Source organism: Conger conger, chromosome 4 (genome assembly GCF_963514075.1).
Source record: "Conger conger chromosome 4, fConCon1.1, whole genome shotgun sequence".
NCBI classification, from domain to species: Eukaryota; Metazoa; Chordata; class Actinopteri; order Anguilliformes; family Congridae; genus Conger; species Conger conger.
In genome coordinates, this window is record NC_083763.1 from 72580481 (window position 1) to 72645480 (window position 65000).

Consider the following 65000-nt stretch of genomic DNA (forward strand, 5'->3'; position numbering starts at 1 on the left):
TTGCGAAGAAGCCTCAGACACTTCTAACAGCTGTAGGTATAGTTTACTCATTGTAAGCTAAGCTGGGTAATGTCTTTTGAATTGGAGGTCATATTGATTTTAGCGGCTGCATGCTAACAGGCAGAAGGCTGAAAATCTAGGATAAGGCCGAAATCGTTCAGGATAGCTGTGCGGTGCCTCGCGTGAAAGTCAGACAGCGATGTGTCCGTACGGCACGGGGAAACGTTCTCTTAGGAAACGTTCTCTTAGGAAACGTTCTCTTAGGAAACGTTCTCGACTCGTAGGAATCGTTCTCGTGAGAAACGTCCTTGTCGGGAAACGTCTTCGTGGGAAACGTCCTCGTGGAAAACGTTCTCGTAGGAAACGTTCTCGTCTCGTAGGAAGCATTCTCATGGGAAACGTTCTGGCCTTTCCCGAGCAGGCCCTTCCCTCGTGTTCAGTGTGTGTATCTGCTGAACTGCAGAGTACGGAGCGTGTTAAGTTTCAGACGTTTGGGTGAGTTACGCTCCAGATTCAGCACATTTTGCACACAGTCAGCAGCTTCCTCTCACAACTTATGTTATGTTGAGGCGGGGTGTTTGTGAACAAGGCTTTTTTCATCTTTTACATCAGCTGTGCACTACACTGCGGTCTGTGTAGTAGGCATATTTCTGTGTGTGTGTGTGTTTGTGTGTGTGTGTGGGTGGGTGCGTGTGTGTGTGTGTGTGTGTGTGAGTGAGTGTTTGCTTCCTGGAGAGCCACAGTGTATTCTGGTTTCTTTTATTTTCAATCTGCAGCCATTTCTGACTTTGGATGAAAGCTGCAATGTAGTCCGTAAGCAGATTTCAGCCAGTCGTCGAATGTCAATAATTTGCAACCTAAAGTACTAAAATTGACAGCTTCATTCATGAGTATGTTATTTCATCCAATTACTTTTGTCCCCTAAAATGAAGAGACTGTTTATTAATCGAGCTGTACTTCTTGTCCGGATAATGGATGTAAATGCCCACAAATTAAAGGCGACCCTCTAACCTCATACTCACTGTATTATTCTGGAAACCAATGCGCTGGACTAGTTCCAGACAGCAGAACTTCTGACACTGTCAAAGCGCTTTACAAACTGCTGCATTTGGACTCTTTAGCCAGGCCAGTAACTTATATTAATCAACTCCCACGCTGAAGTGGCAAAAACCTGCAGACTCCGTTGTCCTCCAGGAACGGAGCCTGGCACGGTTCGTTCAGAGTCCTCGTTCGGCCGCGTACGGCAGACGGCTCCGTGTCGCTCCCGGGGGGTGACCTTCGACCTTAGCCTGCAGGGGCGGGGGAGTGGGACTGGCGGGTGTGAACGGCGATGGTGGTGTGCACGTGAGTGTAACCCCCCCCTCTCGATTCGGGGGTGCGATTTCGGCTGCGCTGAAATATCAGACCTTCCACGGCGCTGTGAAAAGCGTTTACGCGCTTTAGCGCCCAGCCGGGAACACGGAGATTCAGAGGTGACAAATAAATTGGCTGAAATGTCAGGCCGTCTGAAAGCCCTGGGGCTGGGCCCCTGTCAGCGTCCGCGGGTTAGCGTCCAGCGGAGAGGCTGAAAGATCGGCTGCCCAGCGGGGAGGCGGAGCTTGCTGACTCACCTCGGCCAGGTAAACCAGAGCTGCTTGTTGTCTATGAATGCGGCAAAACAAATCCTTACCCCCCCTCCCGGAAAAACGCCCGGGGGTAAATCTGACTGTCGCACACCGCATCTCTTCTGTGTTTTTATGAGTTTACTTTCTCCTTCCTCCTCTGTTCTGCGGCTCCTCCTCCTCCTCCTCCTCCTCCTGGTATGAGTTGTTTGTTGATTGTTTTGCGAAATGGCAGTTATGTATGAACAGCTGTGATCATTAGCCTCCTGTGCTGGCGGTAGTTTTGTCCTCACCCTCAGAAATTAGGAGGCTTTGTCCGGTCTCAGCCGGCCACAGCCCTTCGTTCTTTTGCTCGATGCTCCTGCCGAACGGAAGTGGACCTCGGCGTCTTCGATTCCCTGATTTGTGTTAAACGGTGTGGAGACACGGGGGGCCCGGTTAATCGGTGCGGTCTGACCCGCCCGACTGGCCAATCAAGCGCCTCGAGGTCGCCGTGCATGCTGGGAGTCTCGCTGAAGGAAACGCTTTTTTCATGTTCCCGTTTGCTCTGCATATGCGAAAAGAAGTCCTAAAAAAAATGTGTTTCTCTCCTTCTCTTCCCAGCATTCATTGCGGCTCTGTACATCGATAAGGACCTGGAGTACGTGCACACCTTCATGAATGTCTGTTTCTTCCCTCGGTTAAAGGTGAGTGCACAGTCCCTGTATTACACGCCTTGCTCCAGTGCACTGTAGGACAGTAAAGGATTAAAGGTAAGCTCACCTGTGCTGTACAGGGAGGAGGTTGTTTGAGGTTTGCAGTGTACCATGGGGTTTGTAGTCCTTTTTTTCTCAGGCAGTGAAGGTTACCCCGCTTATTTTGGCCTCTCTGTGCATACGCTGATGTAAATGTGTGGAGTGAGGATCTCACACAGGCTCTGATGAGTGTCTGGCTGGAGCTCACACACACACTCTTTCTCACACTCACACCCACACACACACACACTCTCTCTCTGACACACACACACACACTCTCTCTCTCTCACACGCATGCACACACGCACACACAAGCGCACGCACACACACGCGCACACATGCACACACACACACACACACACACACACACACACTCTCTCTCTCTCACGCATGCACACACACTCTCTCTCTCACACACACACCAACACTCTCTCTCTCACACACGCACACGCACACGTACTCACACACGCACTCACACACATACACACAGGCCTGGTTCCCGGTCTCCCACAGGCCTGCGCTCTCCTGTTAAGGGGGATAATGTTTGGGTTTCTCATCTGAATGTGCCGCCTTCTGATCCACCATCTTCAAGGAGCGCCTCAAATCCACCGGCTGGGCCTCTGACATGAGAGCCTTTCCCTAAATCTGAGGAGCTTCTGGAACATTCCCTCACAGTCCATTAGCCGTAAAAGGTGCTCATTAAGTGCCCACTCACGGTGGTCTTCAAACCACGTCCACTCACGACTGTCCCATCGCTGGGATGCGTCTTGTCCGCAGCGGTTCGGGTTAAGTAGCGCGCTAAGATGAAGGGATGGCACTTTGCCCCCCCCCCCCCGCCCCACCTGGAAATGACACGGTGGGATTTGAGGTGGCCAGCGGGGTTCCCTAATCACCTGACCGCAGGGCAGCCTCGCGATTAGACGCCGGTCTGAGAGCTTTTCTGAGCAGCTTGGCGGTAATGACACACGGGCGCGTTCCCCCCCGCGGTGGGGGTAGCGGTCAGGAGTGCGGGACCACCCTGTGTTCTGTGCCCGCCGGTGTTTGGAGAGAGTGCGACTGAGAGGGCGGTTTCTCGCTTTAGTGTGGTGGAGCGAGGCCCAAACGCAGCGCCACGCCCAGTACGCCTGACGGCGCGTTTGAAGACGGCTCAGCCGTGCCTGGCTGTCATACGTACTGCCGTACTGCATACACTGGCTCAAGATTTGAACTCAACTTTCATGTGAATAAATAGAGGCGAGTCTTTTTTTATATATATTTTTTATATTACACGGTCTGGTGACTTGATTAAAAAAAGGCTAACTCATAAGACCTTTATCTGTTTATAAAACACAGTTAAGAATAAATGATGATGCAGCCCCTGCCATTTATTAGATTTATTTATTTATTCTTTTCACAACTGAAAACATTTGTGAAAAGACTTTTGCTGCTGCCTGTAGCCTGGAAAGTTTCAAGGACCGAGTTGTCACTTGACTGACCTGGTTACGTAAGCCTGAATAAAATGCTAAAACGTTTCGTTTCGTCGAACAAGCTGTGGCGGACCGTGTTTTTCCGTGTGGCCATTTGGTTCGGGAGTGTAGCCGCCGCTCTGCTCTCTCGTAAATTAATAGGAACAGACAGTTGTACATTCAAACGTCTTCTCCTTTTATAAGGAGCCTGCGTTTCTGTTAATGGAAGTGCTTTTAGGAGTCCCGTCGGACGGAGAAGTGTGGCGGGGGCGGTTCACCTGGGAAGCTGATGGAATGCTCTTTATTTCAGTCGCCGGGTCCGACTCCAACGTCCTGTGATTTCTGCTCATCGCAGAATTTGGAGTGGGAGGGAGAGCGAGAGAGGGGGGAATGAACGAGCGAGCTACTGATCGGAGCCAAAGCTTGTTTAGTCTTTATTGCTTTGCTAATCCTAACGGGGATGCATAATATCAGGGTTTTGTAGGTATCGGCAAAAACTAGTTTGAAACTGAAACTGACGTATCGGTGTCCGTAATAAGCTATTATTACGGCCGATGTGATAGAACAGTATGATTATGGAACATTAAGTGAAACTTTCATGCTCAAAATGTAGTCTAATCATAGTCTTTTGAACCTTATAGTTGGGGGATTTTTTTTACCAGCCAAACTCAAACTCAAAGCAACTCTGTACCTCCCTAGACTCTTGGTTTTGGCTGAATTATAAAGCTCAGTGCTCATTTGCTTCATCTACGAGCGTGGCTGCAGTTTGCGTTAGTACAGCTGGGAAGCATCCACACCAGCATCGGCCAAATATGGGTTACTGATGTCCGCCCTATCTTCATTTTGTTACACTCCTACTGTTTACTGTGCATGTTCATTATGGGGTGGGGCCCTGTACTGCACATTTTCTTTATTGGTGTGTACTGCTGCCTCTTGCTGTTTGAATTGTTTATATAACAAGTTTACACTTAAGCCTATTGAATTGAACACTACAGAAGAGGCTGCAGCTTGACTCTTGGGTTTTGCGTTTGCCAAAGTAAATAAGTGAATAAATAAAATATCGGATGGAATGCTTTGAATTGAATTGTCCTGTGTGTGTACTGCACTATATATATATATGTGTGTGTGTGTGTTTGTGTACTGCTCTATGTGAGTGTGTGTGTACTGCACTGTGTGTGTCTGTGCCTGTGTTTGTGCGCGGTCTCTCTCACTACCCTGTGTTGTGTTGTATGCACTCTCTCACTCTGCATTCTGTGCTGTGTTGTGTTGTGTTGTGTTGTGTGCACTGTCTCTCACTCCGTACCTTGTGTTGTGTGTACTGTCTCTCACTCTACCCTGGGTTATGTTGTGTGGTGTTGTGTGTACTGTCTCTCACTCTGTACCCTGGGTTGTATGGTGTTGTGTGTACTGTCTCTCACTCTGTACCCTGGGTTGTGTGGTGTTGTGTGTACTTTCTCTCACTCTGTACCCTGTGTTGTGTGGGGTTGTGTGTACTGTCTCTCACTCCGTACCCTGTGTTGTGTGGTGTTGTGTGTACCATCTCTCACTCCGTACCCTGTGTTGTGTTGTTTGCAGGAGTTCATCCTGAATCAGGACTGGAACGACCCAAAGTCCCAGCTGCAGCAGTGCTGCCTCACCCTGAGGACCGAGGGCAAGGAACCAGACATCCCCCTATACAAGTGAGCTCTCTCTCTCTCCCTCTCTCTCTCTGCCTCTCTCCCTCTCTCTCTCCCTCTCTCCCTCTCTCTCTCTCTCTCTCCTTCTCCCTCTCTCTCTCCCTCTCTCTCTCTCTCCTTCTCCCTCTCTCTCTCTCTCTCTCTCTCTCTCTCTCTCTCTCTCTCTCTCTCTCCCTCTCCCTCTCCCTCTCCCTCTCTCCCTCTCCCTCTCCCTCTCTCTCTCTCCCTCTCTCTCTCTGCCTCTCTCCCTCTCTCTCTCCCTCTCTCTCTCCTTCTCCCTCTCTCTCTCCTTCTCCCTCTCTCTCTTTCTCTCCCTCTCGCTCTCTCTCCCTCTCTCTCTCCTTCTCCCTCTCTCTATTTCTCTCTTTTTCTCCCTCTCTCTCTGCCTCTCTCCCTCTCTCACTGCTTCTCCCTCTCTCTCTCTGCCTCTCTCTCCCTCTCTCACTGCTTCTCCCTCTCTCCACTATCTCCTTCTCTTTCTCCTTTCTCTCATTCTCTCTCTCTCACTTATTTTACTGTTGGTTGCCATTCTGCTTTCTGCTAGCCACAGCAAATGGCAGGAAACCCACAGACGACTTGTTTTTTCTCCATTATATTAGTCTGATATTTGATATTTTTGGTGTCATTTCATATTTTGTACTTTTTTTCATGCGAGCTGGGTATCTGCCCTCCTGCCTCGTATCAGAAGTTTTCCATCTGGTTGAGCGTTCCGCTTCACGTCTCTCGCCGTTTGTTTCTCTCTCCCTCTCTTTCTTTTTCTTCCTCTCTCCGTAACCTTGACCGTCTCCCTGTCTCCGCCGCGCTGGCGCCTCTCTCCCGAGTAACGTCGCGGTCGGGGAAAGACATCTGTCCGCTGACAAAGAAGTGTTCGGGAAGAGAGAACCGCGCGGGGCCCGGTGTCATTTATTCCCGCAAAGTTCAAGGAGCGACTTTTCATTTCATAAAGCGCTCCTGGGGCTCTGCGGCGGACTTGGCATCGCTATGGCAACGGAGCCTCGGCGAGGGGTGGGGTGGGGGGGCGGGGTGGTAATTGGATTGCGGGAGGGACGCACTGCCGAATCCTGAGGCGTCCTGTTAGACGGCGGATCCGGCTCCAGCCGCCAAACTCGCCAGCGCCTCGGCCCTCGGGTTTCCGCCGGTTACCTCGGGTTCCGCGTCCCGATTACTCTCGCGCGGGACAACTCCGCTTCGTCTTTGTGTCCTCCCCGTTCTAAAATACCTGTCAGATATATGTTTTCACTTTTCCGGTGAGAGTATCAGTCCCGTTGCGGGATTTAAGCGCTCGTTTTACCTCGTTTGGCGGAACGAATGTGGGAGCACACGAGAGTATCCAGCCCGAGTTATCTGAGCTGTAGCACCAGACGTGTTTAACAACATCCCCAGAGCAGTGAGCGCGTGTGACACTGCTGCTGGCACCAACAGTCATTCCACGGTCAGAGGCACTTAGATCACATTTTGACATTTGGTCTGAAAAACAGCTGAACCTCTTGACCATGTCTGCATGCATTTAGCTGCTGCCACATGATTGGCTGATTTAAATATTTGCATTGACAAGCTGGGGTGTAAAGGTCACTGAGTGTACAATAACCTGGCTTTATAACCTGGACTGACTGCAGAAGAGGTGCACTGTGGGATAGGAGCCAGGACACAGGGGAGGACCTTCAGGGACACGCAAGGTCGGTGGTTCTAATCCCGGTGTAGCCACTATAAGATCCGCACAGCCGTTGGGCCCTTGAGCAAGGCCCTTAACCCTGCATTGCTCCAGGGGAGGATTGTCTCCTGCTTAGTCTAATCAACTGCACATCGCTCTGGATACGAGCGTCAGCCAAATGCCAATAATGTAACGTAATGTCGTCCCGTGGTCCTGCCGTCCAGACCACCGTGGGGTCTGTCCCCTGTAGCTGCAGAGCACCGCTTTAGGCGGACCCAAATCGGCTCAGAGTGGCGTCCCATCCCGTCCGGGTCCGTTTCACGGTCCCGCTGTCGCCGAGTACGCTACCGACCCCGACCTGCTTCCCTTCCCTTTCCGCGCCGTTACACGTCCGCGGTTCTGTAGCCTCCTGTCTTATTTATGCGGTTATTTACTGTTTGCGGAGGCCCTGTACGGATCTCTTCGGAGCGATGCGCACTCCTTTATTTATTCATGCGACGGACACTCTTGCCCAGAGTGACTTACAGCAGAGGGACAGGACTCTTTAAACATGTAACGCGTGTCAGAGGAACCCGAAAGGGGAAGAGCCGGCACTGCCTAATGAACCGTGGGGCGTGTTACCAAGCCTCTGACGTCACAGTGCCCCTGGCCCACGGGTGCGAGGGGGGGATTCTGGGCCCCAAACAGCTCTGTCAGGAACACTATAGATTATGTGAGCAGCGTGGCTCGTTTTTGCCTGTAAGACGTTATTTATCCATTTAGAGACGACCTTGCTTCCGCACTCGCTGCAGTCCGTCAATCAGTCTGTCAATCGATCAGTCATTTAAATAGTTTACTGTACCGTCCAGGGAAAGTCGATTCAGGCAAGGCCTACCCTCAAGTGCAGTGACTCTCCGACTCAAACCACGCACGGAAACATACACAGTAAAGAGTAAAAACTGTAAAGTAATTTTACTGTATGCGTTATGCACAGCCACACTGATCACTGCCACGCTGCGGGCCCAGGCCCAGGCCCAGGCCCAGGCCCAGGCCCAGACCCAGGCCCACGCCCAGGCCCAGACCCAGGCCCAGACCCAGGCCCAGACCCAGGCCGAGACCCAGACCCAGGCCCAGGCCCAGGCCCAGGCCCAGACCCAAGCCCAGACCCAGGCCCAGACCCAGGCCCAGGCCCAGGCCCGGGCCCGGGCCCAGACCCAGGCGTCGTTAGGAGCTGGTGGTCCGAGGTGTAGGACTAAAGACCCGCACTCCGGCCATTACTGCTCACCATGGCAACTCAAAGCAGGGGTCTGCATGGGGGGGGGGGGGCAGGGCAATCTCGTCCTGCTTTCAGCTGCTGTCGCGGGGAAGGGGGACAGCGGGGACCCCCACAGAGAGAACCAAAGCCCTCAACATGTACCTCTGACCCAGAACTCTGTGACTTACACACAGCCTCCGGCCAAAAGAGAATCCGTTTTTTTTTTACTGGAGTAAATGCTGTCCAAATGCTGTTGGCGGTGTGTGTTTGGGTCAGGCTGTGTGCGGTGTGTTTGGGTTGGGCTGTGTGCGGTGCGGTGTGTTTGGGTAGGGCTGTGTGCGGTATGTTTGGGTAGGGCTGTGTGCGGTGCGGTGTGTTGGGGTCAGGCTGTGTGCGGTGCGGTGTGTTGGGGTCAGGCTGTGTGCGGTGTGTTGGGGTCAGGCTGTGTGCGGTGTGTTTGGGTCAGGCTGTGTGTAGTGTGTTGGGGTCGGGCTGTGTGCGGTGCGGTGTGTTGGGGTCAGGCTGTGTGCGGTGTGTTGGGGTCAGGCTGTGTGCGATGTGTTGGGGTCAGGCTGTGTGCGGTGCGGTGTGTTGGGGTCAGGCTGTGTGCGGTGTGTTGGGGTCAGGCTGTGTGCGGTGCGGTGTGTTGGGGTCAGGCTGTGTGCGATGTGTTGGGGTCAGGCTGTGTGCGGTGCGGTGTGTTGGGGTCAGGCTGTGTGCGGTGTGTTGGGGTCAGGCTGTGTGCGGTGTGTTGGGGTCAGGCTGTGTGCGGTGTGTTTGGGTCAGGCTGTGTGCGGTGTGTTTGGGTCAGGCTGTGTGCGGTGTGTTGGGGTCAGGCTGTGTGCGGTGTGTTAGGGTCGGGCAGTGTGTTGGGGTCAGGCTGTGTGTGGTGTGTTGGGGTCAGGCTGTGTGCGGTGTGTTAGGGTCAGGCTGTGTGCGGTGTGTTAGGGTCAGGCTGTGTGCGGTGTGTTGGGGTCAGGCTGTGTGCGGTGTGTTTGGGTAGGGCTGTGTGCGGTGTGTTTGGGTAGGGTTGTGTGCGGTGTGTTGGGGTCAGGCTGTGCGGTGTGTTGGGTTCAGGCTGTGTGCGGTGTGTTGGGGTCAGGCTGTGTGCAGTGTGTTGGGGTCAGGCTGTGTGCGGTGTGTTGGGGTCAGGCTGTGCGGTGTGTTGGGTTCAGGCTGTGCGGTGTGTTGGGGTCAGGCTGTGCGGTGTGTTGGGGTCAGGCTGTGCGGTGTGTTTGGGTCAGGCTGTGCGGTGTGTTTGGGTCAGGCTGTGTGCGGTGTGTTAGGGTCGGGCAGTGTGTGGTGTGTTGGGGTCAGGCTGTGTGCGGTGTGTTGGGGTCAGGCTGTGTGCGGTGTGTTGGGGTCAGGCTGTGTGCGGTGTGTTAGGGTCAGGCTGTGTGCGGTGTGTTAGGGTCAGGCTGTGTGCGGTGTGTTGCGGTCAGGCTGTGTGCGGTGTGTTGGGTTCAGGCTGTGTGCGGTGTGTTTGGGTAGGGCTGTGTGCGGTGTGTTTGGGTAGGGTTGTGTGCGGTGTGTTGGGGTCAGGCTGTGCGGTGTGTTGGGTTCAGGCTGTGTGCGGTGTGTTGGGGTCAGGCTGTCGGTGGTGTGTTTGGGTCAGGCTGTGTGCAGTGCGGTGTGTTGGGGTCAGGCTGTGTGCGGTGCGGTGTGTTGGGGTCAGGCTGTGTGCGGTGTGTTGGGGTCAGGCTGTTTGCGGTGTGTTGGGGTCAGGCTGTGTGCGGTGTGTTGGGGTCAGGCTGTTTGCGGTGTGTTGGGGTCAGGCTGTGTGCGGTGTGTTTGGGTCAGGCTGTTTGCGGTGTGTTGGGGTCAGGCTGTGTGTGGTGTGTTGGGGTCAGGCTGTGTGTGGTGTGTTGGGGTCAGGCTGTGTGCGGTGTGTTTGGGTCAGGCTGTGTGCGGTGTGTTTGGGTTGGGGTGCGGTGTGTTTGGGTCAGGCTGTGTGCGGTGTGTTGGGGTCAGGCTGTGTGCGGTGTGTTTGGGTTGGGCTGTGTGCGGTGTGTTTGGGTCAGGCTGTGTGCAGTGTGTTTGGGTTGGGCTGTGTGCGGTGTGTTTGGGTCAGGCTGTGTGCGGTGTGTTGGGTTCAGGCTGTTTGCGGTGTGTTGGGGTCAGGCTGTGTGCGGTGTGTTGGGTTCAGGCTGTGTGCGGTGTGTTTGGGTCAGGCTGTGTGCGGTGTGTTGGGGTCAGGCTGTGTGCGGTGTGGTGTGTTGGGGTCAGGCTGTGTGCGGTGTGTTGGGGTCAGGCTGTGTGCGGTGTGTTTGGGTCAGGCTGTGTGCGGTGTGTTTGGGTCAGGCTGTGTGCGGTGTGTTGGGTTCAGGCTGTGTGCGGTGTGTTTGGGTCAGGCTGTGTGCGGTGTGTTGGGGTCAGGCTGTGTGCGGTGTGGTGTGTTGGGGTCAGGCTGTGTGCGGTGTGTTGGGGTCAGGCTGTGTGCGGTGTGTTGGGGTCAGGCTGTGTGTGGTGTGTTAGGGTCGGGCTGTGTGTGGTGTGTTGGGGTCAGGCTGTGTGCGGTGTGTTGGGGTCAGGCTGTGTGCAGTGTGTTGGGGTCAGGCTGTGTGCGGTGTGTTGGGGTCAGGCTGTGTGCGGTGTGTTGGGTTCAGGCTGTTTGCGGTGTGTTGGGGTCAGGCTGTGTGCGGTGTGTTAGGGTCGGGCTATGTGTGGTGTGTTTGGGTCAGGCTGTGCGGTGTGTTAGGGTCGGGCTATGTGTGGTGTGTTAGGGTCAGGCTGTGTGTGGTGTGTTAGGGTCAGGCTGTGCGGTGTGTTGGGTTCAGGCTGTTTGCGGTGTGTTGGGGTTCTACAGCACCCACCGTGGGCTCCTCTCCGCTCTGCCGTGAGAACGCTGATTCAATTATTAATCACCTCGCCGTAAATGACCACCGGCTCGTTAAAAATGCATGCGAATCACAAAATAAGTAAATTGCGCGTTAATTATTCAGCTGATTCAAGTCCGGTGTGCCGTGTTTATGCAAATGCGACGATTTGAAAAGCCTTGTATTTGTCTTTCCCCGCTGAAAATGTCACCTGTGGTAACAGCGCGTGTTTACAGATTTTATGTGAGATCAGCAGGGACGTGTGCTCTCCGTTCTCCCTGCAGCCCGCGGATCACAGAGCCTGCTGAAGCTTGTGTGTGTTTATTTTTTGAGAATAACAAACCTCCTCGGACTGCCGTGCCTTCGCACTGCGCTTGATTTGATTGCCGGCTGCTTCCTCGGCCAAAAAGATGGGGCGGTGAAATAAAATGGAGAATGAAAAGGCAGCGTTCCTTGGCCGGCCCTGGGTAAACTCCTGTTCCATCTTAAACCCCAATGTCACATCCATTTGTTACTGCTCAGTGGTGGGGATTCCTGCATGATGGATTCCCTCTTATTTCCTCGCCCAATGTAAACCCTTTCTGAGCGTCTCCATGGTCACCAGCAGGCCTTGATGCGCTGCGATGCGTTTTGTTTATTAATCCTCGCCCTCTGTCTCTCCCTCGTCTGTGCCCTGCAGGACGCTGCAGACCGTGGGTCCGTCTCACGCCAGGACGTACACGGTGGCCGTGTACTTCAAGGGGACGCGCATCGGCTGTGGGAAAGGGCCCAGGTGGGTGGAAACGCGCGATCCGACCCGGGTTCTGCTGGAGAGCTCGGCCCGGTTCAGTGAATGCACCCCATTTTAACACGTATCACAGGTGCCGTGTAAAGTAGAGTGAACTTTGCTATAACCATAGCGCCAAGGAGTGGAAAACTCCATTTAAGAGGTTGTTATTGTTGTTATTTGATGCTTGTTTGTATTCCAGACCTGGGTTTACATTTGATTTGTTTCTGGTTCAAATACTTATGCATTTGACAAAGTTTGCCTGGTGGATTGGAGCTAATGACATGATCCCAAAAGTGTAAACCCTGCCTATCCGCTCCTCCTTGAAAAAACCCCCAAAAAAACAAGTATTTTATTCTTACATAATATTGAGACATGAAATCTTATTCCTTTTACTTTTTTGCTAAATAAGACAAAAATATTGCCAAAGAGGTGATACAGTTTGACTTGCCAAAGGGATAATAAAATTTCACTTGACAACCAAACATTAACTTAAAACAACCGAATATTTTCTACTTACCAGAACAAAAAAGAAAAAGATCTTAAGCCTTATTACAAAACTAAAATGCTTCTGCAGTGTTCAAAATGCCCCAAGATCAATAGAGCGCATAAGAATATTTGAATCCAAAACAAATACTGTTGTGTTGTTCTGGAATTCAAAAGCGCTGGATTCATAATAAAAAAAATGAAAACTTCACAATATCACAAAGGGCTTTGCAGGGCCACCTCGTCCTCTCCTTTGTACTCCTGGAGATGTGAGCTGGCGTAAAAGCCTCCCGCTTTGAGACAGGCAAACAAAAGCGGGAGAGTGCGGGTCGCGGGACTTCCGCGAGAGTGATAAAGCTTCTCAAACAAACGCGTGAATAGTTAAAAACAACACAATCCATTCCAATGTATCAAAGCCTGTTGCATTTAAATCTCCTTACCTGGCCTACTTGAAGAAGCTTTCAGGAGCATTAAGCCGGCGATAACTTTGTCCCTCAAAAAGGTGTTCCGCGGCCCGCCGTTTTCCTTATTTAGCGCGCCTAAGCCCCTCGCCTCTCTGAAATAAATATGAAATGCATAATGCATATCATAACAAGCGGGGAGAAGCGCACGCCCCGGCTTACCTTTGTAGATATCGCCCCGCGTCGCGCCGCTCCTGATTGTGGAAATTGCTTTTGAAAACATTCTTATTTAATCCGCTCAGTCCAGAGTCTCCTTTCATACTGAATGCAAACAAGATGTTTTGAATACGCTTTAGGAAAAAAAAAAATAACGACATTAAATTACAATAAATAAATTAATAAAAAGTTATCTCTTCTTTCTCGGAAACAGCATTCAACAAGCGGAAATGGGAGCGGCGATGGATGCACTCCAGAAATGTAAGTGGCTCAGAGAGAGTAATCGCGTCAGTTCAAGTGTTACTTTACCCGTGTCTCTGTCTGAATGTCTGTCTGTCCGTACGTCTGTCTGCCTATGGCTTTGTGTGTGGGCATGTGCACTTGTGGGGCATCATCGGCTAAGGAGGTTAGACCAGGTTAGACCAGGTAAGACCAGGTAAGACCAGGTAAGAGCAGGTAAGAGCAGGTAAGAGCAGGTAAGAGCAGTCACCTGGCAGTTGGAGAGTTGCCGGTTTGATCCCGCCTTGGGTGTGTCGGAAGTGTCCCTGAGCAAGCTCCTGACGAGCTGGTTGGTGCTTTGGATGGCAGCCAATCACTGTTGGTGTGTGAGTGTGTGTACCAAGCTTTGGATTAAGGCGCTATATAAATGCAGACATTTACAATTTACTTGTGTGTAAATGCTGAGCATGTGTGTGTGTTTGTGTGCGTGCGTGCATGAGAACTCACGAGATTGCTAATGGGGGAGGAGCTTGTGCTCCTAAAAGGCCTTGATTGGTTGTTTGCTTGCAGGGAGTGAAGGAACTCTTTGCGCACCCTCAAGATGGCCGTCTCAATTCAGTCGCCTCGACGACGCTTAATTCCCACTGGCTCTCTAAACCGCCCCAGCAATAATTTCAAAAAGAGGATTATGTATTTCATTGCTTGAGAGATATACGATAGATTATTATTATCGCTTGCCTGTAATATGGAAATTCGAGTGCAGATTAGCAAGCTCGGAATTCTCAGTCAAATATCAGGAGCTTTTGTCGTTGCGTTTAGATGGCCGTTTCAGTTGTTCAGTCTGAACAGTAGTTTGTTGCAGCTCATCGGCAGTTCGATTTGGGCACATTAACCCCACGGCGAGCTGCTGTAAAGACTCATCACAGATCGCAGAAGCCGAGGCAGGCTGCACTTCAGCCCGGTTAACGGCGGATTATAAATACAAACGCCAGCGTCGGCTCCACTCTGCAAACTCGTGACAGGCGAGGTTTTCAAATTAATTTCACACCAAATGAGTTTGTGCCCCTCGCAGTGCTGCAGACGGGTCCGTCCGCTTAAATCCTCCGATGAACTGTCTTTCTAAAAATATATATATAAATATTAATATAAATGAGCGCATCTCTGCGTTCTTTTCAGAGCCGCGCTTCGCAGTCCCCGGCTGCCGAGGAGTAGGCCCCTCCCCGTGTCCGTTGGCCCTTTAATATATGTATTTTTCCAGTGTAAACAGACGTCGGCGTGATTGATTGATGCTCGTTCCTTGTAAATTAGCGTTTCCTCTTCATAAATTGCCGTTTCGTGTGACTACATTAGAGATGGCTCCCGAAAAGGTCAGCTGGTTTAAAATCATCCATCACTGCGAGCGGGCTCATTAGGGATGGATCTGGGGTACGGCCGACGCCATTTCCCCAAATAAATGAAAAGGGGGAGTCTCCCCAGCCCGGCTGACGGGGGCGGGAAGAGCTCCTGCCTGCGGGAACATAATGGGAATCACGTTTTTAAAAAATCTTTTTGTTTTTCTGTCAAGTCTGTGCTGTTGTTGCTGGCTGGACCAGGCCTTGGCCAGCTGACTCATGGGAAATAATGTGGCATTTGTGGTACAGCTGGTTAGGAGAGATTGTGTGTGTATGTGTGTGTCTGTCTGTGTGTGCCTGTCTGTGTGTGCGTGAGTATGGGATCGTGCCTGTCTGTCTGTGTGTAACCTTGTGTGTGTGTGTTTCTGTCTGTGTGTGTGTGCCTGTGTCTGTGTGTGTGTGTGTGTTAGTGTGTGACTGGGCTTCTCTGTCTCTGTGTGTCTGTCCATTTGTGTGTGTGTGTGTGTGTCTGTATGTGTGTGTGAGAGTGTGTGAGAGATGTGTATCTTCAGTTGTTGGGGATCTTTTCATCATGGCCTCAATGCTTCCCTGCAGAGTCTCTCTTTGTTTATCAGTGTGTTTATATATTTATTTATGAGAATGAATTGCGTTGAGTTTTTATGGGAGTCTCTCTGCTGAGGCGTCCTGGGCGGCTCTCGGCATTCAGAATAAAAAGTCATTTCCTTTAACGGGCGCGAGGGGTGCAGCCTTGTCTGGGTGGGGAGGACTGGGGGGTGTCCGTGGGGGGTGGCGGGGGGGGGTGGGGGAGCTGTTTAAGAGCCCAGCAGCCCTGAGAAACGTGAGCGTCGTTAGCGCCGTTAGCACGTTAGCCGCCGTCGGTTTTAATGTCTCATACTCCACATCCTCCGGCCCGGTTCGGCCTGGCTGGCCGCGGGCTGAAACGTGGAACCGGAACCGCGTGAAAGGCTGTGCCCGAGAGGCTCGGCTAAAAACAAACTGCCACTCTCGCCCTCCCGACGCCCCGCAGAGACCCCCGTCCAGCCGAAAGGGCCCTCTACGGCAACAGCAACCCCAATCGAATATGCAGCGGACGAGCGGAGCGTTCAGCGCGGCCGACGCTATCGATTAAACCCGCCGAATGCTCACCGGGGCCTGGTCTGCTCCAGCCGCCCTTTACTGCTCTCCATTCGGTTTCGGCCGCCTAAGATAACAGCGTCTTACTTAGCAGGAAGGAGAGCAATAACTCAAATGAAATCTAAAATAATACAACAATAAAACAATGGCAATATAATGTAATGCTTTGGAGGCTTTTATGGATTGCGCTGGGGAAAACGGAACGATGATGAAACGTAATGTAACATGACGATAATTGTACGCGAAGCTGGAACGTGAGTCTTGGGGAGAACGGGTCTTTCCTGGCTGCCCTTCGCCATGTTCTGGAGGGCGTTGGGGTGCCCCGCAGGCAAATGGGGACCCTTTGTGTTCCCTGAAGGCAGAGAGAAAGAGGGGGGAGAGGGGGATGGAGAGAAAGGGGAGGAGGAGGGAGGGAGGGAGGGCGGGAGGGAAGGTGACCAGGGGTAGGGATAAGTCTTTATGAAAGTTGTGGACTCCAGTGGAGACGGAGGGACGGCTTTTTAGTGGACTCTGCGAGAGGGCTAACGTTAGCGCGGCTACGCTAACGCCGCAAACACGGCCCCTCTGCCCCTCTGCCCCGCCTGGGCCGCGCGTTGCCATGGGCACAGCCACGAACGCGAGCGCGCGGTTGTCTGAAATGACAATAAAGACGGAATCCCCGTGCGCTTGAATTGAATTACTTGGTGCTAAACAATAGACAGTCCAGCTAAGCTTGTTAGCATATTTTTCAGTTCCCGTACATGGAACTGAAGTTGCGGAAGGATTTAAATTCTTTGGAGATATGGTGCCGAATGCAAGACTGTAGTGAGTTTATATGCCGAATATAACCACTGCACAAATGGCTGCTTTCGTTTTTAACAGGAAGGGCCTGTGAGAATGCCTGTCAAATGTTATTATCATTAGGTTTCTCGTGCAAGAGAAACTCCAGAAATCTTAAAAAATAACTTAAAAGTTAAACTCCTAAAATCGTACATGTAACTGAAACTTCAAGCTCCCCTCACTATGCCTGTACAGCAGCTCTGAAGGCATTTCTCGACACGTATAGAATATAATTTTTTTTTATATTTGAACTTACAGTGCAACTGAAAATGCTGTTAGTGCTGTATACCAAAGGAGCCTTACCCTTCCCGTTTGAAGCTTACTTCTCGGGCGAGTCATCCCTTCCTGCCGACACTGCTGTTCCTGTCGCGGGTGGGGGAAAGTGAATTTGTCAGAAAACGCGGCCTGCTTGGCTAGCCGTGTGGTCAGGTTGGGTAAGAGGAGGGGGGGGTGAGGTGTTCCTGGGAGGGGGTGTGCGTATGGGTCTGTCCCTCTGTAAGCGGTGTGGAGACCAGAACAGGGAGGGGGGGGCCAGGGCCCGGCCACATTAAAAATGAAGAGACGGAGAAGAGAAAGGTCTGTCGCCGACGCTCCGGGCCCCGCGGGACCCAGGGCGTTGTTCAGCATGAGCCTCAGCCCTGCTGGAACGCGCCGGACTCAGCCGGGGTGTGGATCCAGTGTGGGAGCGGGGGAAGCTGGGTACGGGGGCGTGACCCTCACTTTGAGAGGCTTGGGTGAGGCGGGGTCGTGCTGCGGTGATGAGCCTGGACCTGCTGCAGGGCTCGCAAAACCCTGGTCCTGGAGAGCCGCAGGGCTCGCAAAACCCTGGTCCTGGAGAGCCGCAGGGCTCGCAAAACCCTGGTCCTGGAGAGCCGCAGGGCTCGCAAAACCCTGGTCCTGGAGAGCCGCAGGGCTCGCAAAACCCTGGTCCTGGAGAGCCGCAGGGCTCGGAAACCCTGGTCCTGGAGAGCCGCAGGGCTCGCAAAACCCTGGTCCTGGAGAGCCGCAGGGCTCGGAAACCCTGGTCCTGGAGAGCCGCAGGGCTCGGAAACCCTGGTCCTGGAGAGCCGCAGGGCTCGGAAACCCTGGTCCTGGAGAGCCGCAGGGCTCGCAAAACCCTGGTCCTGGAGAGCCGCAGGGCTCGCAAAACCCTGGTCCTGGAGAGCCGCAGGGCTCGCAAAACCCTGGTCCTGGAGAGCCGCAGGGCTCGCAAAACCCTGGTCCTGGAGAGCCGCAGGGCTCGCAAAACCCTGGTCCTGGAGAGCCGCAGGGCTCGCAAAACCCTGGTCCTGGAGAGCCGCAGGGCTCGCAAAACCCTGGTCCTGGAGAGCCGCAGGGCTCGCAAAACCCTGGTCCTGGAGAGCCGCAGGGCGTGCTGGGGTCCTCACTCCTGGTCCTGGAGAGCCGCAGGGTGTGCTGGGGTCCTCACTCCTGGTCCTGGAGAGCCGCAGGGTGTGCTGGGGTCCTCACTCCTGGTCCTGGAGAGCCGCAGGGCGTGCTGGGGTCCTCACTCCTGGTCCTGGAGAGCCGCAGGGTGTGCTGGGGTCCTCACTCCTGGTCCTGGAGAGCCGCAGGGTGTTAATTGGTCAATGAAAGCAGTTAATGACGCAGTTAACTCGCCTCCCCTGGTTTCTTGGGTCTCACTCGGGTGCTGACTAAGATGAAAACAAAAACCAGTACACTCCCGCGGCTCTCCAGGTCCAGGGTTGCCGATCCCTGGCTTTGAGAGACATGGTTCTGTTTTACCTCCACTTACAGAAATAAAATATAGTGAAAATATATTGGCATAACATGCACTCAGTGAGCACTTCATTAGGTATTTATTAGACTAATTTTCTTCTGCGGCTGTAGCCTATCCGCTTAGAGGTTTGATGCGTTGTGTGTCCAGAGATGCTCTTCTGCGTATCACTGTTGTAATGTGTTCTTATTTAGGTCACTGTTACTTTCCTGTCAGCTTTGACCAGTTTGGCCCTTCTCCTCTGATCTCTCTCATAAACAAGGCGTTTCTGCCTGCAGAACTGCTGGTCACTGGATGTCTTTTGCACCAATCTCTGTAAACTCTAGAGACTGTTGTGCGTGAAAATCCCAGGAGATCACGGGTTTCAAAGTCACATTTCTTCCCCATTCTGACATTTAGTCTGAAAAACAGCTGAACCTCTTGACCATGTCTGCATGCTTTTATGCATTTTGTTGCTGCCACATGATTGGCTTATTACATATTTGCAATAACAAGCTGGTATACTGGTCTACCTAATTAAGTGCTCAGTGAGTGTATATTATAGAAATTGCAACACTTCACAATGTATGGTCCTATGTACGAAGTATTGCCTCTTTTCGATAATGCTCTATACTACCCTGCTGTGTAGTGTATTTATCATATGGACAGTATATTGCAGCATATTGCATTTCTCTAACGAACATGACTCCACTGTCAGACTCATCTGCACTTCAACTAAAGATGGATTCAAACGAATTGTAGAAACTTATTAAAATGGAATATACCGCAGCATGTTATGAATAAATCTTTTTGGGAAATTTAATGATAAATATTTTTCACGTCGGCGTATTTAAAGTTCTTGCAATATCCGAAAGTCTGAGAGAATGAGAGGAAACGTGCTCGGCTCAGTAAATAAAATCTGCGGGTGTGGGAGCTCTGAAATCAACGGGATGCCACGCATACCTCAGCAATATCCCAGCATTCCTGCGGTATTACCTCATGAATACAGCACACACACAACCCAGCACTCGCCTTCATCCCTGTGCCAGACCCAAAGAATGTCAAAGACCAAATCGACAAACGCTTTCTTAAACCTGCATGGAATCCAACATTAAACCTCGACCCAGCAAAGCCAAAGCTCCAATGATACCTATATTGATAATATAATTTATATTCATGTATTTACAGTATACAGTATGCATGTATACCTTCTGTGTGTGTGTGTGCGTGTGCGTGTGCGTGCGCGTGCGCATTAATTACATTACGTTACATTAATGGCTTTTGGCTGACGCTCTTATCCAGAGCGACGTACAGTTGATTAGACTAAACAGGAGACAATCCTCCCCTGGAGCAATGCAGGGTTAAGGGCCTTGCTCAAGGGCCCAACGGCTGTGCAGATCTCATTGTGGCTACACTGGGGATAGAATCACCAACCTTGCGGGTCCCAGTCATATAATAATTTCAATAATAGGCTTAAATAAATATTTAATTGAAATAATAGACATTTATAAACTGGGACCCTTGTACTAGAGCTTATCTCTTTTTTTTTCTTTAATGCCTGAGACCAATCATTTTAAATATGGCAATTATAATTGTGATAATATCCCCCGCAAGCTTAGATAAGGTCTGTATTAATTTAATGTTACACAGCATCAGTAAAAAAAAAAGAAAAGAAATATAATTTACCTGAAAGATTATTAACTTAGGATACTTTTGAAATAGTCCAGTGAATGTAGTTGTAAATTAGTTAAAGGAAGTTTGAAATTGGAATTTATTTTCCCCCCACTAACAGTAGCCGTATGTATGGCACTATTTTCAGCAGCCATACTCTGTTACCTCAGTACTGCACTGTATGTGCACTGTGGTACTGAGTACTGTTACCTCAGTAAGTACTGTGCTGTATGTGTGCTGGTGCGCTGTGGTACTGAGTACTGTTACCTCAGTAAGTACTGTGCTGTATGTGTGCTGGTGGGCTGTGGTACTGAGTACTGTTACCTCAGTAAGTACTGTGCTGTATGTGTGCTGGTGGGCTGTGGTACTGAGTACTGTTACCTCAGTAAGTACTGTGCTGTATGTGTGCTGGTGCGCTGTGGTACTGAGTACTGTTACCTCAGTAAGTACTGTGCTGTATGTGTGCTGGTGTGCTGTGGTACTGAGTACTGTTACCTCAGTAGGTACTGTGCTGTATGTGTGCTGGTGGGCTGTGGTACTGAGTACTGTTACCTCAGTAAGTACTGTGCTGTATGTGTGCTGTGGTACTGAGTACTGTTACCTCAGTAGGTACTGTGCTGTATGTGTGCTGTGGTACTGAGTACTGTTACCTCAGTAAGTACTGTGCTGTATGTGTGCTGGTGGGCTGTGGTACTGAGTACTGTTACCTCAGTAAGTACTGTGCTGTATGTGTGCTGTGGTACTGAGTACTGTTACCTCAGTAGGTACTGTGCTGTATGTGTGCTGTGGTACTGAGTACTGTTACCTCAGTAAGTACTGTGCTGTATGTGTGCTGGTGGGCTGTGGTACTGAGTACTGTTACCTCAGTAAGTACTGTGCTGTATGTGTGCTGGTGCGCTGTGGTACTGAGTACTGTTACCTCAGTAAGTACTGTGCTGTATGTGTGCTGGTGTGCTGTGGTACTGAGTACTGTTACCTCAGTAGGTACTGTGCTGTATGTGTGCTGGTGGGCTGTGGTACTGAGTACTGTTACCTCAGTAAGTACTGTGCTGTATGTGTGCTGTGGTACTGAGTACTGTTACCTCAGTAAGTACTGTGCTGTATGTGTGCTGTGGTACTGAGTACTGTTACCTCAGTAGGTACTGTGCTGTATGTGTGCTGTGGTACTGAGTACTGTTACCTCAGTAAGTACTGCGCTGTATGTGTGCTGGTGGGCTGTGGTACTGAGTACTGTTACCTCAGTAAGTACTGTGCTGTATGTGTGCTGGTGGGCTGTGGTACTGAGTACTGTTACCTCAGTAAGTACTGTGCTGTATGTGTGCTGGTGGGCTGTGGTACTGAGTTCTGTTACCTCAGTAAGTACTGTGCTGTATGTGTGCTGGTGGGCTGTGGTACTGAGCACTGTTACCTCAGTAAGTACTGTGCTGTATGTGTGCTGGTGCGCTGTGGTACTGTGTACTGTTACCTCAGTAAGTACTGTGCTGTATGTGTGCTGTGGTACTGAGTACTGTTACCTCAGTAAGTACTGCACTGTATGTGTGCTGGTGGGCTGTGGTACTGAGTACTGTTACCTCAGTAAGTACTGTGCTGTATGTGTGCTGTGGTACTGAGTAGTGTTACCTCAGTAAGTACTGCACTGTATGTGTGCTGGTGGGCTGTGGTACTGAGTACTGTTACCTCAGTAAGTACTGTGCTGTATGTGTGCTGGTGGGCTGTGGTACTGAGTACTGTTACCTCAGTAAGTACTGTGCTGTATGTGTGCTGGTGGGCTGTGGTACTGAGTACTGTTACCTCAGTAAGTACTGTGCTGTATGTGTGCTGGTGGGCTGTGGTACTGAGTACTGTTACCTCAGTAAGTACTGTGCTGTATGTGTGCTGGTGGGCTGTGGTACTGAGTACTGTTACCTCAGTACGTACTGTGCTGTATGTGTGCTGGTGCGCTATGGTACTGAGTACTGTTACCTCAGTAAGTACTGTGCTGTATGTGTGCTGGTGCGCTGTGGTACTGTGTACTCTGGTGATGTGCTTGGCTGTATTGTGCTCTCAAAACCGTGAAGCAAAGAGAACAAAGAGAACAAAGAGGAAGAAACAACAACGAGACAGCACCACACCAGCAACATCATCAGGTCTGGCCGACACGTGTAGCATCTGCGGCAGAGTCTGCCTCTCACGCACTGGACTCCAAAGCCACAGTGGACGCTGCGCTAAATCCTGACTCCCAGGCACAGGAAATTCATGGTCTTCCGAAACTGTGATGCCCATGGGCGGGATTTGGTCTTAAGCACAAATCTCACACATGAGGGTGGTGGTGTAGAGTAGTGGTTAGAGAGCTGGCCTTGGAAATCTTGTCTTTTTTCTGGTTTCGGGGTAGGCCTACTTGTGCTGAATGGCTTCCGCATGTATGTGTACGTAATGTAGGCTGTGCAAATCGCCCCTGATGAGAGTGTCCGCTAAAAGCCAGAAGCGTAAACGGACTGCAATTACACAGAGCTTTTATCCAAAGCGCTTTACAAATGCTTCTCATTCACCCATTCGCACACGCACTCACACCCACTCAGACCAGTAGTGGTTTGCATCCATGTAAGGCTTGCCAGGAGCTATTGGGGGTTTAGGGGTCTTGCTCAGGGACACTTTGACACACCCAGGATGCGGGATTGAACCAGCCGGCCGACCAATGTAAGTTTTGCGTTCCGACTAGAAATGTTTTAAATGGCCTCTCCCTTAACCCCTTCAGTGGGTTAGCCTCAGTCCAGAGTGTAGCCAGTGGAAGAACAATGGTGGGGAAAAGAACTCTGGTGATGTCTGACATTGCTCTCTCTCTCTTTCCCTCTATCTCCCTCCCTCCCTCCCTCTCCTCCCTGTCTTTCTCCCTCTCTCTCCATCCCTCTCTTCTCCCTCTCCCTCCCTCTGTCCTTTCTCTCTCTCCCCCCCTCTCTATGTCCCTATGTTCCTCTCTCTCCCTTTCTCCTCCCTCTCTCCCTCTCTCTCTCTATCTCTCCCCATCTCTATGTCCTTATGTCTCTCCCTCTCTCTCCCTGTCCCTATGTCCCTCTCTCCCTCTCTCTCCCCCTCTCTCTCTCTCTCTCTCTCTCTGTCCCTTTGTCTCTCTCCCTCTCTCTTTCACACAGATAACTTCCCGCAGATGGCCCATCAGAAGCGCTTCATCGAGCGGAAGTACCGGCAGGAGCTGAGAGAGATGCGCAGAGAGCGGGAGAGGCAGGAGAAGGAGAGCGATGATGCGGAGGACGGCAGGAAGTGACCCGTCCGACCCATGACCTCTGACCTCTGGGTGGTGGCTGGCTCATACTCGCTCATTGGAACCGATCATCGCTGTGTTCTGTAGTACTGAGCAAATTATTTTGATTGGTTGAAATGAGTGATGGGCAAATAGTTGTAGCTCAACCCATGATGAAACGCACTCTGCCAGCTCGACTTTGGCCTGTCTTTGTGGAGTGGGGGGGGGTGGGATTGGTGCAGCTTTGGAGAGAGCAAAGTGTTGTGGGAAACGTAGTTGGATGTGCTGGGATCACGCACTGCTTGCTGCCAGATCCCTTTTCAGCCGTTTGTTTTAATGTGTCAGTTTACTCCATCCTGTTTTTATGTGCACCTCTTTGCTATTTAAATTACACTTTTGATGAAGTAGCTTTTTAATGAAACCATGCTAATAAACGTGTTTTATTGATTTTTGTGTAGTCATTTTTTTTTCCCCACAAAGGAGGGTTTGTATTTTGTATTATAGTCTTTTTTTGGACTTGTAGTTTTATGATACTGTCATTCTTATCAGGGGTCACCTTTAGAGATAATGTCATTATTCTCAGTGAACGGAGCTAATTTTGATGGTCTAACACAAAGCGCCTGTTTAAATCAGATACGGCCGTCGTTTTTAAGGCAATGCCTCTCCGTCTGCTGAACCTCACTGTATTTTTAGACGTTCATTAATGGAGAATTGCTGAAAGCAATAAACATCGGCATGAAAAAACAAAAAAAGCGTCACATAATAACGAGGAGGGAAAATGAGATACAATTCAGTTACAATTAATATCATCTAAAATGTCACCATCTGCCTAACATCTGCTCTTCCTCAAACAATTACGCGTTTTTACCCTCCTGTTTCGCTCCGACAAAATCCTACCACCAGTCTAAAGATCGCAATTATAGATTGTGTCTCATTAGTAATCGTGTCGATGCTGTAGCTGCTCACAATCCAGGAGTGCATGAACCGGACAACGGCTCAGTCTGCAAATAAAATAAAAAAAGATATTTTCCCTGCCGCTCAGACCCTCTCTCTCTCTCTCTCTCTCTCTCTCTCGGATGGAATATGAGTTATACAGGTTGACACACTGTATTATCTCCCTCCCACAAATAAACAAGAAAAGATGTGAAATGTCCAGTGTTTTAAATGCTTTTAATCATGTTTTAATAAAGTATTTGGTACAAAATATCACGTGGTACAATGGAATACGCACTTACGCACCTGTGGAATCACTGCACACAAGACCCTCATTTCATTGGACTATGACAAAAGTGACCAACCAATAACAGAATGCCACAACTGAACGCTGGCCTTTCAAAATGGCCGTGTCGCGTGTACTCTAACATTGAGCTAATATCAGATCTTTAAAAAAGAGCAGTGTTCATTCATGGTCTTCAAGATTAGCTTTTCGTGGGAGCCCAGTACCGTTTCAGAAATGATATGCTAATTTCTTACAGCTCAGTTTGATTTCCTTAATGCAGCACCATCATTTTGAAAGGCAGTAACAATCTCATTTAGAAGCAGACTCCCCCCTATAATCTAATTGACGTTATGCTAATGAACAGTGCAGAGCAACAATAAAAAATGCATTAAATCGTAGTTTCTTTGCCCCTCTTCAAAACTGTCTTGTCTAAAAATAGCTCTTGTCACTATGTAGGCTACTCAGGAGCAGTGCATGTTGTGGAATGAGTTTTTTTTCCCCGTTAATGTAAGAAGCCAAAATGCTGATAACGAGCATAATCTTAAAAACAAACTAACCAAAGGAGTGCCAGTGCAAACGGACTACGCTTGGCTACAGGTATGTTCAGGTTCACACTCCCAGTGATTGTCTACGCTACTGTAAAACCAAAAGGCTACTATGTGTACAGGCTCATTTGCATTGCCTGTACAGCACTTTCACGCATTCTGTCTGAATGGGAGAAACAGAAAAGTATAGAGGGAGACAATAAAATGGCATTTTTATTCATTCAAATTGGATTCTTAATGTAGGCCTCTGAGACCCGCACATGTAAAGACATCTTTTTTTTTCTGACCGTCTTGAAGTGTCGAGGTAACTGCCGATTATTTTCCCAGTCGTTGTGCAGATTTTCTGTAATCTGCTTCATCCGTTGCTGTGATGGACGGAAGTTATGTGTACATTTATGTGCTTTTCCCCGACCGCAGAGCAATTCTGAGGATAGCGATGGTGCGTTCGCGTGTAGGATGTCGCTGCGATGTCCGTCTGGTCTCGTCCGCACCCGGGCATCGAGAAATACTCCATTTTACTGCGCCGTTCTCTAAAAGCATCACTTATCGCGACCATTTCCGCTCCCGTCTGCAGATAAAATCTCCGTCTCCCCGCCCGCCAGGTGTTCAGATCGGCTTGAGCGGCGATGCTCTTTCAAAGCCAACTGTAGCGCTACATTTCCTCAAACAACTCTCACTCTCAAATCTCTCTCTCTCTCTCTCTCTCTCTCTCTCTCTCTCTCTCTCTCTCTCTCTCTCTCTCTCTCTCTCTCTTTCTTTCTTTCTTTCTTTCTTTCTTTCTTTCTTTCTCTGAAGGTGGGGAAAAGCAATTCCAGGGTTAGGGTTAAGACCGTATGGATAAAAACCCAACCCAGAGGATGCTGTACATAAACAGGAAGTCGTAATGCGTGAGGCAGGAACTGCTTTGACGGGCTCAGGGAGAGACACTAAATGAAGTAAAATGTATGAAGCAGTTATTTAATAGACTGCCTTTTGGGATCGTTAAGCTTCTATTCAACAGTCTCACTGTACATAAAGAATCCCACCCCCCCACCCCACCCCCCATTGCAGCCTTTTACAGTTGTTCAGAAACAATCAATACACAATAATACAGTTCTGTCCTGCTTTCTCTGGCAATAACACGTAGGCTACGTACAGTAAAGCTATCAGGAGACAGTGATTTTCCTTTAACGAATGAAGCTAGAGAAGGGTGTTTCACTGGACTCACGACCCCGAGAAGAAACCTAAAAAAACAACAACAGTGCTTTAAAATGCAAATGACGGCACACCGCATTTACCGAGTGTACAGTAAAAACACAAGCAAAGATAGAACTCGCAGTTTGCAGATATTTCTTGGAGAGGGAAGGATTCTGTCAGTCAGTTTGTGTCAGTTTGCGAAAGGACTCACACCTCCTTCCCACACACCATATGGAGAAACAGCTTGAGGAAGAAAGAAAAGGGAAAAAAAAAAATCATATATATTTATAAAAAAGAGAGATTTTCGAGCACATGTGAACCCGGGATTTTGTCGAGTCCACTGCTCATTCCTGGGTTCTCTGTAACCATCACTTAAAACTGACACGGACCACTGAAGTCTGCCAGATCACCCACAAGTCAAACAACAAGTAGTTGATGGGACTAAAAAGAGCACTTTGTAAAACAGTGACTGCGTTTTTTTTTTTGTCTTCTTTTTTCTTTTTTTTAAGCCTCCTCTCTCTCCCCCCCCCCCCCCCCCCCCCCCCCCCCCGACGTCCAGGCTACGTGCCAGGACGACCTACTCTGCGGCGTCTCTTTTCTTCTTCTTTTGTTTTGTACATGTTCAGCGCTCTCCGCCTCGTTAAGGAGCGGGCTCGTTAGGGCCTGGTTAGGAGTCCCTGTCGCTGTCCTCGCCCCCGTACAGGTCGGCCAGCTTCTTGAAGCGCGGCCCCCAGTCGCTGAGGTAGTTGTAGTCCTGGTCCGCGTCTGTGGTGGCGGACTCCAGCGAGCTGAGGGACTCGGCCACCGAGCCGTTGCCCTCGTAGGCGTAGGTGGCCAGCGAGTCGTAGGGCGGGGCCGTGGGGTCCGAGTCGTTCTCCTGCAGCCGCTGGGAGATGAAGTCGCGCACGTCGGCCTGGTCGCGGGCGGGGCCGGCGGGGGCCCGGCGGGCGGCGGGCGGGTACAGCGACTCCGGGATGATGTCGCGCCGCTGCTTGCCGTCCTCGATGGCCTCGGGGTTGCGCAGCGTGCCGATGTCGAAGGCCTGCGTGTCCTCCTCTCCGCCGCCCTCGTCGTTGTAGCTCACCACGTTGTCCCGCACGTCCTCTTTGGAGATGATCAGAGGCTCCTTCTTCTTCTGTCTCCTCAGGCCGGCGAAGAGCACCACGATCACTGTGACACACACGGGTACAGCTTCAACACACTGATATTTACATAAACAGCACACACACACTGACATTTACATAAACAGCACACACACACACACACTGATATTTACATAAACAGCACACACACACACACACTGACATTTACATAAACAGCGCACACACACACTGACATTTACATAAACAGCACATGCACACACACTGATATTTACATAAACAGCACACACACACTGATATTTACATAAACAGCACACACACACACTGATATTTACATAAACAGCACACGCACACAGGTTCAGCTTTAACACACACTGATATTTACATAAACAGCACACACACACACTGATATTTACATAAACAGCACACACACACACTGATATTTACATAAACAGCACACACACACTGATATTTACATAAACAGCACACGCACACACTGACATTTACATAAACAGCACACTCACTGACATTTACATAAACAGCACACGCACACACACTGATATTTACATAAACAGCACACACACAGATATTTACATAAACAGCACACACACACTGATATTTAAATAAACAGCACACACACACAGGTACAGCTTTAACACACACTGATATTTACATAAACAGCACACACACAGGTTCAGCCTTAACACACACTGATATTTACATAAACAGCACACAGACAGTGATATTTACATAAACAGCACACACACACAGGTTCAGCTTTAACACACACACACTGATATTTACATAAACAGCACACGCACACAGGTTCAGCTTTAATACACACACTGATATTTACATGAACAGCACACACACACACACACAGATATTTACATAAACAGCACACACACAGGGACAGCTTTAACACACACACTGATATTTACATAAACAGCACACACACACACACGGACAGCTTTAACACACACACTGATATTTACATAAACAGCACAAACACAGTATAATACTCCTGGCCTGTATATATAAAGATGAATGTACTTCAAGGCCCTATATGCAGATTTACTGCATATACAGTGCACATTCATTAATTCCTTCATTCATTATCCTAACCCGCTTATCCTGGACAGGTCGCCAGTCCATCACAGGGCACACACACCATTCACTCACACACTCATACCTACGGGCAATTTAGACTCTCCAATCAGCCTGACCTGCATGTCTTTGGACCGTGCCGCCCTACAGTACACATACCTGTTTAACATACATATTTGTGAATATAGATCTGTACAGTGCACAGGTACTGTATGGAGTACATACATGTACATTAATCTGGGCATTGCATACTGCATATTTACATACACATATTTAATGTAATGCACATAGCTTTCAGCTGTACGGTATATGTGTTTTTATTGCACTGTAAAAACTGAAAAATCAGTGGATAAAATGGATTGGAACAAAAGCAAAATTCCTGGAAAACAGAGAGAGAGAGAGAGAGAGAGAGAGAGAGAGAGAGAGAGAGAGAGAGAGAGAGAGAGAGAGAGAGAGAGAGAGAGAGAGAGAGAGAGAGAGAGAGAGAGAGAGAGAGAGAGAGAGAGAGAGAGAGAGAGAGAGAGAGAGAGAGAGAGAGAGAGAGAGAGAGAATAGCACCACAGTCGATGGAAGAAGAGAGAAACAGGAACAGAAAGACAATCACAGTGACTGGGGAGGAGGAGAATGAGCGTGGAAATCTCTCTCTGACTTCTCCCTCGTATCTGAGCGATAACGGTTCGCATCGCGAATGCGTGAATGCACGCGACGCCTCCGCACAGCCCTGTAATAACATTCAAATCACCCGAGTCGCGATGTTTGCGCATTTCCCTGTCTCAACTACATGCGTGTAAATTGCCTCAAAATACCACGTGCTGTACAGATTGGAGAAACCGTGCCTTGTATGTAATTATGTGCTGTGCAACTCTCTTCAAGCACATTTGTTTTTTCCTGGGACAAATATGGGGTTTAACCCCAAATACTACTGGCTCTGTCCCTTACCTTGCCTCAGAGCCTTGCTCTAACTCAGGGGTGCACAACAAGGGCTGATCTCTTTCGGGATTTTGTGCCAACTTCTGGTCTTTAATATTTAATTGACTCAATCTTATCTGGCATGTGTATGGGTACCGGCTACACCTGCAGACTGCAATGATTTTAATGTGCTCAAGTACAGGCTTGAACCAGGGTCATTTATAGAGCTGTCAGCAAATTAAAAACAAGGCGGTTGGTTGGATAAAAAACCAGTACGCAGACCAGCCGTCAAGGACCGGAGTTGTGCACCCCTGCTTTAACTATTCAAACCTTCCCTGAGTTCTTCCATTCATCAAGAGCAGAGAATGAGAAATGGGCAAGTGCATACGCTGAATTCAAGGTACAAGCAACCATCTTATTTCCAGGTGCAGTCAAAAAAGATCATCAATATGGTTGAACAAATTAGCAGTTATTTTTTATCTGTTTATTCTATGATACAATATTTGTTACAATACTTATTTTATGATACTCATGTTGGAGTCCATTGTTTTTTTGTTTTTTTGCGGGTACCAGTGTCAGTGTATTGTACCTATGGGTGTAGTCTAGATATGTGCAGACAGATGGATAATAGATAATGGAGATACAGTATATGGATAGATAGACAGATGATGGAGAACACCTGCTTGATTTATTTTTGTATTCCTTTTGTACACCGAGTGCAGCACGGATGGTGCAGTGGGTAGCACTGCCGCCTCACAGCAAGGAGGTCCTGGGTTCGAATCCCCGTCGGCCGGGGCCTATCTGTGTGGAGTTTGTATGTTCTCCCCGTGTCTGCGTGGGTTTCCTCCGGGTACTCCGGTTTCCTCCCACAGTCCAAAGACATGCAGGTTAGGCTGATTGGAGAGTCTAAATTGCACATAGGTATGAGTGTGTGAGTGAATGGTGTGTGTGCCCTGTCCAGGGTGAATTCCTGCCTTTCGCCCAATGTATGCTGGGATAGGCTCCAGCCCCCCTGCGACCCTGTTCAGGATAAGCGGGTTAAGATAATGGATGGATGGATGGATGGATGGATGAAGTGCACGCTGCACACATTTATAGTGAGTGCCGCACTGTGTGTATGCCCACACTCGTGCTTGTTCTCTACAAAAACTGAAATGGAGACCTTGGGTTGCAATAACAGTTATACAGAGATAATTAATTAGCAGTTTCACAGCACTGCACTACTAATGGTGTGCACCTGACCCAAAGCAAGAAATTGATTTTGTTTTAATCTAATTTGTATGTATGTGTCAATACGGATGCATCATAAAACAAGTAACTGGATACAAAGTACAACACTGCTAATTTGAAATGAATCTTCTCTGAAAACAACACATTACAAATTACATTTTAAAAAGTCAGGTTCAACTGTGCTCCTGTTATGAGAATTTGACATTGAGAGTGTTTCTACTTCAAATTTTGCCATAAAATAAGCCACCTCCTTTTTTATTTGAAATTGTGGAGAAGACAGACAGTTGGATGGATAGAATGAATTCCAGCATGTTTCTGGGTCAACCTTTTCACCTAAGTTCAGCACAAGCCTTCCCACCCCAACTTGCGTGGGATGTGCAGTTGTTCAGTGCTAAGTTAAGTATTAAGTTTTAGAATCCAGTGATTCTCTCTCCTCTGGTGTCCATTTATTATTTGTTTAAATAATATTTCTAGTCCATGGTGGAGGAAATGAGCCACCAGGTGTGCATCTATCTCCTAATGATTTCTACTGTTATATTAGAGTTATGTTATGGTAGGGTCAGGGTTAGTATCAGGGTTAGTGTTAGGATCAGGGGTAGTGTTGGTAACAGGGTCAGGACTAAGGTTAGTATCAGGGTCAGTGTTAGGGTTGAGGGCGTTGGGACACTGAGCAGGATGATGATGATGCAGAGTAGGATGGGGTTAGGGTTAGGGTTTAGGTTAGGGGTAGTGCTGGTGACAGGGTTAGGGTCAGGGTCAGGGGTAGTGTTGGTGACAGGGTCAGTGTTAGGGTCAGGGTCAGGGGTAGTGTTGGTGACAGGGTCAGTGTGACGGTTCAGGACGCTGGGACACTCACTGAGCAGGATGATGACGCAGAGTAAGATGGGGTCAATGTTAGGGTTGAGGGTCAGTGTGAGGGTTCAGGACGCTGGGACACTCACTGAGCAGGATGATGACACAGAGTAAGATGGGGTCAGGGTTAGGGTTGAGGGTCAGTGTGAGGGTTCAGGACGCTGGGACACTCACTGAGCAGGATGATGACGCAGAGTAAGATGGGGTCAGGGTTAGGGTTGAGGGTCAGTGTGAGGGTTCAGGACGCTGGGACACTCACTGAGCAGGATGATGACACAGAGTAAGATGGGGTCAGTGTTAGGGTTGAGGGTCAGTGTGAGGGTTCAGGACGCTGGGACACTCACTGAGCAGGATGATGACGCAGAGTAAGATGGGGTCAGTGTTAGGGTTGAGGGTCAGTGTGAGGGTTCAGGACGCTGGGACACTCACTGAGCAGGATGATGACGCAGAGTAAGATGGGGTCAGTGTTAGGGTTGAGGGTCAGTGTGAGGGTTCAGGACGCTGGGACACTCACTGAGCAGGATGATGACGCAGAGTAAGATGGGGTCAGTGTTAGGGTTCAGGACGCTGGGACACTCACTGAGCAGGATGATGACGCAGAGTAAGATGGGGTCAATGTTAGGGTTGAGGGTCAGTGTGAGGGTTCAGGACGCTGGGACACTCACTGAGCAGGATGATGACACAGAGTAAGATGGGGTCAGGGTTAGGGTTGAGGGTCAGTGTGAGGGTTCAGGACGCTGGGACACTCACTGAGCAGGATGATGACGCAGAGTAAGATGGGGTCAGGGTTAGGGTTGAGGGTCAGTGTGAGGGTTCAGGACGCTGGGACACTCACTGAGCAGGATGATGACACAGAGTAAGATGGGGTCAGTGTTAGGGTTGAGGGTCAGTGTGAGGGTTCAGGACGCTGGGACACTCACTGAGCAGGATGATGACGCAGAGTAAGATGGGGTCAGTGTTAGGGTTGAGGGTCAGTGTGAGGGTTCAGGACGCTGGGACACTCACTGAGCAGGATGATGACGCAGAGTAAGATGGGGTCAGTGTTAGGGTTGAGGGTCAGTGTGAGGGTTCAGGACGCTGGGACACTCACTGAGCAGGATGATGACGCAGAGTAAGATGGGGTCAGTGTTAGGGTTCAGGACGCTGGGACACTCACTGAGCAGGATGATGACGCAGAGTAAGATGGGGTCAGTGTTAGGGTTGAGGGTCAGTGTGAGGGTTCAGGACGCTGGGACACTCACTGAGCAGGATGATGACGCAGAGTAAGATGGCCACCAGCGCCCCGGTGCTGAGTCCGGTGGACAGGGCGTAGGCCTCGGCGCTGCACACCTTCATGTTGCCGTCCCGGTCACAGCTGCACACCCTCACCGTCAGCGTGCTGGTGCTGCTCTGCATGGGGAACTCGCCGTCCGTGATCACCACGGGAACCAGGTACACGCTCTTCTGTGCCCGGCTGAACCCGCTGCGTCGCGTCAGGATCCCCGCCGTGTTGTCTGCACGCGAACGCACGTCACGCACGCGTCAAAAACATCGCACGCGCACGCCGCACACGTCAAACGTGTCGTTCACATGCATTATACACACGTCCAACATCAATCTCATACATTACAAGCTATGTCAAACATCATTCTCATACATTACAAGCACGTCACACATCATTCTCATACATTACAAGCAGGTCAAACATCATTCTCATACATTACAAGCACGTCAAAGATCGTTCTCACACATTACAAGCACGTCAAAGATCGTTCTCACACATTACAAGCACGTCAAACATCGTTCTCACACATTACAAGCACGTCAAACATCGTTCTCACACATTACAAACACGCCAAACTTCTCATTCATGCACTTTACCTACACATCAAACTTATCATACAAACATGTTAAACTTATCATGCTCACACGTTACAAACATGCCAACTCATTCTTGCGCATCACAAATGTGTCAAAGTTATCATTGAAACACATTACAACATGTCAAGCTTATCATTAACACACATTACAAACACAACCTTATCATTCACCCACATACTGTAAATCGATCAAACATCATATTCTCCCACATCACAAATCATTGAATTAAAATGATCACTCACACATCACCAATCCATATAACAATCCAACATATCATTCACGTGTGCATCACAAACAAATAAAAACAATTCAATTCACAATTCACCAACATAGCTAAAACAATCAAACTTATTCTCCACATCCATCACAAACCGAATCCATCACTTCTCAAATCAATCAATGGAACTTATCATCCATACCTATCACAAACCAATCAGAATTACACTTCTCAAATCAAGCAATGTAACTTATCATCCACAGGCATCACAAACCAATCACTTATGTCTTCAAATGTAGCAACTTCATCAAGCTATATCAAACATATCATCAGCATGTATGCATGCCAATCATATCTATTCTTTACACAGCACGCATTGTTCACGCTCAGCACTGGCACCCATGCTAACGCGTTCAGCGTGAGCTTCTCTGCTGGTCGCGGGCATTACAGGAAGGGGTGAATAAACTCTAATTATGAACGAAAAAGGCCCTTATGCACACGAGTGCCTCTCTGCTCGTTAGATGCCGCCTGCTCGTGATTATTAAAATTTCAATTAAAATAATAGGGCAAGAAAGTACTTTATCTAGCCGCCTCCAACACTCAAACCCCACGCTCAAATTGGCAGTTTACACTTTACAAAAAAAAAAAAAACGAAAAAGTAATTCAAAACAAAATTGCGCTGTGCGGTCGGTTGCGTTGATATTTCTGAACGTACGGTTGGTATGGTGATGTAGACACGGACAGTGTTTTATCCCCGGATCTTTAAATGAGTTCTTACTGCATTAAACTGCGTGAACGGCGGAAACCTCGCTTACAGCTGCACATCACTGGCAGCAGGAGGGTCTGCTGAAAGGAACTAAGTGTAATGTACACGTAATATACTTTAGTGCGCCGAGAGTGTGCGGCTTTTCAAAAAATGCACTTATGAGCTTAGCCTTTCCGCAAATATTGAAGTTAATGAATACACTGGAAAATACACTCACCGAGCACTTTATTAGGTATTTATTAGACTTTATTTATTTTTTTACTTCTACTGCTGTAGTCTATGCACTTAGAGGTACGTGGTGTGGCTATTCTGTCATCTTTGATCAGTCTGGCCCTTCTACTCTGACCTCTCTCATTAACAATGCTTTTCTGTCTGCAGAACTGCTGCTCACTGGATTTTTTTTGTTTTATTTTTTGCACCATTCTTTGTAGTCTAGAGACTTGTGTGCGTGAAAATCCCAGGAGATCAGCAGTTTCTGAGATACTCAAACCAACCTGTCTGCCATTCCACGGTCAAAGTGACTTCGATCACATTTTTTCCCAATTCTAATGGCTGATGTGAACATTGACCAAAGCTCCTGACCTGTATCTACATGATTGTATGAATTGCACTGCTGCCACACAATTGACTGATTAGATAATCGCATTAATTAGTAGGTATAATAAAGTAAAAATGTTCCTAATAAAGTGCTCGGTGAGTGTATGTGTGCTATGGTGCATGTGCATGTATGTGAGTGTGCAGGTGTGTGAGCGGGTGTATGTGAGTGTGTGTGTGCGTGAGTGTGTATGTGAGTGAGAGCGTGTGAGATTGTGTGTATGTGAGTGAGAGCGAGTGTGCGTGTGTGTATGCATGAGTGAGTGTGTGAATGTGTGAGTGTGTGTATGTGTGTGCGTGTGTGTGTGAATGTGTGTGTGTGAGCTCACCTCTGTTGTCTTTGACGGTGAAGTTGGCTTTCATGGAAGCTTCTGGAGGCAGACTGAAGAAGAACTTGTGTCCACCCTTGGGCTCATCCACATCGGTGGCACTCACCGTCTGTATCCTCTGAAAACAGGCAGAGCACCAGGCCTTCAGACCAACTTACATCCAGTGACCATCCATTACTATACAGTACATCTGTATGGGTTATAATGCTACTCTACATAACCTCTACACATCAACCAAAGCATTGGGCCTTCAGACCAACTTACATCCAGTGACCATCCATTACTATACAGCACATCTGTATGGGTTATAATGCTACTCTACATAACCTCGACACACATCAACCAAAGCATTGGGCCTTCAGATCAACTTACATCAAGTGACCATCCATTACTATACAGTACATCTGTATGGGTTATAATGCTACTCTACATAACCTCTACACACATCAACCAAAGCATTGGGCCTTCAGACCAACTTACATCAAGTGACCATCCATTACTATACAGTACATCTGTGTGGGTTACAATGGTAGTGTACCTAACATCAACACACATGAAGCACATTGCACTTCCTGACCAACTCACATCCATTATCACTGTATATGTGTGCGTTACAATGGCACTTCACATAACCTATACAAATGCAGTACCAACCACAACATTGGGCCTTCAGAATAACTCACATCCATTATCACTGTATCTGTGTGGGTTATAATGGCACTCTGCATAACCTATACAAATACAGTACCAACCACCATATTGGGTCTTCAGACTAACTCACATCCATTATCGCTGTATCTGTGTGGGTTACAATGGCACTCTGCATAACCTATACAAATACAGTACCAACCACCATATTGGGTCTTCAGACTAACTCACATCCATTATCAGTGTATCTGTGTGGGTTACAATGGCACTCTACATAACCTCTACACATATCAACCACACTGAGGTTTCTGACTCACATCCATTATCAGTGTATCTGTGTGGGTACTCTATCATCTATAACAGGGATACTCAAAACTGGCCCTCAGAGCCAGTGGTACTGCTGGTTATAATTATTCACCTCCAGTCAGCGCTTATTTAAAGGTACAATAGGTGATTTCATACTTCTGAAGGTCAAGAGGGGAATTGCAGCAACAAACATCTTCAAACCACATCACTGTTTATCCCTCCCCTTCTCAGGTAGAAGATTAAATAATTTTCTACAAATCAAATGCTGGAGTTAGCATGGTCTGTGTTAAAACCACAACAAATGGGCAAATGACAAAGACAGTGTGTGTGTGCCGGCTTATTCTGGATCTCTGAGGCTATGGGTGCGCTAAAACCTTTTTGAACCTATTTGAATAACAGAAACATACTGAAGCTGCATGCAGAGCAAGATGTAAGACTTTATATAGCGGTGAACTTCCATTTCTCTCTTACAGCAACATTAAGAGCCAACACCTGGCATTCAGAAATGCTGTACCGCGTCATGACATCGTAATGCCTGTGTACTGGGACCATTAAAGAAAATGGCACAAAAATGGCTTTCTGAAAATTGGCCAGTCTTGGCAAGATTACAGTTTGAAAGACTTCTTCATCACACGTTTTGCCCTGCGATTCATAAGCCACCCCGCTGAGATTTTTTCTTGGTTTATGCTTCTGAATTGTCAGTTATGCTTCTTTTTATATGGATTTTGATGAAATCAAATTTTGCCTGGTACGTCTTGTTGTAACTGCAGGTGGTGAGCACAATAGTGTTCCAACAATGGAGGCTTCTGCTGGTTCTGAAATAAACCCTGGTCCATTTTCTCAGCATGGATTGGGTTCACTGATACACTCCGGAGGCAAGGTTGATGCCAGTCAATACATAATGGCAATTATCGATCACCCCTATGCTATGTTAAAGCATTTATTTCCCATTGAAAACGTTGCCTTTTCAGACTGACAATGCATTACATTGCATTACCCCCTCACACTCAGGGCAGGTACACGGTAAAATGTTCAGTGTTAATTTAACTCTAACGGAGAACATAGAGTTCAATAGGGACCATACGTAGGCCTACCCTGTTACGAGTTGATCCAACACTGAACAATCTACCGTGTAGCAGACCTGGTTCAAATACATACTTGTTTTGGGTTCAATTACTATTTTATACTTTACTGAGCTTGTCTGGTGTATTAGGTCCTATGGAATCCTCTCAAAAATGGCAAACGCTGCCTTCTGGTCCTCTTGGTTGGCTCAGTTACACCAGGCAAGATTAATCGAACTCTGAAATGTACTTGAATCCAAAACAATTACAGTATTTGTAAGTATTTGACTCAGGTCGAGTGTAGTCATCAGTCAGTCTAAACTGCAGCTTGAAGCTTTGACTGCTGCGCTCCTAAGCGGGCGGGCTACAGGCTTGAATCCAGCCTGTAGCACAGGTAAATGCTTTGAACATTGGCTGGCACAGCAGCATAAACAGATCACAGAGGTAAGCCTGCTCTGTCAGTGTGCTGTGTGATCCCTGGTGTAAAATCCAGCTATGACCAGCTGCCAGCTGCTTCAAACATAGCTTGAGCTGGTCAAACCATGTTGAGTATGGACTGTTCAACCAGCTACCAGCTGCTTGAAAACCTAGCTTGAGCCTTTTTTTCAACAGCCTTTTTTTTTCTAATTTTCTTAGTTTTTTTTTTTACCTGTGCAGACTTCGCGTTTTCACACACAAAGGTCTCGTAGACGGTGGCGAAGACGGGCGCGTTGTCGTTGACGTCCAGCACCCTGATGTGGACACGCACTCGGCTCAGCTGCCTGGGGTTGCCTAGGAGACAGACAGGAAGACCACAGAGCATTTTTACAGTGGCCCAAAACACCGCTTCCCCACAAAACACCTGAACACACGGGCACACCTGAACACATCACACTCAGTGAGCACACGCTCTTATACAGAGATACGTTCAGTGGTGGAGAACATTAGTGTAACTCTGAGGAGTACAGAGAAATATGTAATACTCAAATACACACAGGCACACACACACACACCCACACCCACACACACAGACACACAGACCCACACACACAGTTTATTTTTACCTACTACTTACCAGCAGTATAAGTAAGAGGCCACAAACAAGAGTTTCCATCATAATTATCACTGCATAAACAATGGTAACATTGCTCTGAAAGTTTATTTTGAAGAAGTATATAATATAATTTTAATCTCTATATGCTCACAGCAATTTGCTGTGTTAAAATGGCTATTCTCTCTGCAGCTACCTTGAAAACTATATTTGAGAACAATAATGCACTTGACATCTTATAGAAATTGGATTATCCTTGTTTGTCTTACCTAGCAAACATGCCATTGCTGGTTGTTAGAACAGGTTGTGTGTGCTAGTCTGTGATTATCCTCGTCGGGGGAGGTTTAAAGCAGGAGATAACGGAGGTTCATGAGGGGGTATCTGTACCGAATGACCACTGTGCCCACCGCTATTTACTGAACTATGTGGTGGAACTCAATGAACTCTGTTCAGGCCAGGTGTGCTTGTTTTGGATGCACATTTTTTTCTGTGCTCTAATTCATTTTGCCAACCAAAAGGGCAAGTACTTCCTGAACTCTGTATCAGTACTTCCTGAACTCTGAGTCAGTACTTACTGAACTCTGTATCAGTACTTACTGAATTCTGTGGCAGTACTTACTGAACTCTGTATCAGTACTTCCTGAACTCTGTATCAGTACTTCCTGAACTCTGAGTCAGTACTTACTGAAATCTGTATCAGTACTTACTGAATTCTGTGGCAGTACTTACTGAACTCTGTATCAGTACTTCCTGAACTCTGTATCAGTACTTCCTGAACTCTGAGTCAGTACTTCCTGAATTCTGTATCAGTACTTCCTGAACTCTGAGTCAGTACTTCCTGAATTCTGTGGCAGTACTTACTGAACTCTGAGTCAGTACTTACTGAACTCTTTGGCAGTACATTTACATTACATTTTAGTCATTTGGCAGACGCTTTTAATCCAAAGCGACTTACAAGTGCATAGGTTCTACCATAAGTCAGAGCATCACATCCAGCAAAATACACAGGAAATGCTGTTCTAAACATAGTTGTCATCAGAAGTACAATTTTTATTTTTATTTTAGACAAGGATAGGGATATCAGAAAGGAGGGGCAGGGGAAATCAGGAGGGAGGACTAAGGTAGAGTTTGAAAAGGTGGGTTTTGAGTCTGCGTCGAAATAGGGGGAGGGATTCTGCTGTTCTGACAGTGGTAGGCAAGTCATTCCACCACTGAGGAACCAGAACGGAAAACAGGCGTGAACGTGCAGCTCGACCGCCAGGTGCACGTAGAGAGGGAACCGTTAGGCGACCAGAGCTGGCAGACCGGAGTGGTCTAGCTGGGGAGTAGGGAGTGATCAGGGATTGTACTTCCTGGACTCTGTATCAGTACTTACTGAACTCTGTGGCGGTCACGGAGATGTTGTGCCAGGCTGTCTCTTCGCGGTCCAGTGGCCTCAGGGTGAAGATGGTCCCGTTTCCGGGGTGGATGTTGAACAAACGGTCCATGTCTGTGCGCCGGTCGATGGAGTACCTGAAAAAAATATTTGAATCATGAGTCATAATTAACGTCAGCCATTATCTGCTGGAGCAGGGATCTCAAACAGTGTCTGCAGACGTCTCTGTTTCCTCTCAATCCAAAGCTCAAATTCAGGCCACGGAAACGAGATGTGAGACTCTTTAGCCAAACCGGTTGAATAATGTAATGTCTTAAACGCTGAGACGTGGCGAACATTGGCAGACGCCGCTGTACTTCAGGGCCTTGCTGCCTCACATTATAAAGGCAGATTATTCCCCTCACTGACTCACTGAAGAAGACTCGCTCAATAACTTCTGCTCTCCCTCAGGTCCCCTAAAACTGCCCGCTTGCTCTATTGTGCAGACATAATAAAAGATTGATGATCTTGTTTTATTTTTATTCTGTTATGACAGAAATCTTAATTAATGTCTGGCACTTGAGTTTTTTTTTTTTTTTTTGTAAATAATAATCGCCCTTATTTAGTTATGTATTTTGTGGTATTTTTTTAAGGCAGTGGCCCAGTATGTATAGGCAGCGGGTCCCTGGCACAGGGCTCTTCAGGAGGTGTACAGACTCATGCTGGCACTGGGTGATACATCAGTGTGATTAATGGATAGTGGGCAGGCAGGATGTTAGCCAGGACTGGAGGAGGAAGTTTCCACCCCTGGGGGGTTGGGGAGTGGGGGGTTGTGGGGGGGGGGGGGGGTGCAGAGTATCCTTAAAAACCTTCTTTTTCCTCACACGTGTTTTTTTCTGCCAACAGAAGGGAAGCCAAAAAAGCACTCTTTTTTCTGTTTTAAGCTCTCCTTTTATTTTAAATGATCGCAGCCCCCTCCTGCATGGCTTGCGCCCGTTTAGCTCGCTGTTGTCCGATCGCTAATTGCCTTTCTGATGCTCTCAGTAATTCAGCCCGGCCCGGCCCCTCCCCAGATGAAGCGCGGGAGATAATTCTGCTCTCGCGCCGCGGCCCTTAAGTGCTGCTCTCCATCAGCCGCTCCGCTGGTAATTGCCCTTTTTTTTTACAACCTCCTGTTTACATGGGGGAAATGTTTGCTTACTGCAACAAGGTACCGGGCAGAGCAAGTCGGGGAAATGTTCGCTCACTGCAACAAGGTACAGGGCAGAGCAAGTCGGGGAAATGTTCGCTCACTGCAACAAGGTACAGGGGTAGAGGGGGTGGGGTAAAGGAGTGTTCACTGGGTACAGGGTAGAGGGGGTGGGGGAAATGAGTGTTCAGTATGTACAGGGTATAGAGGGGGTGGGGGTAATGAGTGTTCACTAGGTACAGGGTATGGAGGGGGTGGGGGTAATGAGTGTTCACTAGGTACAGGGTATAGAGGGGGTGGGGGTAATGAGTGTTCACTGGGTACAGGGTATAGAGGGGGTGGGGGTAATGAGTGTTCAGTGTGTACAGGGTATAGAGGGGGTGGGGGTAATGAGTGTTCACTAGGTACAGGGTATGGAGGGGGTGGGGGTAATGAGTGCTCAGTGTGTACAGGGTATAGAGGGGGTGGGGGTAATGAGTACACAGTATGTACAGGGTATGGAGGGGGTGGGGGTAATGAGTGTTCACTGGGTACAGGGTATGGAGGGGGTGGGGGTAATGAGTGCTCAGTGTGTACAGGGTATGGAGGGGGTGGGGGTAATGAGTGTTCAGTGTGTACAGGGTATGGAGGGGGTGGGGGTAATGAGTGTTCAGTGTGTACAGGGTATGGAGGGGGTGGGGGTAATGAGTGTTCACTTGGTACAGGGTATGGAGGGGGTGGTTGTAATGAGTGTTCACTGGGTACAGGGTATGGAGGGGGTGGGGGTAATGAGTGTTCACTGGGTACAGGGTATGGAGGGGGTGGGGGTAATGAGTGTTCACTGGGTACATGGTATAGAGGGGGTGGGGGTAATGAGTGTTCACTGGGTACATGGTATAGAGGGGGTGGGGGTAATGAGTGTTCACTGGGTACATGGTATAGAGGGGGTGGGGGTAATGAGTGTTCACTGGGTACATGGTATAGAGGGGGTACGGAGGTGTTGGTTTTAATAAACATCAGAGCACTCGTCCACTCGGGGGAGCCTGCCGGCTGCTGGTCTCGGAGTGGGGAGCGGGGAGCGGGGAGCGGGGTGATCCGAGGAGAGAGCTGGAGAATCCGCACACGGCTCTGGAGATCCTTTAAGGAGCTGATATTCCTGCTGCTCCGATATTCCGACCACATTCATTTGATCCGCCCGGATAATGGCCTGAGCCGAGCTCAAACAACACCGTGCCCCGTGATATTTCAGCTACTGTACGCACCGGCAGGACATGGAGTACTTTCATTTCACACCCGGGGCCCTCTGCGGGGGTCTCCCTGGGTAAGGTGTAGAGGGGGAGGGGGCACACTGATATCCTGATACCTGAGCACACACACCTGTGTACCTGAGCACACACACCTGTGTACCTGAACACACACACCTGAGTACCTGAGCACTGGAGGTGATTCTTGCCTGGGCTTTTCATACAGAGAGCTTTGCTTTCACTGAAAAACCTTGTATTTCGCTCCAGAGTGTCTGCTAGGTTTGTCATTACCTTTCCATCAGTTTTGGCCTTGGCAATAAGGTGGGTGGACTCTTTGAAAATAAATGGCCTAAATTAAACTCTTTGGACAAGCACACAGAAACGCAGCAGGTTCTGCTGCCCTCCAGTATCCAAGTTAAAAATGCCCGAGTTAACCCCTGCTGTGTCCCTAACCATAACCCTACACACTGAGTCCTAACCCCACACAGTGACTCAGACCTAACCCTAACCCCACACAGTGACTCACACATAACCCTAACCCCACACAGTGACTCAGTGAGTCCTAACCCTAACCACACACAGTGACTCAGACCTAACCCTAACCCCACACAGTGACTCAGACCTAACCCTAACCCCACACAGTGACTCAGACCTAACCCTAACCCCACACAGTGACTCCGACCTAACCCTAACCCCACACAGTGACTCAGTGAGACCTAACCCCACACAGTGACTCACACCAAACCCTAACCACACACAGTGACTCAGTGAGTCCTAACCCTAACCCCACACAGTGACTCAGACCTAACCCTAACCCCACACAGTGACTCAGTGAGTCCTAACCCTAACCCCACACAGTGACTCAGTGAGTCCTAACCCTAACCCCACACAGTGACTCACACCTAATCCTAACCACACACAGTGACTCAGACCTAACCCTAACCCCACACAGTGACTCAGACCTAACCCTAACCCCACACAGTGACTCAGTGAGTCCTAACCCTAACCCCACACAGTGACTCACACCTAACCCTAACCACACAGTGACTCAGACCTAACCCTAACCCCACACAGTGACTCAGTGAGTCCTAACCCTAACCCCACACAGTGACTCAGTGAGTCCTAACCCTAACCCCACATAGTGCCCCATAGCCCCACACAGTGCCCCATAACCCCACACAGAGCCCCATAGCCCCACACAGTGCCCCATAACCCCTCACAGAGCCCCATAACCCCACACAGAGCCCCATAGCCCCACCTAGAGCCCCATAACCCCACACAGAGCCCCATAGCCCTGCGGGGCGGTGGTACCTGATGAGGCTGCGGCTGCTGTCGGGGTCCATGGCGCTGACGGAGCCGATGGTGGTCCCAGCGTCCGCGTCCTCCTTCACCTCCATGGTGTAGCTGTCGCGCTCGAACACCGGCGGCTCGTCCACGTCCTCCACCGTCACCTTCACCGTGGCAGTGTCCCTGAACGGCCCCATGGAGCTGAAGCGTGGGTCCAGCCGCGTGTTCTCCACCTGCACCTTCAGCACGTACACGCTCTTCCTCTCAAAGTTCAGAGGCTGACACACACACACACACAGACATACACAGAGAAGAAAGCGTGCGGTTAATAATGTAGCCTATTGTAATAAAACTGATTGCACATGTGCACACACACACACACACATACTCAAACACACACACACAGTCACACACAGAGCACACACACACACACAGTCACACACAGAGCACACACACACACATCTAGTAGTCACACACAGAAGCACACACACACACACACACATCTAGTCGTCACACACAGAAGCACACACACATACACACACACACACACACACACACACAGTCACACACAGAAGCACAGTGAGCAGAATGTGACCAGCTACTCAGCAGGAGTACAGGTTGCTGTGGCTGTCCTTGGGCTGTTCAACACAGTCGACAACAGGAACATGTAAGAAACTGACAACATAACAGATGCTACTTAAGAACCACATTACTGCAGATATTCGCAGTCTATAGGCTGAAGGACACACACACACACACACCATAAACCATGCAGTTAAACCACTTTTAATATGACTCACACTGACGCCCTTATGGCTGTGTTTAGCAGTGGCCCAGCGGAAGGCCTTGGGGGTGGGGGGCGGGGGGGGGTGTGTACTTGGTGTCCCCTTGTGCACCGTGACCCACGGCTGTCACTCAGGGGTATTACTCAGCACTGACACAAAAGCCCCTTTCACTCTCATATCCTACGCCGACATGGGATGAGCATGTCGTCACACACAGGACTGGATTATGCAGCTTGTGTTTGAGTGATTACGTGTGTGTGTGTGTGTGACTCTTCTTTGTACAGATACACTACATTGTATTCTGTACATGCAAATGTGGAATAATCTGTGACAAATGAGTATGAAATGTTTATTGTGTGTTTGTGTGTGAATAATGCTGTGTGCATTATTGTGTGTGTGTGTGTGTGTGTGTGTGTGTGTGTGTGTGTGTGTGTGAATAATGCCGAGTGGTATATATTGCAGTGTTTCTGTGTGTGTGTGTGTGTGTGTGTGTGTGTGAATAATGCTGAGAGGTATATATTGCAGTGTTTCTCTGTGTGTGTGTGTGTGTGTGTGTGTGCGTGTGTGAATAATGCTGAGTGGTATATATTGCAGTGTTTCTGTGTGTGTGTGTGAATAATGCTGAGAGGTATATATTGCAGTGTTTCTGTGTGTGTGTGTGTGTGTGTGTGTGTGTGTGTGTGTGTGTGTGTGTGTGAGTAAAACAGTATTCATGTGCGTGTGTGTGTGTGTGTATGTGCATGTGTGAATAATGCTGAGTGGTATATATTGCAGTGTTTCTGTGCGTGTGTGTGCGTGTGTGTGTGAGTAAAACAGTATTCATGTGCGTGTGAATAGCGTGGTGTTTGTAATTAAAAGGATTGTGTGGCAGGGCCTGGGCCCTGATTGACTGATGCAGAGTAGCTGTGCACAGCCCTGTGAGAGCTCTTTACACAGGCCGTGGCTCCCTCTTTCATAAGGCAGGAGCGTTTAATTGGAGGCCTCAGTGTCAGAGCGGGGAGCTGGTCTGAAGTCACGTGGACTCTGATCTCTGCAATCTGCCCGGGATTACGGAGCGCTGCGGTCGCCGGGAGGCTGCGGAGGACCAGCAGCGACGCCGGGCAATTATCAGCACTTTTCTTTTTCATATTTCTGCTTTTCTCTGTCGCCGGAAAGTTCCGGATCGATTCAGAGCCAAGGACAAGGCTGGGCCTCGACCACTGTCTTTCTCATGTCTTTCTACAGCGGAATAAAGAGAGAGAGAGAGGGAGAGAGTGAGGGAGAGGGAGAGATAAAGAGAGGGGGAAGAGAGGAGAGAGAGAGATAGAGAGAGGAGAGAGAGATAGAGAGAGGAGAGAGCGAAGGGGGAGAGAGAGGGAGATATGCTATATGCACCGTTAAAACAATCCATCAATGGGATCCCACGTACCGTAAGAAGAAACAAACAGTAAGGATGTGCCACAGGTGTGCCGTGGAAAATATGTGTTTACAAACATGGCTTATGTTTGGACAGTTTTAGTGCTACATGTAATCTGCATATTAATGCAAAGTGTGATTCCACAAAGCTAATAAATGAATGTTTACACTAGCCAGGCAATGTACAGTATATTCATAATCCTAAAGCAGCCACATCAGTTATTGGCCATCTCAGAAACAACAAGAATGTGTAGTTGTAAGGCGTAATTAACATTAGTTTGTTTAGATCGCAGAGGGGTAATTGATGCCAAAAAGACGAATTAAGAGTGGGAAAAAGACAGCTCAGGGAGCGGGCAGTAGATTTGCAGTCGATTAAAAAAAGGAAAAAAAAAGACAAGGTTGCAGTCCTCTGCCTTCCCCCTTCCCCTCAGGTTAACCCTTACAGGTGTACTGTTTATTTTATTAAATTAAGTGTCATTAAATGATCTGTCATTTTCACAAATTAAAAATGATATGTTGCTTTCCAGTAGTGGTGTCAGGTGTGCCATTGGGGCGGGATGTAGCCTAGTGGCTAAGGTACATGGGGCCCGGTAGGTTGCTGGTTCCAGCCCTGGTGTAGCGACGCTAAGATCAGTGAAGCTATTGGACTCCTTGAGAGGCCCTTAACCCCACATTGATCTAGGGGTGATTGTCGTATGCTTAGTCTAATCAACTGTAAGTCACTCTGGATAAAAGCATCAGCTAAATGACTGTAATGACATTCCCACCACACATTCAAATGATGGCGCGCTCACAGGAACCTGCATGGTGACCACCAAAGAGCAAGCGCATGAAATCCACAAATCTGCTTTAAAATGAGCTTTGATACAGAACGGTGCTCAGTGTTACCGTGTCAGACCACACTGGCGGCTGTCTCAAGGCTCTGTCTCCGTCTCTTTTCTCCAAAAACAGCACGATCATCTACTAAGAAAAGTAAGAACTTGGCTCCTAGTAATAGCTTTGCTTCGAAACGGTATTTGGAGTGTGAAAATGAACTTCTGTGACTGCCAATCACCACAGATGTTGCCAAGTCCACCAAAACTGAAAGTGAAGGCCCGACACTTTAAATGTAAGGTCTAAAATGTACCATCGAGTTGTACATGACTCTTTTGTTTCACTAACAGAAACTGATCCTTGCTGGTGGCACGGAGATGCAGTGACAGAAGGGTACAGAGTCCCCCCTGGGAGCCTTTCTGTGGAGTCTGCATGTTCTTTCCGTGTTCACGTGGGTCTCCTCTGGGTGCTCCGGTTTCCTCCCACAGTCCAAATACATGCAGATTAGACTAATTGGAGTCTAAATTGGCCCTATTGAGTGAACGGTGTGTGTGCCCAGCGATTCCTGCCTCTCGTCCACTGCATGCTGGGATAGTTCCCCCCCTCCCCTGACCAGGAGAAAGCAGTTTATACACTTGAAGGATAGATGACTCAAGCCGTCCTTGGTGCTCTCCAAGGTGCTGAAAGGAGCAGTCAGTCACTTTATTGCTGGCTGCACAGAGCCGTATATCACCACAATAGACTGTGATAGGTAAAAGCCACGGTGATAGTCTATCCAGTTACAATGTGGTGATCACCCAGATAGGCTGCACTGTGATCTTGCTTTTGATTGGCCAAGCCTCTGATTGCAGAACAGAACAGCCAGATTTCAGCTTCAGAATAAAAGTTCCAGTAAGTTCTTTATGCGAAACAATGGCAAAGTTACTGATCTGGAAATCATTTCTAGAGTAAATGATGATATATGATAATGCTGATGATAAGATTTATGACCCAACATTAGAATCTAGTAAAACTGTATTCTCTGACCTGAACAGCCTGCATTAATGCCAAAAACACCATCCTCCATCCTGCTACTCCAAAATGCGTATTGTGTACAGTGTGGCTCTGAATCTCACTATGGGGTAGTACTGATGAAGTTTCCCTGACAACCATTATGGAAATGTGTGGGCCTTATTAAAAAAACTAAAATGGTAAATATACTGCACATTTCACCACAATATATCTTGCAAACCTGAAAGAAGCAGTCATTTCAATATTTTCCCATTTATTGTGAAGTGCCTGGCCACCTCTTGTGCCCATGACACTGTACGTTATTTCAGCATTGTGCGGCCTTTTCTGTTCTGTGAGGGGAGGTTAAAAGGGTTGAAGGTTAAAGGTTAAGCACGGTGCTGTGCTGTTATGCTGTTATTATAGGGCGGCCTGTAGCGTAGTGGTTAAGGTAAAGGACTGGGACACGCAAGGTCAGGGGTTCTAATCCTGGTGTAGCCACAATAAGATCCGCACAGCCGTTGGGCCCTTGAGCAAGGCCCTTAACCCTTGCTCCAGGGGAGGCTTGTCTCCTGCTTAGTCTAATCAACTGTACGTCGCTCTGGATAAGAGCGTCTGCCAAATGCCAATGATGTAATGTAATGTAATGTAATGCTGGAGCGTGCGTGACGCACCTTTCTGACGGTGATGACGCCCTCCTGCGTGGCCCGGTCGGCGATGATGTCGAAGGTGTCCAGACCGTCTCCCCCGATGACGCTGTAGTCCATCTCGGCGTTGACCCCGATGTCGGCGTCCGTGGCCTTGATCCGCCCCACGGGGGACCCGATCTCTGTGGACTCTGGGGCGCTGAACTGATACACACCTGGAGCCACACACGAGATGGGGTCAGAACCCAGAGATCTGGTGTTTAACACACACGTCCTAGACCTGGGGACATGTGCCTGACCTACACCTGGAGAGACACCTCTAATCTCATAAGCGTTTGTGTGAGTGTGAGTGTGAGTGTGTGTGTGTGTGTGTGTGTGTGTATATGTGTGTGAGAGTGAGTGTGTGTGTATATGTGTGTGTGTGTGTGTGTGTGTGTGAGGCCCTGTATTGGTCCTGTGACACCAACATAATCCCTTCTCTCCAGAGTAAAGGTAAAACGTGTGGATGGAGGGAGGTGAAGACAGATAGAGTGATGGGGAGAGGGACAGATAGAATTACAGAGAGATGGACTGAGAGGCAGAGAGAGAAAGAGAGAGAGGGTGCCACATTGCTCTGCCAGACACCAAACCCATCACAGCCTGACAAGCAGACTCCTCTGGGTGTCTGATCACAAAGCCCCACTCAGGCTGCGTAAACCCCCAACCCAGCACAAACGGGGTGGGCTTGCAGTGTTTTACCAATAAACAGTACGATTAATCGAGGCTGGGAACGGCGTTTGAGTGCTCCCTGCAATGATAGGAGCTAGCAATCACCTCTACCCCCACACCTCACTCCTGACCCCTGAACCACACCCTCACCCCAAAACCACCCCCTCACCCCCACACCTCACTCCTGACTCCTGAACCACACCCTCACCCCCACACCTCACTCCTGACTCCTGAACCACACCCTCACCCCCACACCTCACTCCTGACTCCTGAACCACACCCTCACCCCCACACCTCACTCCTGACCCCTGAACCACACCCTCACCCCAAAACCACCCCCTCACCCCCGAACCACCGCCTCACCCCAAAACCACCCCCTCACTCCTGCGGTCTGACTTAAGGGAGACTGAACGAGTCTGAGTCAGCACAGCTGCTGTTCTCAAATGTGCCTCAGAAACAGGCAGGAGAAGATGGAGGGAGGGAGGGAGGGAGGGAGGGAGGGGGTGAGAGGGTGTTAGGGTGAGAGAGAATGATGGAAAAAAGACATGCAGAGAGAGGGAGGCGTGAGAATATTAACATGGGGATAACAGTGTGAGTGCGAAAAGGAAAAGAGAAAAAAAGAGAGAGAAAGAGCATGTGAGAGACAGAGAGTGAGAGAATGAGAGTTAACATGGGAGTTTGACAGTGCGAGAGAAAGGGAAAAAAGAGAAAGAGAGATAGAAATGCAGAGAGTTTGCACTTTTCATTTAATAGGGATTAGCAGACTGATCTGATGCACTTTACTGGACCCGTCTCTCCATCACAAGGCTCTACATTTAATTACTCCCCGACTCCCCGAGACAGACGCAATACCGCCAACGGGCCACATCCCACAGCGACCGTGTCTCTCTCTGTGCCTCTCTCTCTCCCACCCTCCCTCTCTCTCTCCCTCTCTCCCTCTCTGTGCCTCTCTCTCTCTCTATCACCTACATCTCCCACCCTCCCTTTCTATCTGTCTCTCTCTCCTACCCTCCCTCTCTCTATCTATCTCTCCCATCCTGCCTCTTTCTCTTTCTAACTCTCTCCCATCCACCGTCTTTCTCTGTGTCTCTCTCCCACCATCCCTCTCTCCCCCCTCTCTCTCTCTCTCTCTCTCTCTCAATTCAACTCAATTTAAAATGCTTTATTGGCATGAAATACAGCAATGTAAATATTGCCAAAGCAGATAGATGGAAATCAATAAAATCTACAGTAAATACAGTGCAGTAAATATAAACATATATTATAATAATAATGAGTGAACAGCACAACAACATTAACATCTCTCTCCCCCCTTCTCTCTCTCTCCTGTCTTTCTTCTCCCTCTCCCCATCTCTCTGTCCCCCTCTCTCTCTTCTCCATCTCTCTCCCCTTCTCTCTCTTGCTCCCCCCCTCCCCCTGTCTCTCCCCCCCCTCTCTCTCTCTCTCTCTCTCTCTCTCTCTCTCCCCCCATCGCTCCCTACACTAATCCAAACTTCACTCTCAAACAGAGAGCAGATGGAGTCTGCTTTGTCACGGGTACTGTGGGGATTGTGGGGGGTGTGTGTGGGGCTGTGTGTGGGGGTATTTACTCTGTGGAAAGTGTGGCGGGTACTGGGTTAGGTAGGGGGGTGTGTGGGGGTGTGTGTGGGGCTGTGTGTGGGGGTATTTACTCTGTGGGAAGCGTGGTGGGTACTGGGTTAGGTAGTGGGGTGTGTGGGGGTGTGTGTGGGGCTGTGTGTGGGAGTATTTACTCTGTGGGAAGCGTGGTGGGTACTGGGTTAGGTAGGGGGGTGTGTGTGGGGCTGTGTGTGGGGGTATTTACTCTGTGGGAAGCATGGTGGGTACTGGGTTAGGTAGGGGTGTGTGTGGGGCTGTGTGTGGGGGTATTTACTCTGTGGGAAGCGTGGTGGGTACTGGGTTAGGTAGGGGGGTGTGTGGGGGTGTGTGTGGGGCTGTGTGTGGGGGTATTTACTCTGTGGGAAGCGTGGTGGGTTGTCGTTGACGTCCGAGAGGGTGATGTTGACGGTGGTGGTCCCCGAGAGACCGCCCATCTGTCCCGCCATGTCCTTGGCCTGGATCATGACCTGGAAGTGCTCCCGGTTCTCCCGGTTCATATGGGGCAGGGCCGTCCGGATGATCCCTTGAAGAAGAGGGGGGGAACATTTTAGTACAGCTTTCCCAACTTTCCAGCCAGGGCTCCTGTCATGTCCGCCAACACCGAAACATGTCCTCACAAACTCAGAGAACGTTGAGGACAGGGGTGGACAAGCGGTCCTGGAGAGCTGCAGGGCTCAGATTCAACAGCCACTCTCGACCCAGAATCAGGTGAGGTGAGTTCACTGTGTAATTAATTGATTAATAAAGTGCTGAGTAACAACAAAAACCAGCACACCCTGCGGCTGTCCAGGACCAAGGTTGGCCACCAATGATGCGGGATGTGAACATGAATGAAAAATAATATAAATGATCATTTACGAGAGGGAGAGGTACTGTAACCTCTGGGAGCTCCTGAAATTATCCTGGGCCCTGTTCCACAAAGCAGGATTTCGTAATTCACTGGATAACTGCACTGGGTAACACCCAGGCCAGATATTTTTACGTCAGTCCGTGTTCCAGATTTGAGCAGGGTCGAGGTTTTACTCAGAGCAGTTATCAGGCTAACTCAGTAACCCTGCTTTGTGGAACAGGCCCCAGGTTTTACTCAGAGCAGTTATCAGGCTAACTCAGTAATCCTGCTTTGTGGAACAGGCCCCAGGTTTCACTTGGAGCAGTTATCTGGCTAACTCAGTAATCCTGTACACGTGTGTGTGTGTGTATAGTGTGTGTGCATACATGTCTACAGTGTGCAGTGTGTGTGCATATGTGTCTGTAGTGTGCAGTGTGTGTGCATACGTGTCTGCAGTGGGCAGTGTGTGTGCATACGTGTCTGTAGTGTGCAGTGTGTGTGCATACGTGTCTGCAGTGGGCAGTGTGTGTGCATATGTGTCTGTAGTGTGCAGTGTGTGTGCATACATGTCTGCAGTGTGCAGTGTGTGTGCACACGTGTCTGTAGTGTGCAGTGTGTGTGTGCATACGTGTCTGTAGTGTGCAGTGTGTGTGCATACATGTCTGCAGTGTGCAGTGTGTGTGCATAAGTGTCTTTATTGTGCAGTGTGTGTGCATACGTGTCTGTAGTGTGCAGTGTGTGTGCATACATATCTGCAGTGTGTGTGCATACGTGTCTGTAGTGTGCAGTGTGTGTGCATATGTGTCTGTAGTGTGCAGTGTGTGTGCATATGTGTCTGTAGTGTGCAGTGTGTGTGCATACATGTCTGCAGTGTGTGTGCATACGTGTCTGTAGTGTGCAGTGTGTGTGCATACGTGTCTGCAGTGTGTGTGCATACGTGTCTGTAGTGTGCAGTGTGTGTGCGTGCGCGCGTGTGAAACGCAGCGTTATCTGCGGTGTTTCCTCCAGCGTGGGCTGGCGTTACAGCGCGTCAGGAGCGCTGGTGCTTCCTCACGCTCGCAGACACTCACACGCGTTTCATCTCCTGTTTTGATGGCCTCATCACAGGAGAGGCAGCACAAGTCAGCGGCGGCGACTGTACGGATTAAAAGCTCCCGTTTCAGATCTCAGCTCCGCGTAGCAACCGTCCCCGCAGAACCGCGCCTCGGATGGCAGTTTAATACCCCGATATGAAAAGACGGAGAAACTCAAACTGCCTACGTGGGATTCCAGGGTTCCCGACTTTGTTCTGCTAGATGTTCCCTTTAGCGACGAGCGTCTTGGCTGTCTATCAAACGGCAGCCGTTATCAATGCAGGCTCATCAATCACGCTGTGATCCCAGCCACGCTACTCAAAATGTCTGCCATTAAAGGAAACACCCGAGGCTCTGGAAAGCCGCGTCGAAAAAGTGACAAAACGCTTTCGGTGAAAACGGCTTTTCAACTGAAGCAGATTTTTTGGGGTTAGGATTGTGTAGTTTTGCAGTGGCCTTTTTATCCCATGCAATTATGCTGCTCTCTCTTTCTCTTATCCTCTAATCTCTTTCTCTGTTTCTTTCCTCCACTCTCTCTCCCTCTCCCTCCCTCTCTCTCTCCCTCTCCCCCCCCCCCCCCCTCTGCTTGTTGACTGACAGGGCTGCCGTCTCGGAGGCCGGTGCGGGTTATGAGCACTGGAGGTTAATCTGCGACCGGCTGATTTGTGTTGTCTCCGTTTGCCGCCACATTTAAATAACGACACGCGCGGGAGCCGCTCCGGAGTGCACATTAAAAAATGATTCATTTTGTGAGTTTCTCCCGGAAACCGAGGGCGTTACTGCCATCCCCAGCTTGTGGGATAATGGCTCTGCAGCAGAAGCGACCGCGCGCTCGATTGTGGTCTTGTGGTCGCACTGGATTGTGGTATTGCGGTTGTGCTGGATTGTGGTCTTGGTGGATTGTGGTCTTGCGGTCGCACTGGATTGTGGTATTGCGGTTGTGCTGGATTGTGGTCTTGGTGGATTGTGGTCTTGCGGTCGCACTGGATTGTGGTATTGCGGTGGTGCTGGATTGTGGTCTTGCGGTCGTGCTGGATTGTGGTCTTGCAGTCACACTGGATTGTGGTCTTGCGGTCGCACTGGATTGTGGTATTGCGGTTGTGCTGGATTGTGGTCGTTGGTGGATTGTGGTCTTGCGGTCGCACTGGATTGTGGTATTGCGGTGGTGCTGGATTGTGGTCTTGCGGTTGTGCTGGATTGTGGTCTTGCGGTCACACTGGATTGTGGTCTTGTGGTCGCACTGGATTGTGGTATTGCGGTGGTGCTGGATTGTGGTCTTGCGGTTGTGCTGGATTGTGGTCTTGCAGTCACGCTGGATTGTGGTCTTGCGGTTGTGCTGGATTGTGGTCTAGCGGTTGTGCTGGATTGTGGTCTAGCGGTTGTGCTGGATTGTGGTCTAGCGGTTGTGCTGGATTGTGGTCTAGCGGTTGTGCTGGATTGTGGTCTAGCGGTTGTGCTGGATTGTGGTCTAGCGGTTGTGCTGGATTGTGGTCTAGCGGTTGTGCTGGATTGTGGTCTAGCGGTGGTGCTGGATTGTGGTATTGTGGTATTGGCGGCCTGTAGCATAGTGGCTAAGGTACATGACTGGGACCTGCAAGGTTGTGGTTCAATCCCCCATGTAGCCATAATAAGATCCGCACAGCCGTTGGGCCCTTGAGCCAGGCCCTTAACCCTGTATTGTTGCAGGGGAGGATTGTCTCCTGCTTAGTCTAATCAGCTGCACGTCGCTCTGGATAAGAGCGTCTGCCAAATGCCATTGATGATGATGTTGATGGTATTGCGGTCACGCTGGATTGTGGTATTGCGGTCGCGCTGGATTGTGGTATTGAGGTCACGCTGGATTGTGGTATTGAGGTCGCGCTGGATTGTGGTATTGAGGTCACGCTGGATTGTGGTATTGAGGTCGCGCTGGATTGTGGTATTGCGGTCGCGCTGGATTGTGGTATTGCGGTCGCACTGGATTGTGGTATTGCGGTCGCACTGGATTGTGGTATTGAGGTCACGCTGGATTGTGGTCTTGCGGTGGTGCTTACCTGTGTCAGGGTCCACGGAGAAGTAGGGCTGCCCCTGCAGGATGCTGTAGATCAGTCTGGCGCTGTTTCCGTACGTGGGGTCGTCCGCGTCAATCGCGGTCACCTGTACCACAAAGGTGCCTGGGGAAGAGAGGCAGGGCAGGGCTTCATTACATTACCGTGCATTATCGGCATTTGTCAGATGCTCTTATCCTGAGCGACTGTAGGGAGCAAAATCTCAGCCGTGCATCACCCAGGTGGGTGCTACACATTGGTGGTGGTTGAGGCAAGTTTCACCCTCATCACTGTAAAGCGTTTTTGAGTGTCTAGAAAAGCGCTATATAAATGTAATGATCTATCTATCTATCTATACCAGATATCACCAACCCTGGTCCTGGAGAGCTACTGGGTCTGCTGGTTTTTTGCTGTTACTCTGCACTTAATTAATCAATTAGAGCAGATGATTACACAGCTAACTCACCTCACCTGGTTACCTGGGTCTTAACAGGGTGCTGTTTCTAAGGTGAAAACAAAAACCAGCTGACCCAGTAGCTCTCCAGGACCAGGGTTGGTGACCCCTGATCTATACCAGGAACAAGTGAGCTGAAAGCTGCAGTTTCAAATGCTAGTTTCAGTGTAGATTAACAATAAGCATCTACAAAACATGCACAATATTCTGCGTTTAACATCTCAAATCTCAAGCACAGTCTCACATCAATTGGTGTTGTGTTCCAGCATTAAACTGCTTTCTTTGGGTCAGTGATTGGCCAAAGCAGTGATCTTCATTCCTGGTCCTGGAACTGCAGGGTCTGCTGGTTTTTGTTGTTACCTTAACCAACAATGGATTCTGACACAAGAAACCAGGTGAGGTGAGTTAATTGTGTAATTGACTGCTTTAATTGATCAATTAAGTGCTGAGTAACAGCAGACTCAACAGCAGACGCTGCAGCTCTCCAGGAGCTGGCATGAAGATCTCTGGGCTAAAGTGTCCAAATCTCAAACTGATCTGGAGATCCTTGCTCAAAGTTAGATAATCATTTCATGCTTTAATGTAAGTACTGTTCATTAACCTTCCTGATCACATAATTCTGGAAAGAATTGCCTTCAAACACAAGGACATGGTCTGTTAACGCTCCCGATTCTGCTGAGAGGCACACCATTTTAAAAGATCTCTCCTCATTTTCTCAACTGTCGATATGTCTCTCCCCTTGAACCGTCTCGGGTTCCTTAAAATCTATACGCCTACAGGTGCGCGTATTGAGCCGTTCCGTTCGACCTGATGTGCAGAAACTGATTTGAGGCCGGGCACTGAGGGGAGAGAAAAAAGAAAAGGCGGCATCTGGCGAAAGATTCTGGAAGATTCTGCCAGCAGAGTGAAGCTGAAGCTTAATGGGGAGGAGGGAGAGGATGAGGACGAGGAGGAAGAGGAGAGAATTGAGGTTACGAATCTGATATCACGGACAGGCGCTCCAATCAAATCCGCTTCAGGACACGTGGGACTACATGAGCAGAGAGTACTGGGAGCCAACTAACAAAATGTTCTCAGAATGTTACTGGAATATGTTCCTGTCAATGTTTTGACGTTTCCACTACGTGGCAGCATCCCTGTCTCTCTTCTACCAACCCTCTCACTCCTCTAAGAACTCGCCCACTGTAACATTCAGAAGGAACCTCTGCACTCTCTCACTCCTCTCTTCAGCTCCCTCTACACTCCCCCCCTCCTGCCTCCTTCTCTAAACTGCCCGCTGATGTTGCTACCTCCGCCTTTAACTCATGCCTCTCCCAGACTCTTAACTCAATCTGTCGCCTTGTCTCAAAACCAGTGTCCAACCCCCATACTCTTCACCACCCTTACTTCCCTCCTCATCCCTCCCCCCCCTTCTCATTCTCTCCTCTCTGCAGATGATTTCCTGGCCCACTTTTGAAGGAAAGGTGGCTGGTATCCGGAACTCCTTCACTTATCCGTTGAGGTCGCCTACTCCCCAAAGAGCACCCACTGTTGCACTGACCTCCATCACATTGCTGGAACCCACAGATATACTTCAATCTCAACACAAACCATTGTGCAACCACCTGTCTGCCTGACCCTATTCCATCAGCTGTTCTGCAGTCCATATCCAGAGAGCTCCTTCCTTATCTGTCCTCTATTATTCATGGCTTCTTTGCCAGTGGTAACCATCCGTAGACCACTCTGATGTTAGGAACTAGTATCGCTACTTCCCGTCCTGTACAAAGCTCTGGAATGAGCAGTACTTCACCAACTTCCTTATTTTCTCCAACAGCACAATCTGCTCAACCCTTACCACTTGCCACTGCAAGACCCTCATCCCTCTCTTGCATCCTAATCCTCCTTGACCTGTCTGCAGCATTTGACATGATCAACCGCCAACTCCTGATTTCTACCCTGGCTGAGATGGGCATTTCTGGGACTGCCCCCTCTTGGTTTCTAGCGGATCTAGCGGATAGGTCCGGCCAGGTCACCTGAGCGGGGGCCAGTCCCTGGATGACCAGCTGGACTTCAAAGAGCAAGTTGCAGCAACGTCACGGTCCTTTAGATTCCTTCTGTATAACATCAGGAGGATTCAAGCATACCTGACCACATACAGGCTATGATGTCTCCCAACTAGAGTACTGCAACACCCTACTTGCAAGTCAGCCAGCCTACGCCATCCAGCCAACAAGGCCCCTCCCTACCTACAGGACATAGTTCTCTCTGAGATGCAGAACAGTGGACCAGTGGTCATATAGGACAGTCCAGCCCTCCCTACCTACAGGACATAATTCAGCCCTACACACCAGCTCCACCCCCTACACAGCAGCTCCACCCCCTACACAGCAGCTCCACCCCCTACACACCAGCTCCACCCCCTACACACCAGCTCCACCCCCTACACACCAGCTCCACCACCTACACACCAGCTCCACCCCCTACACACCAGCTCCACCCCCTACACACCAGCTCCACCACCTACACACCAGCTCCACCCCCTACACACCAGCTCCACCCCCTACACACCAGCTCCACCCCCTACACAGCAGCTCCACCACCTACACACCAGCTCCACCACCTACACAGCAGCTCCACCCCCTACACAGCAGCTCCACCCCCTACACACCAGCTCCACCCCCTACACACCAGCTCCACCCCCTACACACCAGCTCCACCCCCTACACACCAGCTCCATCCCCTACACACCAGCTCCACCCCCTACACAGCAGCTCCACCCCCTACACAGCAGCTCCATCCCCTACACAGCAGCTCCACCCCCTACACACCAGCTCCATCCCCTACACACCAGCTCCACCCCCTACACACCAGCTCCACCCCCTACACACCAGCTCCACCCGCTACACACCAGCTCCATCCCCTACACAGCAGCTCCACCACCTACACACCAGCTCCACCCCAGCTCCACCCCCTACACAGCAGCTCCATCCCCTACACACCAGCTCCACCCCCTACACAGCAGCTCCACCACTCCACTCTGCTGCCACAGGCCAGCTTGCTCATCCTGCCGGCTGTGTGAACGACTCTCGCTAGTCCCGACTGCAGAGCTTCTCCACCCCAGCTCCCCGGTGGTGGAACGACCTCCCCATCCCCAAAAGAACTGCTCACCTGCTGCCCATTTTCCGCAGCAGATGATTCATCTCTTCACGCTGTACTCCCTAATCTACTGTCACTTGTTTTTTACCTGACTATTTTTAGCCCCTTATATTTTATACTTTAATATAGGACTTTTGAAGTTGAAGTTCTGAAGTTTTATATGTCTTGGTATAGTTACGGACTTGTGTACTGGACTTATACTCATGGCCTTACAAGCAGATGAATTGTACCTTATCTGATGTGTTCGGTTGTTTGTCGTATGACCTTGATATGCACTGTTTAATACGTCGCTTTGGATAAAAGCTTCTGCTAAATGCAGTAAAATATAATGTAAGATAATGTAATTGGGTGTCCTGTAGCGTAGTGGTTAAGGTAAATGACTGGGACAGGCAAGGTTGGTGGTTTGAATCCCAGTGTAGCCGCAATAAGATCCGCACAGCAGTTGGGCCCTTGAGCAAGGCCCTTAACCCTGCATTGCTCCAGGGGAGGATTGTCTCCTGCTTAGTCTAATCAACTGTACGTAGCTCTGGATAAGAGCGTCTGCTAAATGCCAATAATGTAATGTAATGTAATGTAATTGAATGCAGCAACATTGTCAGACCGTTTTGTGTTGTGAGCTATGGGGTCCAAACCTGGACTGTGCCAGGCCTTAGCCTCACATTTTGAGCAGATTCTGACTCAGCTTTAGCTGATGCCTTTATCCAAAGCCACTTAGAGTTGTTTAGACTAATCAAGATGATATCCCCCTGGAGTAATGCAGGGATAAAGGCCTTGCTCAAGGGCCCAACAGATGTATGAATCGTATTGTGGTATACCGGGGCTTGAACCAAAAACCAAGCCATGTACCTTTGTCACAAGGCTACAGGCTGCCCCATTAGATCATCAAAAGCAGGTGTTATCTGAAAAGGGCCATTGTGGGTGCAGGTTTTGTTTTAGCCTAGCACTACAACATCTAATTGAACTAATTAACTAATCAAGGTCTTCAACAAAGACCTTCATAAGGAGATGCAGGTGACATAGTGCTGGGCTAAAACAAAAACCTCAAATCCACACCGGCCCTTTTCCAATAGGCTTGAACACCCCTGATTCTAAAGAGATTAACAAGATATTAAACTCAATAGCAAACCAATAAAGAGAAGCAATTAAAATATCAAGATTTAAGTTTCAAGATTTCTTTTCTATGGCCTCATATGTCTTATTGAACTTTTCTTACTCACGATAATTGAGCTGAAATTGAGTTGCTGGAATTGTGAAAGTTGCCATTCCAATACTTACATTGAACCTATCCTGAAATTCTTATCGGCCATGATGTTTTTCTTGAGTAAATCTGTGTCTGTGTATGTGAGATCAGTTGAACACACACTCAGTGACCACTTCATTAGGTAGACCTGCTTGTTAATGCAAATACGTAATCAACCAATCGTGCAACTAAATGCATAAAAGCATGCAGATGTGGTCAAGAGGTTCAGCAGTTTTTCAGACCAAATGTCAGAATGGGGAAGAAATATGATAAAAGTGACTTCGACTGTAGAATGATTGTTGGTGCCAGACAGGGTGATTTGAGTATCTCAGAAACTTCTGATATTTTCACACACGACAGTCTCTAGAGTTTGCAGAGAATTGTCAGAAAAACTAAAAACATCCTGTGAGCAGCAGTTCTGCTGGCAGAAACACTTTGTTAATGAGAGAGAGTCCAACCTCTAAATGGATAGACTATAGCAGGAAAAGACCAATAAGTCTAAAAAATAGGGCTAATAAATACCTAATAAAGTGCTCACTGAGTGTATTCCCCTGTGTCTTTCGCAGAACTTTCTGGTACATCAGATACTTTTGGGGACTGTTTTTCACTCAACGCTATCTCACAAACAAATTGGAATTGAACCAGAATGTTCCGCAATGTTCCTGAATTGTTTCACTGCCAGCTGGGTAGATAAGGTGCCAGCGCTCTCTCTCTCTCTCTTCTTCTCTCTCTCTCTCTCTCTCTCTCTCTCTCTCTCTCTCTCTCTCTCTCTCCCCTTCCTCCTCCTATCTAGAAGTATGGGTTGAGGACTCCCTCCAACCCTCCCCTCTCTCTCCCTCTCTCTCTCCCTCCCTCCCTCCCTCTCTTCTTTCCCTCTTGCCTGCGCAGGAACGCGCTATCTGCAGCGCAGGTAGAAATCCATCAGCGTCCACGCACCCCAGCCCCGTTTCTGTACATGGTCTCAGGTAACCGTCCCAGCGCTCAGCTGGGAGTGATGTCATCCGCACACGCGCCGCCCAACGCTGCGTTCAGCTGCGTCCTCACGCCCCTCCCGCTCGTTAAACCCGTCTGCCGAATTCAATTTGTATACGCAGTTAATGAGGCAGTGTCTGTATCTCCTGAACCATTAAAAGGAGGGAAAATAACATCTGACCTACAATTCTGCTGAGTACACGCGGACCCCCCCACACCCCCCCGCCCCCAATCCCTCCATTAGACTCCAATTGGTTATTATCGTTTGTTTGCTCTGCGTATCTGCTCGTAAAAGCTCGTGAGTAATCAGTTTAACCCCCGGAGTGCCGCCGGGGACCCTCCCGAGCAGAACAGGAAGCTCCTGAGATGAGACGGGGGCGGAGGATACCGCGCCTTTGTGGGGCTGGAGTCGCCGTACGTCACAGGATTCCACCGGGAATCCGGTGGGGAAATTTGTTTTTCCGTCAACTACACCTTTACACTTTCGTTTCCCCCTTTCTTTAGGACTCCAGCAGCCCGGTTTCTCTGACACCGCTGAGCACTTCACAGGCAAGCTTTTCAGGTCAAAACCGCAAAACAACGTAATGCTCTTAAAGGGGGATGCAGTGATTATGAGGCTTTCCTGAGACGAGGTCAAAACATATTTTTTGTTTTCTCTCCGTGTTTCAGGGATTACATATCAAGCGTTTTATGCATGCATGTACGTATGCATGTATTGTTTGTTTGTTTATGAATTTGTTTATTTTGTTTTATAACCTGAACTATAACATAAACTGACCACAAACAACTTCTGTGACCCCGAGATACCATTACTGTTGAATGGAGGTCTAACCAATTTACTATTTTATAATTTTATTTCATATTTTATTTTAATATAAAAAATGTGACACTTCTCCGGAAGGGTTTAATAATCCAGGATATTGGACATGCATTAATTTATACCGGCACTTTCTCTTCTTATTTTAGTGCCCTCAGGGCTTGATTGACTCAGACCCTTAGGAAGTCCTCACCGTCAGGCCCTTAGTGTGAACTCTGTTTCCCTGTCTCCTTTCTGTCATGTAGTCAGGTTGTACTATCCCCTGCCAGCCCCCTGTCAATCCCGAGTAAAATCATGAACAGGAAACGTACCGACTTCTACCATTTCTGGGACACTGGCGGTGTAGGTCTCCTTGGAGAACTTTGGCTCGTTGTCGTTGATGTCGTGGATCTTGATGATGAACTCGGACTCTGGCTCCAGGGGATGGTTGGTGAATTTGTTGACGGCCTGGGCGCGCAGGGTGTAGTAGGCCTTCTCCTCCCTGTCCAGCCTCTTGGTGGCGTGAATGTCTCCCGAGTTTTCATCGATCAGAAACAAGCTGCCGGCCCCATCTCCATTGAGCACGTACTTCACACTGCCATCCCCTCTGTCCTGGTCTGAGTGGAGCTGTGGAGAGGAGACTACAGTGAGGCTCACAGCAACATGGACTACAAATATGGAGACTACAGTGAGGCTCACAGCAACATGGACTACAAATATGGAGACTACAGTGAGGCTCACAGCAACATGGACTACAAATATGGAGACTAGTGTGAGACTCACAGCAACATGGACTACAAATATGGAGACTACATTGAGATGCACAGCAACATGGACTACAAATATGATGACTACACAGACTCACAGCAACATGGACTACAAATATGGAGACTATAGTGAGACTCACAGCAACATGGACTACAAATATGGAGACTACAGTGAGACTCACAGCAACATGGACTACAAATATGGAGACTATAGTGAGACTCACAGCAACATGGACTACAAATATGAAGACTACAGTGAGACTCACAGCAACATGGACTACAAATATGGAGACTATAGTGAGACTCACAGCAACATGGACTACAAATATGGAGACTACAGTGAGGCTCACAGCAACATGGACTACAACTATGAAGAATACATACACTACAACTATGGACACTACAGTGAGACTCACAGCCACATGGACTACAAATATGGAGACTATAGTGAGACTCACAGCAACATGGACAGCAAATATGGAGACTACAGTGAGACTCACAGCAACATGGACAGCAAATATGTTGACTACAGTGAGACTAACAGCAACATGGACTACAAATATGTTGACTACAGTGAGACTCACAGCAACATGGACTACAACTATGGAGACCAAAGTGAGATACACAGTAACTCTCAGCAATTCACCGCATCATTTCCATTTACTCTGGGATTTTAGTCTAATATTTAATATCCCCAGCAGAAGCGCAAATCCCTTTGATCAATATTTCAATGAGATGTTCTTCCACTGAAATCCTCACAGGTCAGAATATTAAGCAAATCAATCGTCTGAACGACTCTCCGCTTGTAAATTAGAAACCTGCAACTGGTCCAGGAGAATTTACCCTCATCTACAACATTGTCTGGTGAAAAAGGCCACTTTAACTGCGGAATTCTTCTGCGAGTCTGGGACCGGCTGTGATAAATTAGCCTGTCCTCTGCAGTCGCACAGTTGTGTAAGAATAACCTTTAAAACCGTTTCTTCAAATGAAACAAGCATCTTTAATGTGCCGTATGATGTATGACTTCTGCACAGGGTTTTATTCGGTCCCAGATCGTTTGTTAACATTGCTTTTGCGACCCTCCCCCCCCCCCCCCCCCCACCCTGCCACCCCCCCACCCTCCATTTAAGCCATACCGTGTGTTTTCTTAAGACTGTAATTTGGTGGAAATTCATCCCCACTCAAAGCACAAGTCCCTTATTGCGGAGGCACAGGGGAAACGGCGAGCGGCTGAACGTTCCCCAGTCTCGGTCGTGGGCAGTCACAGCCTCAGTGTGTATAACACCTCTGATGCCGTCTGCCTGTGAGCTCCCCAGGCGTCCCCTACCTCCGCAGCAGCTCGTCTGAGTGCGACATGGAAACCTGTGAACACGCTTCCACCACCGCCGAGGACAGGGAGAACGGCGTCCGCTTTCAGATGTGAACCAAGTCAGAAACAAAATGGACGACCATACCGCACTGGAACAGTACACTGGTCTCTATCAAAAATGTGACTAAATACTTTAAATATGTACAAATGCACACATATACACACGCAAACACACACACACACACACACACACACTGGGAGGGGGGAGAGGTAAGAATCGCCTTATATTTACAGTAGGATGTAGGCCTTACGCACTCAGGAATAAAGTGATAGTGGAGGTACATTTTTGTTCTTCAAGGATCAAATTTCCCGAATGTAACCTGAAAGCACAGTTCCCTATGGGTACAAATTAGAATTTTTCCAAGCAAAGAAAAAGGGTAATTTGAATGATATATTGCTGCCTACAATTTTATGTAAGTACAGGGTACTGCTCCGGTGACAACCATTTGTACCTTTTTAGGTACTTTTTGTACCTTTACTTCAGAGATTGTAAGGAAATCAATGAAAATAAACCTGTGGTGTCACAAATGGCTGAGTGAGGGCATTATATACAGTAAGAAGTATTGAAATGAATGGATAAAACCTGTGGTATTACAGAGGGCTGTTTGAGGGCATTATATACAGTACATTATTGGAATTTGGCAGACGCTCTAATCCAGAGTGACATACAGTTGATTAGACTAAGCAGGAGACAATCCACCCCTGGAGCAATGCAGGGTTAAGGGCCTTGCTCAAGGGCCCAACAGCTGTGCGGATCTTATTGTGGCTACACCGGGATTAGAACCACCGACCTTGTGTGTCCCAGTCATTTGCCTTAACCACTACGCTACAGGCCACCCATGTAGGAAGTACTGAAATGAGTGTATAAAAGCCAGTGGTATTAAGGGCTGTTTGAGGGCATTATATACAGTAGGAGGTACTGAAATGAGCGTATAAAAGCCAGTGGTATTAACGGCTGTTTGAGGGCATTATATACAGTAGGAGGTACTGAAATGAGCGTATAAAAGCCAGTGGTATTAAGGGCTGTTTGAGGGCATTATATACAGTAGGAGGTACTGAAATGAGCGTATAAAAGCCAGTGGTATTAACGGCTGTTTGAGGGCATTATATACAGTAGGAGGTACTGAAATGAGCGTATAAAAGCCAGTGGTATTAAGGGCTGTTTGAGGGCCACCTCTTTACCCTCTCCAGGGCAGACAGGGCCCCCCTGCAGTGAGGTCAATCTGCGGCCTGGGCTCTTCATGACACATTCATACCCTGCTCCACTTCAGGTGCTGCGAGCCCTCATTAATTCATCATGCTGCACGGAGGCAATATGGCGGCAAAGAGCACGTCTTTCCGCATAAACATCCTCCGTCACTGTCAGGCTCGTCGGGAGACGCCGGAGACGGGAGTACAGCGGCGGAGAAGACCCCGGTGCAGCAAGGTGCGCCACCGGGAGAGGCGTGCCACGAAGTGAGACTGATTAAGCCGGTCATTACCCGCCTGTTTCTACAGTAACAGAGCTGCAGCGACAGCACAGACCGCCATCCGAATTCCGGCAGTGCGTCACTATAATTACTGGAATTACCATGATGGGCAGGTTATTATTTTTAAGTTTTAAAGCTTGGGTGAAGATGTGTGATTGTCCCGTCAAAGATGCTGGGCTTCCATGTAGATTAGTACAGTGGATCTCTGTGCACTGTGGAACACTCACCCCGAACACCCCCCACGCACCCCCGTCCCTCCCCACCCCAACCCCCCCCCCGCACACCCCCAGTCTTAACCTGGCCTCCTTCCCCGGCATCTCCCTTGGCAACGGGAATTTACTGTTGCTCTGTCACTCACAGGAGGAAAAAAAGAGAAAACTCTCAGAAATCAATCTGGCCACCCCTGTGGATTTACGTCCTCTGATCGATTTTATCGAAAATACAATTAAACTCTGATGGAGGGAGAAGCGTCCCCCGACACCTGCTGCCCTGTGCGGAGCGCCAAACAAACACACACAAACACACACACACACATATAAACACACACACACACACATACAATATCACAGACACACGTACACAATCTGACACACACATGTACACAATCACAGACACACACAGTCACACACCCACACAGTCACACACACATACAAGTTCACAATCACACACACAGATACACACAAACACACACTCAATCTCACGCAAACAAACACACACATACACACACATGTAAACACACTTT

General features: G+C 48.9%; 2 protein-coding genes across 2 annotated transcripts in view; one reads left to right on the forward strand and one right to left on the reverse strand.

Annotated features, from left to right (window-relative positions):
• The window catches only part of drosha (drosha ribonuclease III), an 80449-nt gene extending 57039 nt beyond the window's left edge, over positions 1-23410 (forward strand). Inside the window, 5 exon segments of the mRNA XM_061239056.1 lie at positions 2205-2287; positions 5356-5459; positions 11837-11929; positions 13241-13287; positions 23067-23410. Coding sequence (XP_061095040.1) covers positions 2205-2287; positions 5356-5459; positions 11837-11929; positions 13241-13287; positions 23067-23197 — 458 coding nt within the window. The 3' untranslated portion in view covers positions 23198-23410.
• Positions 23411-26780: 3370 nt separating this feature from the next.
• Positions 26781-54893, reverse strand: LOC133125800 (cadherin-6-like). Its single transcript, XM_061237422.1, has 10 exons — positions 54755-54893; positions 54063-54182; positions 50483-50650; positions 47830-48017; positions 43200-43453; positions 39498-39634; positions 37742-37863; positions 35078-35195; positions 32553-32804; positions 26781-27283 (listed from the first exon to the last, which is right to left on the reverse strand). Exons 3-10 carry the CDS (start codon positions 50622-50624, stop codon positions 26781-26783), a joined length of 1716 nt encoding a protein of 571 aa, XP_061093406.1. The 5' UTR covers positions 50625-50650; positions 54063-54182; positions 54755-54893.
• Positions 54894-65000: the final 10107 nt, after the last annotated feature.

Bases quoted from the DNA above. Each gene is read 5' to 3' on its own strand.
- LOC133125800 (XM_061237422.1), bottom strand. From the start codon at position 50,624: ATGAACCGGGAGAACCGGGAGCACTTCCAGGTCATGATCCAGGCCAAG. The intron at 43,454-47,829 runs GTGCGTCACGCA...TGTGTGTGTCAG, and splicing joins GCGTCATCACCGTCAGAAAG to CCTCTGAACTTTGAGAGGAA. The intron at 35,196-37,741 runs GTAAAAAAAAAA...GCCTGTTTTCAG, and splicing joins AAAACGCGAAGTCTGCACAG to AGGATACAGACGGTGAGTGC.